Source organism: Nannobrachium achirus (genome assembly GCF_963921795.1).
Source record: "Nannobrachium achirus genome assembly, chromosome: 10".
Taxonomy (NCBI): Eukaryota; Metazoa; Chordata; class Actinopteri; order Myctophiformes; family Myctophidae; genus Nannobrachium; species Nannobrachium achirus.
In genome coordinates, this window is record NC_137819.1 from 14,187,689 (window position 1) to 14,259,777 (window position 72,089).

Consider the following 72,089-nt stretch of genomic DNA (forward strand, 5'->3'; position numbering starts at 1 on the left):
GCTCAGTCAGACTGGGTTCTGTCATAAACAAAGTTAAAAGACGCTAAAATAAAAATAATGTTTCGAAAATATTTTATTAAAATAATTAAGCTAATAGTAATCCTGGTCTCAATAATGCCTCCCCCTGGCCAGCCGGGGCGCATGATGGAGGGGAAAGGAACTGGTTGGAATAACGTGTTCCTTCCACGCGCTACGTCCATCCCGGGGAAATCCCCCCTGTCAGGTGAAAAGAAACAACTTGGACTACTCATGCATTGAAGGAAGCATGAGGTCAGTCCGTTGTCTCCCCAGGCGCGACAGAGGGAGAGCAGAGCCCAGGATTACATAGGCAATAGGCACTGGGTGAAAATGGGTTGCAAAAATCGTGGGATAAAAATTATAGAAAGAAAAAAGAAAAAGAAAAAAAGAATTAAGCTAAAATAATGATAAAATAATCATTTTGGTCATTTGTTTATATCCCTTATCAATCCATATAAAAGAATAGAAGAGGGATATAAACAAAGTCAGGTATCATCACTGATACAAGGTCAACTAAAAGGATACGCTCAAGTAAGCTCTAGACGATTGAGATCCTTTTTTAACTCATAAAACATTGAATGACATGCAGAGAAAATAAGGGGGGGGGGGCGGGGGGGGCAGTCCTAAAAACATGATGCAAAAATAAATGGTAGCCGATATACAAATAGAAAGGTTACTTTTAGAATTGTATATACAAGTAGAAATGTCACTTTGAGAAACCCTGCACCAGTAATATACTATACTGTATATTGTGAAGGATTTAAAGCAAATTAGCATGGCAACTAATGGCAACTGAGTCCAGCAGGATATTAATGTCTGTGAAATACCAGGTGACACTACAACATATATTACTGGTGTAACATGAAGACCTGCTGCTTGTGTTGCAATGGAATCTGTATGACACTTGATGCACCAGATTTTATTTCAAACAAGGTGTTATTTGTATTGTGGTGTTATTTTTATGCTATGTTGATGAATTGAATAGAGGCCCTCAATGTAAACAAGAACATATTACACATCATATAGGCCTATCAACTAGACACAATCTTTGTGTGGATGGATGGATGGATGGATGGATGGATGGATGGATGGATTTTACTTTTGGTAGCCTACTCTACGTAGCCTAAATTTTCATACCCACAAATTCTGGGCCCTGGGTACTTTAACTATTGAAAAATAGCAGATATACAAGCTCACAGTGCTGTCAGTCTAACGACAACCAGTGTGGTGGTTGTGACGTCAGTCACACTTGCAAATTATAGGCCAAAGCTCAAAGCTTATTTATATCCTTTCTACATATCAATTACCATTTTCATTTAAAATAAAAGGTTATGAAGTCATGGTCAATGAACACTCAAGCAGCTCAAGTTCCCAGACCACATGACAACAACAGTGAGTAGGCCTACCTGAGATGAAAAACAGTCCAAGTCCATATTTTTAAATGTTGTATACTGTAAACCATAAACTAGTAGTTTTTAATCTGTTAAATTCTTAATGCACTCCCCCCTCAATAAGAATTTGTATATATTTTTTTTTGCTTAACTCATACAGTATATATTAGGAATTATAAGACATAATACATATGGAAAGTGGAAAAACAGAATATGTCCAACAGTTTGTGGAACAACAGTATAGGTCCGTTCAAGCAATATTCAGCAAAGGGAGCAGATAACATTAAAACAGACAATTGAGGAGGGAGTCCATTACAATTTAACCGATTAAAAACTAATAGTTTGTGCAAACTTTGTGGTTTACAGTCTGGTAAATCAAAAAAATATCTATATTAAAGAATTTAAAAATATGGACTTGTGTTTTTCGTCTCAGGTACTCTTACTTCCTTGAGGCCAGACATGGTGCTTTCATCAGTGTCTTCAAGGCAGATGCTACTGATAGAACTGACATTTCCCTGGGAGGATCGCATAGAGGAGGCAAACGGAAGGGCAGGCACACTGCGAGTCCATTGAAGTGAGGTGTAGAGGCTTTGCTGGAGGCTTTGCAAGGTATACACTCACGCACGCTACTTGGCATCACAGGGTCTGAAAAAAGCTAAGATCAGGAGGAGCGATCTGTGGTCCAATGCTGCTGGGACACAAGCCAGGGTCTGATCAACCCTGTTTGGGTCTTCTGAAAGAGGATGTATCTCTCTAGGTCGTCCTCAGACGAGCCTTCCATCGTCGCTTCCAGTCATCCCGGTTCTCCATACATCTGGCGAACACCCGTGTGTTGGTTCCCACAGCAGGAAGCTCCTACGTATGATGTTGAAAGAAAGACCCGAAAGTCCGGAGAAATCTGGAACAACATCACTGAAGATGTGTTTTCATCCAGGCGACAGCACTACTGACTGCGCCACCGTTCCCCCTAGGATGTATCTTTCATACATTTACTGTATTACTGTGTGTGTGTGTGTGTGTGTGTGTGTGTGTGTGTGTGTGTGTGTGTGTGTGTGTGTGTGTGTGTGTGTGTGTGTGTCACTACATTGTCCAATTAAGTAGCTTACAGTGTGCTGTTGCTTGGGGTGACTTTACACTTTACACAGAGAAGCTTCACCCTCAACATCTGTCAGTGGTCGCTCTGTCTACTCTCCATGAATTCTCTGGTGGCTTTTGAGAGTACTGCTCTGTCTGAACCTGGTCCCACACTGGTCACACTGGTATGGTTTTTCTCCTGTGTGAATTCTCTGGTGGCTTTTAAGATGACCACTCTGGCTGAACCCTTTACCACACTGCTCACAGTGGTAGGGTTTAAACCCAGTATGAATTCTCTGGTGACTTTTGAGCTGACTGCTCTGGCTGAACCTTGTCCCACACTGCTCACAGTGATAGGGTTTCTCTTCTGTGTGAATTCTCTGGTGACTTTTAAGATGACTGCTCCGGCTGAACCTGGTCCCACACTGGTCACACTGATATGGCTTCTCTCCTGTGTGAATTCTCTGGTGTTTTTTGAGATTACTTCTCTGGTTAAACCCTTCACCACAATGCTCACAGTGGTAGGACTTCAACCCGGTATGAATTCTCTGGTGTTCTTTGAGAGTACTGTTCCTGCTGAACCTTGTCCCACACTGGTCACAGTGATAGGGTTTTTCTCCTGTATGAATTCTCTGGTGACGTTTGAGACTACTGCTGTTGCTGAACCTGGTCCCACACTGGTCACAGTGATATGGTTTCTCTCCTGTGTGAATTCTCTTGTGAAGTTTGAGATCATTGTATTGGGTGAACCGTTTACCACACTGGTCACAGTGGTAGCGCTTGTCTCCTGTGTGAATTCTCTTGTGAAGTTTGAGATGAGCGTTCGTGCTGAACCCTTTCTCACACTGGTCACAGTGGTATGGCTTCAACCCAGTATGAACTCTCTGGTGTTCTTTGAGATGAGCGCTCCGGTTAAACCCTTTACCACACTGCTCACAATGGTAGGGCTTAACCCCAGTATGAATTCTCTCGTGTAGTTTGAGTTGATTGCTGTACCTGAACCTTGTCCCACACTGGTCACAGTGATAGGGCTTCAACCCAGTATGAATTCTCTCGTGTTGTTTGAGATGATCGTTTTTGGTGAACCTTGAACCACACTGGTCACAGTGATAGGGTTTCTCTCCTGTGTGAATTTTCTGGTGTTGTTTGAGATTACTGCTCCAGCTGAACCCTTCACCACACTGGTCACAGTGATAGGGCTTCAACCCAGTATGAGTTCTCTGGTGACTTTCGAGACCACTGCTCCGGCTGAACCTTGTCCCACATTGGTCACAAGGGTAGGGCTTCTCTCCCGTGTGAATGCTCTGGTGTTGTTTGAGATGACTGCTCCGGTTAAACCCTTTACCACACTGGTCACAGTGATAGGGTTTCTCTCCTGTGTGAATTCTCTGGTGTGTTTTAAGATGACTGCTACAGCTGAACCTGGTCCCACATTGGTCACAGTGATGGGGTTTCTCTCCTGTATGGATTCTCTGGTGATGTTTCAGGGGGCTGTTTTTGCTGTGGACATGTTTCGTCAGTGGCTGTTGGGCAGGAAAAACATCTGAGAATGAGGGGATAAAAAAGGACACAAAAGCATAATAAAAGGTTGTTAAATAATATGCAAACTGTGCTGTAATACCAACTGATAATGTTCTAAATTTAAAATAACCTCGCTACTTATGAGATTTTCTAGTCATAGGGGCCCAATAAAGACATTTGTTTTGAGTGCGGCACGCTGAGGAGATACCGGCAAGCGACTATCATGTTTGACGCATGAATAACGATCAGCAGGTTATTTTGAGATTTTCGCTGTTGCAAATTGTGCACCAAGCGCACAGAATAATTATTCATCTGTGTGTTTCCCCGAAGTGCGGATGGTGTGGCCGCAGTTTTCGCCTGGTAGGTAAATTCACCAATCAACAGGCAAAAATCACAGTGATATCACACTTGCAAATATCTCACACTCAATAAGGTCTGTTTTATTAGAACCGACATTGTTTGTTTATAGAGAAAAAAAGGTGCGCGCGCGAGAGAGAGAGAGAGAGAGAAGCATCGCTGTGTTTGTGTGTGTGTGTGTGCGTGTGCGTGTGCGTGTGTGTGTGTGTGCGGCGATAGAGAGAGAGAGAAGGCTATAATATAACACATTTTTTGTCATGTCCGCATATCTATTTTTCTCATCTCATGCCAGCGTGTCAGTGTGACATAGGCTCACCTCATTGAGTGGACAATGAACGTAGGCTATATCCTACAGCCTTTTTTTCCCCGCACCAAAAATAGCCAACTACAAGCTTCTGCCAATTTAATATAGGCCTAATCATTTCAATAGTTTCGTTTGAGTAATAATGTACACGTCTCAAAAGATTAGCTCACATTGTAAGCTTGGAGGTCGGCTATTTTCGGTGCTTAATACCACTCTGAACTAAGCATAATCAAGTCAATACTGGAGATGTGGTGTAACGGCATGGATTTCTATGGGCAATTCATTAAACATAAGATGCTGCATTGATGTTCAGGAGAGTTTGGACAAGGCAATTCTCTTGAATGCTGCGGGTATGGCATGGAAATAGGAACATTTGCATTTCTCTCACCATAGTAAAAACTGCATTCATGATCTGGAGAGGGCACTTTTTACAGACAGATAAAAGGGCAGGGGCTCAAGCCCCCTTTGATGTCTATTTGTGCACGTGCCTGGGCTCACCTATATGGACCCACCGGGTCTGACACACGAAAGCATGTGCACGCACGCACGCACGCACGCACGCACGCACGCACGCACGCACACACACACACACACACACACACACACACACACACACACACACACACACACACACACACACACACACACACACACACACACACATTTCAACATTGGTAAACAAACCTGTTGTGGACACCAGGGGCAAGGGTTGAGGGGAAAACAAATGATAAGCTTAATGACTAACATTGTGATTGTTACTTAAGTAAAAGTATCAATATCACAATGTGTAGAAGTCTGATATTCAACATTTACTTGAGTAAAAGTATATTCAAATATGATTATTTAAATAACTCCAACCCAAACAGCTCTAAATATCTAGAAAGACGCAGATATTGTGAAAATAGCCGATACCCTTAAAGGAAGGGTAACAGAACGGGCTCTACTTTGTGTCAATAGAACAGTGACATAGTTGTGAAAATAATTGCCAATGCAACTATACCCTGAAAGGGTTAATATTGGGAGCTGTAGGAAGAAGGTGGTCCCAACTCCCGAAGCACCGCCCAACGAGCTTGGGAAACTAGCTAGCCAAAACAGCGCGTATATGGAATCTTCGTAGTGACCCAATGGAAGTCAATGGGGAAGAAGGGTGTTGGAATTATGTTATTATATAGGCCTACTCTATATACTCTAATGGTCCGTGTATATTTTGATAGTGTCTCCTTTTTCATTTTTCGTTCTTAAAAAACAAATCCAATAACAAACTATCAAAATATACACGGACCTCTAATGATAAAGTAAATACATAACTTTGTCAGCGACCATGACCAACGATATGTATGCTATTCCACGTGTTATTTTTTGTAATTGACCGGACTGATTTCGCTGTATTCATGGTGAAACAGAGCTCTGCAGTCGCGAGAGGCGGGTCTTTACTTCGCTCCTGGCTTGTAAGGACAGCCAAGTATCCCTGACTGCAGTAGGCAGATCGGGGCGGGGTTCTGTATGTGGGCGGGCCGTTGTGTTTGTGGGCGGGGTTAAGTGATCATCAACCCCGCCCGTTGCAGGCAGTTTTAAGTTTCCCCCCGCGTCTGTTTCAAGGCGCCCACAGCCAGAATGATAGATTAAATATGTTTAAAGTGGCTTAATGAAATAAGTTAATGGCGGCTTAATGTTGATCATTCATAGAATTATAAATTGAGTCCCTCCCGTTTTCCCCCGCGTCTGTTTCAAGGCGTCCTTTGCCAGAACGATCGATTAAATACGTTTTAAGTGGCTTAATGGTGATCATTAACTCTTTTACCGCGTTGAACGTTCCCGTTCGCCCCATTTTTCCCGGCGGCGCGCCGCCAATAGTAGGTTCTTTGGCTCGTTCTTTTGTACCTTGTTTTGATGTCTGTAAACTGATGAGGGGTCGCGCGGGTGTGTACCGTAGAGACAGCTCCCGTAAAAGTGCTCTCAAAAACCCACTGGACGTTAGCATCAATGGAGTAACAACACTCTTCCTTGTTAGGTCTGTAGCGATTGAGCTGTCTTGACGGACGGAAGCCTACCACGGCCATTTTCACATTAAGTCTTGCATGAGGCTGCCCTCTACTCAGGGTTCGAGTTATGTGGGGGCCAATGGGGGCTTAGCCCCCATAGATAAAGTCTGGGACCCCATAGTCAAAAACCCCTATGGGGTCTCTTTTTTTCCCAAGTGTTTTTTTTTTTTTTTTTTCTTTTTTTCCCTCCCCTGCGCTCTCTGGCTCTCATCAGTGGCGGTTTTAGGCAGAGGCTACTGCCATCTTAGCCTGAATGAGACATCTCTGATAAACCTTGCATAGCCAGACTTACTCGTGTCCCTGATTGGCTCTCACGGCTCTTTGCCGTTGTCCCATTGGCCAAAAAGAAAAAGCAGACAACATTTCTTGACTCCAGAAGAACTCTTTGGGAGTTTCCGCCCCGCCCCCCTTTCAGAGGCTAGTGTGTGTTTACTTTCGCTTTGACAATGCACGTTTATCTTTCTGGATATGAGAAAAAGAAAAAGAAAAAGCGTCAAACGGGACTGCGGCAACAGCGAACAGGTAAATAAACATTCTTGCACTGTCAGTTGTAACTTGTGTTGTGCGATGGAGCCACGTTGCTGCTTTAGTGGCGATAAGGGCTGAGTTGCGTTAGCCAGCTGCCTTGCGTGTCACGGATAGACTTGTAATGCTGCTTTTTTGTAATTGTTGTGTATTGGAGGGGGTTTTGGGGCTCTCTGTGCCCACGGAAACAGATATAAAAGTCCAGTCCTTTGTCCATCAATAGTTGGTTTTATTGTAGAGACGGGGAGTTCAGGTTAGACAGATGTAGCGTATTGTGAGCCCTCCAACAGACCCCAGCTCCAACAGAGGGCTGACTCCAACAGAACCAAGTGCGGAGATTTGGGCGAGCTTTTATACAGTGTCTATACCCAGTGTCTATGCACATGCCTGCATCTTCTAAGTTTGTGCATGAGGTGTGTGTGTTAACTTGAACGTGGATGAGAGAGCTGTACCAGGGTGTGTGTGTGTGTGTGTGTGTGTGTGTGTGTGTGTAGGGAGTAGGGGCCGAGTGTGTGCATGTGCACGCACTCTGGATGAAATCCAGATGTCCTGACTCCCTTCACTTGTTTATCCATGGAGGCCCAGGTCGACCTTTCACCCTGCACTCCTAGTGGAATGTCTGGCCTCGCCCTGACTATGTTTTTGTTTGTGTCCAAATGTATTATCATACATATAATAATGTATAATAATTTGCTTCATTTCCCCCCTTGAGCGAACGATAGGAGCTCACCCTTGGCAGTTGGTCAAACATGATACTCAATACCAACAACATAATCGACATACAAACAGGCATTAAAGACTATACAGCAATCGTAAGGTGATTTACATTACATTCACAAAAACTATGCCAGACCCACGTCTATACATCATTCATTTTCCATCAGTGTGCAGGATCCCTCTGTTTGTCTTTAAACTCTGAGTTAAAAGGTCCTCATTAAAACCAAGAGACCAGAGAGTGAAAAAAACCTCCTTCACAACACTGAAACATATTGGCTGCCAATTGCCTTGGAATCTAAATCACAATCATCACAAATATACTGTATGACCTAAAATGTACAGAGATTTAAACAATGCATTTGTTGATACAGCTTTGGCGTAAATAATCACCACACAATCAAATACAACACTTAAGATCATTCAGACATAAATATCAGGAAGCAGGACGTGACGACTTACATCTGATGCGTTAATTCGACTGACTGCAGAAGGCAAATCACTGTACCTGCCGTAAGCCTAATAATAGTGTCCAAAATACATCTGCTTTTGTGTGTCTCAAATTTTCAGAATTTAGGATATGTGAGATCAAATATCTGTTTGTACTTTGAAACTCTGTTTTCCAAAGTGAAGAGCTAGTTCACAAACCTCTGCCTGACTCAGTCATTCCGTGACAGTCACGTTCCAGGGCTGTCTGACTACTCTTAATATGTTGAAATGACAGAGTTTATGCCATAAAAAACAAATAATCTTCACATACATGGCAAACCCTTGTTGACAATCATACATTTTCCTACTGTCAACTTTCTCTAATAGTCCTCATGTTAATTTGTTCAGCTAGAAATCAACAAAACACATAAGATAATGAAAAGACAAAACAATACTGATATTAGAGTGAAACATGTTAACGCTTCCATCTGGTCTTGAATTGTTGAGCTCCTTCGATAATGCTGCTGTGGAGTAATTTTGCTAAATGTCAGTTTCCACCCCCATAGTACTTCATGCAGTTCTCCTCGCTGGCACCCTCGCTGCTGCTCTCCTCTGTCCATTATTCTCTGAAGTTTGCCTGTACCCCCCTTTTTCCTTTTTTCCCTTCCTCCTTTTTTCCCTTTTTCTTTGTTTCTTCTTCCATGTCATCACAGAGATGGTGCTGTGAGGCTGAGTTCTTAGTGTCATCACAGAGATGGTGCTGTGAGGTTTCAATCTTGTGGATCTGTTGAAATCAGTTCATGTTGATATTTCAGCTTGCCTCTGTGGTGGTCTCCCCGTCGACTCTGGATCTGGACCAGATCTGCTTTTCAAAAAATCTTCTTCCATCGTGAGCTCAGTCTTCTCCCCCCTCACAAAAATACACACCGGGTTCTTTTTGTGCGGCCCAGTGCCCCCGGAGACTGTTGTCCCCTAGTCACCAGACGATGCACATCACGCTAGCTCGCCATCTGTTGTGTATTGGAGGGGGTTTTGGGGCTCTCTGTGCCCACGGAAACAGATATAAAAGTCCAGTCCTTTGTCCATCAATAGTTGGTTTTATTGTAGAGACGGGGAGTTCAGGTTAGACAGATGTAGCGTATTGTGAGCCCTCCAACAGACCCCAGCTCCAACAGAGGGCTGACTCCAACAGAACCAAGTGCGGAGATTTGGGCGAGCTTTTATACAGTGTCTATACCCAGTGTCTATGCACATGCCTGCATCTTCTAAGTTTGTGCATGAGGTGTGTGTGTTAACTTGAACGTGGATGAGAGAGCTGTACCAGGGTGTGTGTGTGTGTGTGTGTGTGTGTGTGTGTGTGTGTGTGTAGGGAGTAGGGGCCGAGTGTGTGCATGTGCACGCACTCTGGATGAAATCCAGATGTCCTGACTCCCTTCACTTGTTTATCCATGGAGGCCCAGGTCGACCTTTCACCCTGCACTCCTAGTGGAATGTCTGGCCTCGCCCTGACTATGTTTTTGTTTGTGTCCAAATGTATTATCATACATATAATAATGTATAACAATTTGCTTCATAATCTCTCCTACCTCGCTGTCTGACTATCTTGCTGGCTGGTGCATGTGGAAAGGGGCAAAGGGAAAGTGTAGTGTGCCGTTCCCGATTGTTTAGCAAAAAAACCCCCGCGGAAACCCGAATAAAATGCGATAAAAACGCGATCAAAACCTAAAAAAAACGCCAATTTTCGCGTGCGCGCTGTGCGCGCGCGAGACGTGCGCGTGCATGACCCCCCCCATGTAGGGCCCCCATAGCTCTGGGAGTATAACTCGAACACTGCCTCTACTGCTCGTATAGCCAAGGTACACCTATTTAAGGAGAAAAGAAAATAATAATGATGAAAAAAAAAAATGAATACATCTTTGTCTATAACATCGCAAAGGTAAGGTGCTTTTGCTGGCACAAAACCCAATAAATAAATAACAACATCTGGCAGTAATACAGTTAATATAATTATAATGTATGGATCATCTGTTTTTTTTAAGTGACTTTCAGTTATGTAATTTAATTCACATTAATTCATTTCAGAAAAGCTCAGGTCTGAGTTGGAGCAAAGCTTAATTGTTAAATTTAATTAGCATATAATGTGATATAATATTATACATTACATTTCTCTGAGGACCCTGAAATGTGTGAATTTATGCAAAGAGTATAGTGTTAAAATAATGAGTGTAATTAATAAATGTTAACACTTGCTATGCATCCCATGTCTGTGATCAAAGTACTATAATAAATTACAACCTGTTTATAACACTGTATAATTATGTATAGCCAAATTATAAGCACTCATAAATATACTTAATGATTTATTAAAATATTAAAAATGCGTCATTAAGAATTTGACTAATAAAGTGATTTTTTACAATTGTCAATGATGTCTTACATTGACTTATAACAGTAAAATTCATTATAAGATCTGCGTGCTATGGGCGGGATTCATGAAGCAGGAATGGGCTAGCCTGATAAATCAGTCCGCAAATTACCACCCCTGTTGGTAACGAAGTGAAACGTAGTGTGTGAAGAGTCTGACGCTTGCAGCCAGACAAGGAATGGGCAAGGATCAGGGCAGGGATCCCGCGAGACGGGTCCGACTGCAGTACGCAGAAACCCAGTAGGGGCGGGCCTTGGAGGAGGCGGGCCATGGAGGAGCTGTATTCAAAAGCGGGAGGCGGATTAGAAAGGTTCATAGTATCCAATAGAATCATGGCAATAATGTCACGTGCACGCTGCTCTGTCCCAGGTGGGCTTTGAATTCCTCTTCAAACCTTTATTGAACACAGAAACTAACATTCCCCAAAAATAAAACGTTTTTTAATAATGAAAAGTAACTTTTAATAATAAATAACTGTATTGCATTCATTCTTATTGCCGAAAATGACTCTTCAAACCATTATTCAACACTAGAAAATAATATTACAAAAAAAGAAAACGTTTCCTAATGAAAAATAACTTTTAATAATAAATATTAACGGCGAGGGATCCCCCCTGAGGACCGGCGGTCCGCGACAGACACCCCGGTGGAGGGTTGACGTGAGTCGGCCACCCTGCGGGAGTGCGGGGGTCTCGCGCCGCCGACCACGGAGCGACCGCGGAGGTCTGTGTTGGCCGCCCTGCGGGGGTCCCTCGCCGCCGACAACGGGGCGACCGCAGCGGGCGGCGAGGGACCCCCACAGGGCGGCCGACTCACGGCCACCATGTGGGGGTCCCACGGCACCTCTCACGGACCTCCGCTGCCGTCACTCCGTGGTCGGCGGCGAGAGATTATTAATAATCATAATAATTTATAATCAATGAGAAAAAGGAGTAAGTTAAAGTTGTACCATGTAACTTTTTTTATAAAACAAATCTTAAAATTGTCCTAACTGTTAAATCGCTAAAGTTTTAGAACACCCACTCCGTTATTTTCAGCTTCTGAAGCCTTCTCTTTATATGTTTTCTATGATCCTGGCCGTGGACCGGATTTCGCGCCAAAATGACGTAATCTGCATCATCTGTATACGTTGTGTATACGTTGCCCAATCACATCGCCGATCATGCACACATGGTACACTACCGGCCAATCACAGCGCATCTTGAAGTGGGGTCGCCATATTTGTAGTCGCCCGTGTGTCTCTTTACTCAAAAGGTAATCTCGCCTACCAGGCAGGGTGAAGTAGTCCGTTTCTCCGGAATGCCTGAACGCACAGGAACCAGGGACCCCTCTAAAGATAGCTCTCGGCGTTGTGGAGGCAGACGCGGGGGTGTGAAGGTACGAAAAACGGGCGAAAGACGCGAACGCGACCGCGGTTTGCTATAGGGCTACTGACCACTAGTTGAGCATCTTACACAGTATAGCTTTAAATGCATGTCATTCTAATATTTGTTTTAAATAATTGTAGCCTGTGGGACCTCCCAGCCAGCGTCACCTCACAGCCAACGTCATAGCCAAGTGCACAGCTGCAGCCGATCACATTGATTAGTTTAAAACGGGGGGTTATCAGCTGTACGGTACGGTGATTGTTTGCTGCACTTGCCGTCACGTACACGCACGGCTGGGGAAGGAGATCGGGTATGCAAACATTTGAGTTAACTCTAGATTTTATCGTTGGGCATTTTAAACGACTTGATATTGTGTGTGTAAATAGCATCCAAATAATGGGACATTTTCTGTACTGTAGGCTTGGCAATGGCTGTGAGCTGGGAGCTGCTGGTGGTATGTTAAATGGACCATAGTAGCAGGTAGGCGCAACGCATGGCAACGTAGTAATCATATACATTTAAGAAACATTATGATATGGTATGGAAACTGACATTTTATATTTAACTTACAGATTGCCAAGGCGTTGTGTCTGCCGCTGCCCTCATTGTTAACTGTCACTTTTGTTTAGTATTGTTTTGCCATTTTGTTTATTGTATTTTGTTTATTTGCTGCTTCCCAACTGAGTGTGGACAAACTTATGGTAAATCACATAGCCTGTTCCACTTGCTGTATACTACTGATTTTGTCCAATGCTTTGGGTACTCTGGACCGCCCAGGTTCCCACAGTCAAGATATTGTTCCCTACTAAAGGCTATTTTAATAGTACTCAGTTATCGTTCTAATGCTCTCTTATAACCTTTTTGTATAAATAAAGATCAGTACCATTGTACTATTATTTTATACACAGTTTGTTTGTCATTCATTTGACACCCTGATGGGGGAAACCTTTAAGTGTTTATGGGTCATATACATTGATTTGAGTTCCCTTTAACTCAGCCAACTAAAGGGTGGCGTTGTCTATTCACACTGTTACATAATGATTATTTAAAACAAATATTAGAATGACAAGCATTAATAATCATAATCATTTTATAATATAATCATTGAGAAAAAGGAGTTTTAGACTAACTTACTCCTTTTTCTAAGTAAGTTATAACTTACACCTTTTTCTCAATGATTATATTATAAAATGATTATGATTATTAATGTAATATAATAATTGAGATAAAGGAGTAAGTTAAATGCTTGTCATTTATTAGTTTGACTCAGTGCAGGGGGCAGTAAGTTTGTTCAAACCTGTCTCAGTTTCATTCAGTTTCATTCAGAGCGTCATATACCTTTAAGAAAAGGACACCTCCAAGGCCCGCCCCCTCCAAGGCCTGCCTCCTCCAAGGCCCGCCTCCTCCAAGGCCCGCCCCTACTGGGTTTCTGCGTACTGCAGTCGGACTCTATTAGATCCCGCCCATACGGACAGCGGCTGCCTGCTGTAAAGTGTGCAGATGTTCATGCCCAGAGTGAGGGCTTCATGTGCGGGATGAACAAGCCATTGTGACTCTGTGAATTGTTACGGAGCTTTTCTTTCCCGTTCCTGGCACAAAATGTAACAAATCATAACAAAATAAGATAAATACACAGCTCAGCCGGCCAGGGTGACTATTTTGTGAGGGAAAGTTAAGATAGAGTAAAATAAAACATTAAACCAAGCACTTTGACCGAGGCTTTCTTGGCCATTATGAGAGGATGAGAGACGCAAGTAGCAAGAGCTCTCGGCTGCCCTGCAGTGAGGGCGCAGTGTAAAGTATAAGTACATTTACTCAATTACTGTACTTAAGTACAATTTTGATGTAGGCTACTTTGAGGCGGAGAAAGCCGCGACCAGCTCTCCTTCTAGTTGGCTCGCCTGCAGTCAGTCAGGAACTAGGCTACATTTACTCAAATGCTGCACATAGTACTAAGTAGGCCTAGGGGTCTACAATTTTGAGGCATTTTTACTTAACTGGAGTGTTTCACATTTCCAGTACTTTTATTTCTACTCCACTACATCTCAGAAGAAAACACTGTAGGCTACTTTTACTCCCCTGCAGTTATTTAAAATAAATAAAGTTATTTAAAAAAAAAAATTAGATAGAAACGTAGATTTTAATTATTACATTTACAAAACATACATTAATCACTATAGGGACTGTCGGTTATGACATCACCGCAAGATTCGGGGCTTAACTCCGCCCACTTTGGCGGCCATTGCCATTGCTAGGTCTTGGATGCATCAAGATCAGTCTGTACTACTAGTTCTACTTGTTGAGCAAGCAACGATACTTTTACTTCAATTGCTCTAGGCTTTGATTGCATTTCAATAAAACCATATTTGATCAACATAACGATCACACACATTTTACTGTTTATAGGGAATGTTATATTATTATAAACCGATCTTTATTTCCAAAGCAATGGATGAATGTGATGGCTGTTCTGATCTGCTTGTGCTCTTTCTGCGCTCATGCATGGACAGCCGAAGTCGCGATTTTAGCGTGATATCTTTTTATGGGAGACAATAATGAGCACCAGCAAATGAAAGCAGACATTCCAGTGAATATGGACACGTTTAAATTTTAATTTTTTGATGAAAATTGACCGAGTAATGGCCGAGTCAAATTGTGGTCTTGGCAGTGGCCCAATAACTGGCTGTAGGCACGCTATGTGGTGTAAAGTAATTAAGTATATTTACTTAAGTACTGTACTTAAGTAGGCCTACACTTTTGAGTTATATGTACTTTGCCAATATTTTTACTTCTTCTCCACTACATCTCTGATCCAAATATTGTAGGCCTGCTTTTACTCCACTGCATTTATTTCAAAACTTTAGTTAGTAATGCTAGGCCTACTATACTTTTGATTATTATTACAAAACATCATTAACCACTTCAGCATATACATATATTTTGACCATTTGAAAATAGCCGATCTACAAGCTTACAATGTTAGATCCATGCTATTTTCAAAAGATGTTTTGATAACTTGAAAGGGACATTCTGCACAATGAGTAGGCCTACTTTTACTGTTGGTACTTTAAGTACATTTTGATACCATTACCAATACTTTTTACTCATGTAAATTTTGAATAGGCCTACTGGACTTCGACTTGTAATAGAGTACACTTGCATTGACCAATCCATCTTATCTACAACCAGCGAACTGTCAATGCTGTTCTCCGGTCATCGCTTCCTTTTATCCAAGAGTCTCACAAGAAAGATAGCAATGAACATGGCGGGCGGAAGTGGACGATTTTTGCAAGGCCACGCCCAGTCCTCACCCCCTATAGCCTACATTTCGGCCATTTGAAATGAGACGATCTACAAGCTCACAATGTGTCGTGGACATTTACTTGTAATGGAGTATTTCTACATTGCAGTATCGATACTTTTACTTGTTGATACTTTTACTTGAGTACAAAATATGAGTACTGTTTCCACCGCTGCCCGTGACCGTCTACAATGTGCGGCTTGGATGGATGATCAGGAAATGGGCGTGTCCAGCTTGCATTTAGACCAAAGAATGTGGGAGAGATTCACCGACAACTTTATTTCCGAAGTTATTTCCCAAAATGGCCGCAGTTGAACTTATTAATGTATAAACCTCAAATGTATAACTATGTATTTTCTAACGAATTAATATGACTCAAATATATGTTAAAAATACTTAGGGGGACCTTTAGAGACATGTGTCAAAAGTTTAACAAGGCCAATTGCATGGTGCCTGCACACTGAAGGGTCATAAAAATAAGCATTCCTGTGAGAGCTGCAAGTATGACATGTTGCTTAAGCATTTAAAAATAGGCTGAAAATATATCTTAAAACTTCAGTATTTACTTGAGTCTATAGTCGACCAGTGGAACAATGTACAGTGACATATTAAAAACATTCACAAACCTATTCTGTGTAACTTAATCACACCCTAGTCAAAAAATCCTATAGGATCTTCGAAATTTCCAATATAATCCTATAGGATTTTGAAAATCCTATAGGATCTTATTGGTTTTTCACAAATTTCCAATACAGTCCTATAGGATTCTATCGGTACTTTAGAAAATCCAATAGGATTTTGCAAATTTCCAATAGGATCCTATTGGGTTATATCTAACTTTGGAAAGTCCAATAGGATCCTATTGGAACTTTGCAAAATCCTATTGGATTTTGCAAAGTTCCAATAGGATCCTATTGGGTTATATCTAACTCTGTAAAGTCCAATAGGATCCTATTGGAACTTTGCAAAATCCAATTGGATTTTGTAAAGTTCCAATAGGATCCTATTGGGTTATATCTAACTTTGGAAATCCAATAGGATTTTTCAAAGTTCCAATAGGATTTTATTGGAACTGTAGGATTTCTGATAGAAAAATCCTTTAGAAAATCCCATTAAGAATCCTATAAGAATCCTTTACAGTTTTGGAACAGATCCTATTGGATATTTTCTTATAGGATAATAATCCTATAAGAAAAAAATCCAATAAAATAGAAAAATCCTTTAGAAAATCCCATTAAGAATCCTATAAGAATCCTTTACAGTTTTGGAACAGATCCTATTGGATATTTTCTTATAGGATAACAATCCTATAAGAAAAAATCCAATAGGATTTGTGTAGGGGAAATCCTATTGGATCCTATAAAATGTCAAATAGGACCAAAAACCAATCCTCACTAACAGGAGCTGTGGCGCAGGATTCAAGCACGGGAGGTCGTAAGTTCGAATCTCACTCAAGATGTCAATGATAATGTCAAATCTAATACTGTATGTCTTAACACTGATAGCCTGATAAATCAGTCAGCACAACACCACCCCCTGTTGGTAGGTGGCAGCCAGGCAAGGCACCTATCCTATAAGAAAATATCCAATAGGATCTGTTCCAAAACTGTAAAGGATTCTTAATGGGATTTTCTAAAGGATTATTATCCTATAAGAAAATATCCAATAGGATCTGTTCCAAAACTGTAAAGGATTCTTATAGGATTCTTAATGGAATTTTCTAAAGGATTTTATAATACTATAAGAAGATATCCTATATGATTTTCTAAAGGATTTTTCTATCGGAATCCTAAAGGATTTTTTGACTAGGGCAGGCTGCTTCAGCATGACTTCTTCTGACGCAGTTAAAAAGCTGTTGGAGGACATCTCTCTTTTAGGAAACACTTCCTCTCCTTCTGGTCCTAGCCCTGTATTCAGGGCTACTTCTGGTCCCATGTTTGAGGCCTGGTGTATCGTCTTGAGTTCAGCACATCAATAAGAAGTCAATGTCGGAGTGGCGACATGTCGGAGTGGAGAGCAGTCACCCAGCAGATTACTGGATGATGACTTGATAGATAGTAGCCTGTTCCTAACTTCATACTAAACTGTCCGAGATCTACACAGGACAGAACAGTGCTCAGTTATAGGCTGAGGGCTGACCAAGACCCACCCACTCTCCACCCACTGCTCCAGCACGATTCATCATGCGCGCGTGCGCACACACACACACACACACACACACACACACACACACACACACACACACACACACACACACGCAACCTTCCCCTTACTTGCTGGACATGAGTCATGACTACACTACAGTATTAATGGACAACTAAATGGACATTTCAATGTTTTTATTGCATACTGATTTAGTGATTGACTATAACAAGATAAATATATAGTTTTTAGATAAGTTTAGTCCTGTTTGTCTTGTTTTATTGCTCTTATATTAGCTTTTAGTCTATATCACTGGGGCGCCGGAGATTAGCTGGTCGGACGGACTGGTCGACGCACGGAAGGACAGATGCACGGACGGACAGATGGACGGACAGGGGCCAAAACACAGTCTCCCCATTGCTTCAGCCTGGGGAAGTTTTTCTTGGAGAATAGACATTTCCACAAGCAACCTAAGATTTTCCTCACAACAATAGAATCTTCACAACAATAGAAGGTTTAAAAGGTCAAAACATGTCACATCGTGATGCATAGTGAGCTTGTAGATCTGCTATTTTCACAATATTTTAAATAGGGCATATGCTAATTGGTTAATTCATAATATTTTTTAACAGACAGACAAATGGATGGAAGACAGATGGATGGATTATTACATTATTTGAAAACTTTACCACAGTAGAACTTTGTAGATTTATATTTTTATTACAAAACATACATTAGGCCTAAGTATCCACTTGGCCTTTTGAAACTAGACGCTCTACAATGGGATGATACGATGCATTGACAGTTGTAGATTTGCAATTTTCAAAAGTTATTTTTTTAGGCTACATTTTATACCAATACTTTTGTACTTTCACTCTAGCTCTGGTCCATCGCTTTCACCTCCCGCATTGCTCCCGGTGAAGCTCTGACAGACCCGTCGGGAAACGCATGGACTCGAGATTGTCGGCCCCGCCGAGCGCTCAATACTAGTGAAAATAAACAAAACCGTTTCACTACTCACCAAACCAAAGGTCGTTTTGCGCTGTTGAAAGTCTATTCTCCGCGGTGGTGAACCCCTCAGCACCCCACCTACTCTGTAAAATACATTATTTTTGGCATGAAATAAAGTGCATCCAACTCGACCGCCGCTTATTTCCGGGTTGTGAACCATTGTATCTGCGGTGGCCGCTAGGTGGCCTGAGGTGTGTGCGTTTTATTTCATGACAAAAATAATGTATTTTACAGAGTAGGTGGGGTGCTGAGAGGTTCACCACCGCGGAGAATAGACTTTCAACAGCGCAAAACGACCTTTGGTTTGGTGAGTAGTGAAACGGTTTTGTTTATTTTCACTAGTATTGAGCGCTCGGCGGGGCCGACAATCTCGAGTCCATGCGTTTCCCGACGGGTCTGTCAGAGCTTCACCGGGAGCAATGCGGGAGGTGAAAGCGATGGACCAGAGCTACTTTCACTCAACAGTAGCTGTTGAGTAAAAGTACAAAAGTATTGGTATAAAATGTAGCATAGGCTACATTTTTAAATCCAGATTTTTACTTAAATATTGCAGTATTGATACTTTTACAGTTTGAGTAGCCTACTTTTTCCACCACTGCTGTGCTGTAAACGGCTGTAAATCAACCATAGACTGTAAGAAATCATCATTCCGTTCCAACAGGTGGCGGTGTTGAGCAACTCACTCCGTTCCGGCCAGACTGGAAACACGTCGACGCGGAAGTCAAAACAAAACAACGGCAGCAGCTGCAAGCAGCAGCAGCAGCAGAAACCACGGTGTTTGGAGTTATAAAACCATTTTTGGAGTGTTTTAATCGTTCCAAGTTTTCCCTAATTTGAAGCTTGTCTTTTATTTATTCATTCATAGCTGCGCCGGCGTTTTGTTGCAAATAATTGTAATAATAATCAATATAGCTCCAAGCAGCGATAAGGTGGCCAAGTAGGAAAAAAAAAAAAAAAAAAAAGTGGGCAAGTGGGGAAAAGGACATTTAAATAATAACAATGTCTGAGATCGCCATGCTTCGGCTGCTGATCAACGAGCGGCTAACGGCGGCAGCGGAGGAGATCTTCTGTGCGTTCGGCAGAGCCATGTGTGAGCTGGAGGAGAGGCTGAGCGCTAAGAGCCTGGAGCTGGAGAGACAGAGGAGGCTGCTGGAGCTCAGCGTCAAGCCCCAGGTCAAGATGGAGACCCAGCACACAGGTACGACCAGGGTTCCCACGGTCATGACATTCCTGGAAATATTTTGAAATTAGAAAAATATTTTTTTTCCAGTACTGGGAAAAGTTTTGGAATTTATCAAGGGTCCTGGAAGGTCCTGGAAAAATAGCTAATATGCATTGTCTTTGGTTATTGATTTTGTTAATATACCTCTGAAATGACAAATTTAAACATTGGCCAAATTGTCAAATATTAGAGGCAGAAATTGTGAAAATAGACGATCTACATGTTGCGAGGCGTTGTGAGCATGTAGATCAGCTATTTTCACAATAGAACGGTGTTATACAAAATTCCTCTACTCTTAGTGCTCGTCAGGGTGGGTGGGTCCCAAGTTAAAACATGATTATTTCGGGGGTCACAGCCTGAAAAGGTTGAGAACCACTGGCATTCACTACCTGTCATAGGGTATTGCGCATATGATTAAGCGACCTGTTATTGAGCTGAATTATTGTTATATAGTCCTGGAAATTGGGTTACCTGTAAATATTCTGGAAAAGTTTTGGAAATTAATTGGTAAAGATGTGTGGGAACTGGGAACCCTGTATGACTGATTGATCCAAGACTCTGTTAGAACTTCTAACCTTCTTCTAACTTAGAAGGTTGCATAGGAAAAGGTACAGTTTCGTGACAGTACAGTCCACACTGGTACACGGTCAACTAAGAATTTATTAGAACTTTGCATAGGAAAAGGTTTTGTGAGAGTACAGTTCACTGGTACAAGGTCAACTAAAAGGATACCTCAAAAAAGCTTGTTTCAATTTCCTTTTTAACTCATAACATAGAATGACATTGATTGATTGATTGATTGATTGATTGATTGATTGATTGATTGCTTGATTGATTGAAGAATTTATTAGAGGTTTGCATTGGAAAAGGACAAGGTACAGTTTCATGACCGTCCAGTTCACTGGTATAAGGTCAACTAAAAGGATAACCTCAAAAAAGCCTATCGCTTGTTTCAATTGAGATTTAACTCATATAACATTGAATGACAGACAGGTAAAACACAGTACTTTGTAGAAGATATCATCAGAAAAGAAAAAAAAAAAAAAACGATGTAAAACACAATGCAAACTAAATTGTATTTAGGTCCGAAAACAGTGGTGGAAAAATTACTCACATCTGTTACTTAAATGAAAGTATCAATACTGCAATGTAGAAATACAGAATTCAAAATGTATCTGGGCAAAAGTACAAAAGTGTTGTACATAACTGCTTATCACGCCTCTCAGACAGAGAGGATAAGCCTGCGTACTCATAGAGTGTACAGTGATGGGTACCGTATGGTTACAGTCCAGTGTCCACTGAACATCGATGTGTTAATATATTTCTGAGACATACCTAAGTCTTTTAATCCTGGATATATTCTTGAGGTGCTGGTAGGCTTACTTTTAATCGTCAGATTAATTAATTAATTAATTAATTAAAGATGCAGTAAGACATACTTTCCCTTTTAAAATGTGGTTTCAATAGATCCATTGTGATAGTAATCACTGCTATAGAGTGTTCAATAACAGGGGTCTCCCTGTCTCTCCAGCTCTTTAGTAAAAACAAGAAAATCCTAACTCTCACCCCCAGGGTTCAAATGGTTAATCGTTTACGGTCGTGTTCTGTGCGGTTCACAGATCTCCTTCGGCTTGAGGAGAGCAGCCTCGCGGTGGCGAGTCTGGAGCCGTCGGAACTCCAACTGGTCAAAGAGGAACCCGTGGAGATGTGGAGCGCCGAGGAGCGAGGAGGAGAAGGAGCGATGGACGACAACGACCACGTCATCAAGATGACGTTGGTCCAGAGCGCCGGCGCCACGGACGAACACCTCGAAGGACTGACCGTCGGCCCACAGCCGCCGCTAACCGTCCACCAACACGACGAGACCCCCAACGGTCTGGACTGCGAGCCCGGCACGTCGACGCCGGCGACGCGAACGGACGCGGTGTCGCTCCCGAGCCACGGGCCGGTGACGACGGCGTCCCCGCACGTGGCGAGATCATGCAGAGCGTCGTCGCGCTCTTCCTCCGGACTCCCCGCCAACAACAACAACAACCCCCCGTACGTCTGCAGCGTGTGCGGCAAAGCCTTCGGACAGCGCATGTACTGGGCGGCGCACGTGCGTCTCCACCGGAGCGGCGGCCTCCGCCGCGGCGCTAGCGGCGGCGGGGGGGACAGCAACAAGTCGTTCCGCTGTGACATCTGCGGCAAGTGGCTGACGCGGCTGGACGGCCTGGAGAAGCACCTGCGCGTGCACACGGGGGAAAAGCCTTACGGTTGCCACCTGTGCGGCAAGCGGTTCAGCGACAACTCAAACTACAAGAGGCACATCCGCAGGCACGGCCCCGGGGGGGCGCTGGGAGGGGACGACACGTCCTCCTCGGACATGCTGGGGGTCCTCCAGGACAGTGGCTCCCAGACATTTTAGCTCGTGACCCCAAACAAAAGATACATTTTATTGTCCCCCCACCCCCAGTGACCCAAACTAGTGAAGATAGTGCAGTTCAATATGTCCAAACCAAACATGAAGGTTTGTTAACATTTTCAAGGGATTAGGAAAACTATAGATTGTTTTGGAAATTTCAGAGTATAACAAATGAGAAAATCCATGATTCCATTTGCAAAATCCCTAGGGAAATTTTGACAGCTGCTGAAAGTTTGGGTCTCATTCACTTACTAGTATACATTATACAAGGAAATAAATACCCCCAAATAGGGGTATTTATTTCATGATTCTGAATCCTTTGCAAGCATTTGTTTTGCACACAAAAAAACAGACCCACAAAACTATGGTTTTGGTGAGTGAGACGCAAACTTTCAGCAGCTGTCAAAAAAGTTCCCCTAGCGATTTTGCAAATGGAATCATGGATCTTCTGATGTGTTATACTCTGAAGTTTCCAAAACAATATCGTTTTCATAATCCCCCCAAAAAGGAATGAAATTACACAAGCGACTGGACTAAGATCTACAAGCTCACAATACATTCACAGATACACTGGGGAGGGGAGGGGGGGGGGGGGGGGTTCAGGGGGTCCCTGAAGAGACACAGGCAGGGTTCCCACGGTCATAACATTCCTGGAAATATTTTGAAATTAGAAAAATATTTTTCCAGTACTGGAAAAGTTATGGAATTTATCAAGGGTCCTGGAAGGTCCTGGAACAAATAGCTATGCATTGTCTTTGGTTATTGATTTTGTTAATACCTCTGAAAAGACAAATTAAACATGGGCCAAATTGGTCAAATATATAGAGGCAGAAATTGTGAAAATAGCAGATCTACATGCTCACAACACCTCGCAACGCGAGGCGTTGTGAGCATGTAGATCGGCTATTTTCACAATAGAACCGTGTTATACAAAATTCCTCAACTCTTAGTGCTCGTCGTCAGGGTGCCGGGGTCCCCAGTTAAAACATGATTATTTCGGGGGTCACGGCCTGAAAAGGTTGAGAACCACTGTCTGGCATACACTACCTGTCTGGGCATTGCGCATACGAGTAAGCGACCTGTTATTGAGCTGAATTATTGTTATATAGTCCTGGAAATTGGGTTAAATATTCTGGAAAAGTTTTGGAAATGAATTGGAAAAAAAATGTGTGTCCTGTCATGTAGGGATGGGACGATATGAACATTTCATGTCACGATTATTGTGGCCAAAGAAATAGCGATTTAGTAATATTATCACAATAATCAAAACATCCCCTAACATCCATTATCCTGAGGCGGAACATTTGCCAAAAAAAACAGCAGATCTACAAGCTCACAACACGTCGCAACGCTACGCGTTATGAGCTTGTAGATCGGCTATTTTTTTGGCAAAGAGATTTGGTGGAGAGAGAGGGAAAAAAGACTGTACCAAGTACATTATTTCCAGGTCCATTTTACCAATTATAGAGGGTTTAAGTGGTACTGGATATATGTAGCTCGGCAAGTAAAAGGTGAATTGATCCCAGTGCACGACGAATAATCATTTCACGATACATTGAAATCTCCACGATACGATTATTGTTATTTTATTTCTTTTATCACGATAATAAAGATTATCGTCCCATCCCTACTGTCATGTTCTGTAGAGCCAGACCCATGCTATGTTTCTTTTCCCGTCCTATGCTGATCCCCAGTTTGAGAGAGTGGCGTCCGAGCAGTTTCATTTAATTGTAATTTCAGCAGCTAGTAATTAACCCAGGGAAAGCATCTATGTCATTTTAGGTTTTAGCTATTCGAAAATGTATATACAAGACTAGTGGCGTCAGTTCAGAAAAAGCTATGGTATAGCAACATGACTGGTGTCTTGCACGCACGCAAGACACCAGTCATGTTGCCATACCTTAGCAACAGGCATGATACATTTTATTTTAAGTACATTACATTTTTTCCTCCGTTTCTACGGTTTCTTGGGCAGCCCTGGAACAGTTGCTCAAGTGCAGCTAAACTTGGCATGTTATTAAACGTGCCACAATTAACAATAATGCATTGCACCCGTGCAGCTGACCTGCGGGACCTGGGAATATACCATTCTGTCAAGATGGGGAGAATACAAATGTGGAGAATATAATCATAATACCTTGTTAAAGTGACCATTTTGTAAAATGTTGCATTTGTAGTTATTTTACTGTAATTTAACAACATAATATCCAGCACAGATAGACAAAGAGACATTCATGGATTTATATTTAAAAGTAAGTTTTATTTTCCCTCCTGGACCCAGGGTATGGCAGCTGCATACCCCTGCCATACCCAATTGACACCCCTGTACAAAACAAAATGTACCATACTTCACATGTTGATTAGATTTCCCTGCCCTAATCAGGGCCCAGTAAGAAATGTGGGGCGTCATTTTATTTTATTCGCCCTTTAGTTCCATACAGAGTTTGCAGACTGATATCTAAGCGGTGATATTAGTCTGGCCATGCCAGGCTAGAGCAGATGAGTGTGTGGCTTTTATCATTTTTCTTCAATCCAGTGAAAATGAGAAATGGGACATTCTGCATTATGAGTATTTAATTTGGTACTGTAATATATTTTGACAACAACGCTGTATTATCTTTACTCAAATACAACTTCTGAATGCAGGCATTTTACAGAATATTTATAGATTGCAGTATATTGCTACTTTTACTTATAACAATACAAAATCTGAGTACTTACGATTAATAGCGAACATGAAAATGTTCACCTATGACTTGGTTGAAAGTTGTTACGTTTCTTAACACAAAGCAGCTTTCAAGAACCGACGTTGGTTTTCAGGTGGAACCATTTCTACCAACTTTATTTATTTAACTCTCAAATACCTGGAACGCGCCCGAGTCGCGTTAGATTTGAACCACTTTAACCATTATTTTATGCTTTAACTATTGAAAAATAGCAGATATACAAGCTCACAGCGCGGCACCGAGTGCCGCGCTGCGAGCTTGAAAAAATCATGAAAATGTGTGCAAGTCTTTGAATATCTTTGACCCGACTTCTAAATCCTTCCTCTAAATCAGCTGTTCTCAAACCTTTTCATGTCAAGGACCCCCAAAATTACATTTATTCGGCCGCAGACCCCCATCTCAAAATATGTTGTTCCAGGGACCCCCCAGAAGCAGAGATTTGAGTTAAAGTCTGCTTTGAAAAATATATATTGAAAAATGTGCACACATTTACACGATTTTTCAAAAATAGCAGATCTACAAGCTCGCAGCGCGGCACCGAGTGCCACGCTGTGAGTTTGTAGATCTGCTATTTTTCAATAGTTAAAGCATTCAATAATTGTAGGCCTAAATGGGTTAACTAAGAGGGTATGCGCGCAACATCATCGTCATACCCGGAAGTTATGCGGGAACAGCTACTGAGTGGCAAAAAACAACATTTCTGGCCTTGACAGCCTACAGAAAAGGCCTATATGATTGCATTATGTTACGTTAAAGACGTTAAACTCATTTGCCACTCACTTTACCACTCGATTTGCCACTTGATTTGCCATTCACTTTATGTATGTGCATACCCTCTATTAAAGAGCTGCTTTCAATCTACATGTCAATGTCATGAGTCTATTTGCCCATCAGGGGACAGCAGAGTCCACGTTCTGTCCTATTCAGCTACACTGTCTGTCAGACTGAAATATTTATCTGCTTGTTCTTTTAATAGTTTTTCTTCTTTTTTTCCTCTCTCCTTTTTTATCTAAGCTGGGGAAAAAATATGTTTTAATAAAAGCTGTAAATATTTGTTTTTCAAAGAACATTTTGATATATTTGTCAATAAATAATTACCTTGGTTCAAAGCTAATTTTGTGTTGATTATTTTCTAAACTTTACGGTCACTTGTTGATATTTTCATGAACATTATTGAAGTATAATTTCATAGAATTTGCAGATTTGCAGAAAATCCTATAAAAATGTTGCCATTTTGCCGTTCTTGAGGCAAGGCAAAGTGACATAGTGTGGGGATTAAGGGGAGCAAATGCTAATTTCGTGCAATTTTGACTTAAAGCGCAAAATCTTGCACAGATGTAGCCCAGGGCTTGCTCTAATGATTTAGCTAGGGCGCCCGAGTCTGCGTCCTTCGGGGTCGCCACAGCGGCCAAATCAAGTTGGGCTCCAATTGACTTTCTATACAGGTGGAAAATACCCAGAAAAAGTTTTTTTTTCTGGGTATTTAAGGGGGATCTGAGGGGTCTAACTAGGGGTTTGTCATGATGCTGAGTCCATTGCAGGCATTTGTTTTGCACAAAAAACATTCTGTGGGCTAGAAATGGCTTCAGAAAACAATACACGTATGGGTGAGTATTCATGTTAGTCGGAGGCCTTAGGGTTTTTCTTTCTCGTGCTGATCAGTCTAAAAGTGCAAAATTTTGCACAGATGTAGCTCAGGGCATGCTCTAATGATTTAGCTAGGGCGCCCGAGTCGGCGACCTTCGGGGTCACCACAGCACCCACAGAACTCTGAAAAGTGATGACTCATCACTTTTCATCACTAAAGTCGATGGGAGCCCAACTTGATTTGGCCGCTGTGGCGACCCCGAATGTCGCAGACTCTGGCGCCCTAGCTAAATCATTAGAGCATGCCCTGAGCTACATCTGTGCAAAATTTTGAACTTTTAGGCTGATTAGCACGAGAAAAAAAAAACCCTAAGGCCTCCGACTAACATGAATACTCACCCATAGGTGTATTGTTTTCTGATGCCATTTCTAGCCCACTGAATGTTTTTGTGCAAAACAAATGCCTGCAATGGATTCAGCATCATGACAAACCCCTAGTTAGACCCCTCAGATCCTCCTTAACTCAGTCGGTGCCATATTTAAAGTGGGATGACCTCTTATATTGCCGGTTCGCCAACAAAGGGTTAAAAAAATAGTGTGCACGCTGGTGCACACATTCGTGCACAGATCATGCACTATGCATGTGCATGCTTTTCACAGCTTTCAAACAAAAAAATCCGCTTGGAAATCCGTTCAGGCATTCAGGAGAAAGGAGCCCTTATGTTTTCTTCAAATGTAAACAAACATGGCTGCCATGTTTGAAAGATGGGGTTGGTATGGGGGTTAAACATGCAATTTCACGATCGCGATCATGCCTAGTACACTGTTGGAGGTCCAAAAACATTTTTTTCAAAAACATTTTTTTCAATTTTTTTTTTTTTTTATTATTTAAAAAAAAAAGACGTTCAGAAGACGTCTGGCAGGGAGGTCCATAGTGAAAAAGACGTTTTAAAGACGTTTTTATTATAGAAACGTTTTTTTTTTGGCAGGGTATGAGTTAAATACCCAGAAAAAAATATATATTCTGGGTATTTTCCTCCTGTATAGAAAGTCAATGGGAGCTCAAATTGATTTGGCCGCTGTGGCGACCCCGAAGATCGCAGACTCGGGCGCCCTAGCTAAATTATTAGAGCAAGCCCTGGGCTACATCTGTGCAAAATATTGCGCTTTAAGTCAAAATTGCACGAAATTAGCATTTGCTCTCCTTAAATCCCCACACTAATACAAGCAGTCAAATCTAAACATCTACCCATATTTCAGGATGTCTTCTATCAATTGAAGACAAAGGTGAAAGGTAAATTGGCCCACATGATATTGAAAACAAAAACAATTGAGTTTATTTGGTGTTTCTTTGCTAGAAAACGTGTATTATTGAGGGGATGGTCAAAATAAAAGTCAAGGCCAAGATATGCCAATTTTGTTAACATTTTGGATTCAAAATAACCTTTTCATTGACCTTGAATTGCTTCAGCCACCTCATAAATCGACTCAGCACCCCAGAAGAAAACATATACTTTAAGATGATTGTGGTTGTGGTGATGTTACTGGCGTCGCCAGTGGTTATGCCAGTGACACCTCATGGTGCGCTGTGCTGGTAGTAGGCCGTGGCCGCACATGGTGTATTCACGTTATTCTGGTCCCGCCCCTGGCTTCCTGTTCATATCCTGAAAGAGGCAGAGGCTGAAAAATCTGGCCTGAAAAACATCATTTGGTTTCCTGTTGTCCTTGCATTAAAGTGTCATATTGGTGCTCTGGGCTCTGTATATACCTGGGTTGCCATGTCTGCTTATAATAAGCAATTAGTGTCTTTTAACAAAATAGTATAGTTGCTTATTGGGCTTACTTTCTAATATTTCTTTAAACCAGTGGTTCCCAAATCTTTTCATATCAAGGACCCTAGATTAACATATTTGTCCACAGTCGCAGACCCCCATCTGAAAATATGTGGTGCCAGGGACCGCCACACAGATTTATGTTGTTAAAACTTAAAATGTTTCAAAAATATTCAAAATATTTTTTCCCTCAATAGTTTTTAAATAGCAAACAATATGTCGCAATGTGACACATTGTGAGCTTGCTGATCTGCTATTTTCAAATGTAAATGTAAAGTAGTATAATAGCCTAGTTGCTTCTGTTGGGTTTATTTCTTTGGCAAAATCTGGCAACAGACAATTCCCTGTCACTTCCTTACTTGGGAGGAAGTGAAAAGATGTTTTGCCCTCTGTAAAAGAAAATGGCAGCCTCCATAGAGAGGGCCAGGAATAACGTGAATAGGACAGCAGTGGCTCAGGTGGGTCTATGGGTAACACATGGTGTATAGGGCAGCATGGCTCAGGTGGGTACTATGGGTAACACATGGTGTATAGGGCAGCATGGCTCAGGTGGGTACTATGGGTAACACATGGTGTATAGGGCAGCATAGCTCAGGTGGGTACTATGGGTAACACATGATGTATAGGGCAGCATGGCTCAGGTGGGTACTATGGGTAACACATGATGTATAGGGAAGCATGGCTCAGGTGGGTACTATGGGTAACACATGATGTATAGGGCAGCATGGCTCAGGTGGGTACTATGGGTAACACATGATGTATAGGGCAGCATAGCTCAGGTGGGTACTATGGGTAACACATGATGTATAGGGCAGCATGGCTCAGGTGGGTACTATGGGTAACACATGATGTATAGGGCAGCATGGCTCAGGTGGGTACTATGGGTAACACATGGTGTATAGGGCAGCATGGCTCAGGTGGGTACTATGGGTAACACATGATGTATAGGGCAGCATGGCTCAGGTGGGTACTATGGGTAACACATGATGTATAGGGAAGCAGTGGCTCAGGTGGGTTCTATGGGTAACACATTGTGTATAGGGAAGCAGTGGCTCAGGTGGGTTCTATGGGTAACACATGATGTATAGGGAATCAGTGGCTCAGGTCCTATAAAAATGTTGCCATTTTGCCGTTCTTGAGGCAAGGCAAAGTGACATAGTGTGGGGATTAAGGGGAGCAAATGCTAATTTCGTGCAATTTTGACTTAAAGCGCAAAATTTTGCACAGATGTAGCCCAGGGCTTGCTCTAATGATTTAGCTAGGGCGCCCGAGTCTGCGTCCTTCGGGGTCGCCACAGCGGCCAAATCAAGTTGGGCTCCCATTGACTTTCTATACAGGTGGAAAATACCCAGAAAAAGTTTTTTTTTCTGGGTATTTAAGGGGGATCTGAGGGGTCTAACTAGGGGTTTGTCATGATGCTGAGTCCATTGCAGGCATTTGTTTTGCACAAAAAACATTCTGTGGGCTAGAAATGGCTTCAGAAAACAATACACGTATGGGTGAGTATTCATGTTAGTCGGAGGCCTTAGGGTTTTTCTTTCTCGTGCTGATCAGTCTAAAAGTGCAAAATTTTGCACAGATGTAGCTCAGGGCATGCTCTAATGATTTAGCTAGGGCGCCCGAGTCGGCGACCTTCGGGGTCACCACAGCACCCACAGAACTCTGAAAAGTGATGACTCATCACTTTTCATCACTAAAGTCGATGGGAGCCCAACTTGATTTGGCCGCTGTGGCGACCCCGAATGTCGCAGACTCTGGCGCCCTAGCTAAATCATTAGAGCATGCCCTGAGCTACATCTGTGCAAAATTTTGCACTTTTAGGCTGATTAGCACGAGAAAAAAAAAAACCCTAAGGCCTCCGACTAACATGAATACTCACCCATAGGTGTATTGTTTTCTGATGCCATTTCTAGCCCACTGAATGTTTTTGTGCAAAACAAATGCCTGCAATGGATTCAGCATCATGACAAACCCCTAGTTAGACCCCTCAGATCCTCCTTAACTCAGTCGGTGCCATATTTAAAGTGGGATGACCTCTTATATTGCCGGTTCGCCAACAAAGGGTTAAAAAAATAGTGTGCACGCTGGTGCACACATTCGTGCACAGATCATGCACTATGCATGTGCATGCTTTTCACAGCTTTCAAACAAAAAAATCCGCTTGGAAATCCGTTCAGGCATTCAGGAGAAAGGAGCCCTTATGTTTTCTTCAAATGTAAACAAACATGGCTGCCATGTTTGAAAGATGGGGTTGGTATGGGGGTTAAACATGCAATTTCGCGATCGCGATCATGCCTAGTACACTGTTGGAGGTCCAACATTTTTTTTTTCAAAAACATTTTTTTCAATTTTTTTTTTTTTTTATTATTTAAAAAAAAAAGACGTTCAGAAGACGTCTGGCAGGGAGGTCCATAGTGAAAAAGACGTTTTAAAGACGTTTTTATTATAGAAACGTTTTTTTTTGGCAGGGTATGAGTTAAATACCCAGAAAAATATATATATTCTGGGTATTTTCCTCCTGTATAGAAAGTCAATGGGAGCTCAAATTGATTTGGCCGCTGTGGCGACCCCGAAGATCGCAGACTCGGGCGCCCTAGCTAAATCATTAGAGCAAGCCCTGGGCTACATCTGTGCAAAATATTGCGCTTTAAGTCAAAATTGCACGAAATTAGCATTTGCTCTCCTTAAATCCCCACACTAATACAAGCAGTCAAATCTAAACATCTACCCATATTTCAGGATGTCTTCTATCAATTGAAGACAAAGGTGAAAGGTAAATTGGCCCACATGATATTGAAAACAAAAACAATTGAGTTTATTTGGTGTTTCTTTGCTAGAAAACGTGTATTATTGAGGGGATGGTCAAAATAAAAGTCAAGGCCAAGATATGCCAATTTTGTTAACATTTTGGATTCAAAATAACCTTTTCATTGACCTTGAATTGCTTCAGCCACCTCATAAATCGACTCAGCACCCCAGAAGAAAACATATACTTTAAGATGATTGTGGTTGTGGTGATGTTACTGGCGTCGCCAGTGGTTATGCCAGTGACACCTCATGGTGCGCTGTGCTGGTAGTAGGCCGTGGCCGCACATGGTGTATTCACGTTATTCTGGTCCCGCCCCTGGCTTCCTGTTCATATCCTGAAAGAGGCGGAGGCTGAAAAATCTGGCCTGAAAAACATCATTTGGTTTCCTGTTGTCCTTGCATTAAAGTGTCATATTGGTGCTCTGGGCTCTGTATATACCTGGGTTGCCATGTCTGCTTATAATAAGCAATTAGTGTCTTTTAACAAAATAGTATAGTTGCTTATTGGGCTTGCTTTCTAATATTTCTTTAAACCAGTGGTTCCCAAATCTTTTCATATCAAGGACCCCAGATTAACATATTTGTCCACAGTCGCAGACCCCCATCTGAAAATATGTGGTGCCAGGGACCGCCACACAGATTTATGTTGTTAAAACTTAAAATGTTTCAAAAATATTCAAAATATTTTTTCCCTCAATAGTTTTTAAATAGCAAACAATATGTCGCAATGTGACACATTGTGAGCTTGCTGATCTGCTATTTTCAAATGTAAATGTAAAGTAGTATAATAGCCTAGTTGCTTCTGTTGGGTTTATTTCTTTGGCAAAATCTGGCAACAGACAATTCCCTGTCACTTCCTTACTTGGGAGGAAGTGAAAAGATGTTTTGCCCTCTGTAAAAGAAAATGGCAGCCTCCATAGAGAGGGCCAGGAATAACGTGAATAGGACAGCAGTGGCTCAGGTGGGTCTATGGGTAACACATGGTGTATAGGGCAGCATGGCTCAGGTGGGTACTATGGGGTAACACATGGTGTATAGGGCAGCATGGCTCAGGTGTGTACTATGGGTAACGGTGTATAGGGCAGCATAGCTCAGGTGGGTACTATGGGTAACACATGATGTATAGGGCAGCATGGCTCAGGTGGGTACTATGGGTAACACATGATGTATAGGGAAGCATGGCTCAGGTGGGTACTATGGGTAACACATGATGTATAGGGCAGCATGGCTCAGGTGGGTACTATGGGTAACACATGATGTATAGGGCAGCATAGCTCAGGTGGGTACTATGGGTAACACATGATGTATAGGGCAGCATGGCTCAGGTGGGTACTATGGGTAACACATGATGTATAGGGCAGCATGGCTCAGGTGGGTACTATGGGTAACACATGGTGTATAGGGCAGCATGGCTCAGGTGGGTACTATGGGTAACACATGATGTATAGGGCAGCATGGCTCAGGTGGGTACTATGGGTAACACATGATGTATAGGGAAGCAGTGGCTCAGGTGGGTTCTATGGGTAACACATGGTGTATAGGGAAGCAGTGGCTCAGGTGGGTTCTATGGGTAACACATGATGTATAGGGAATCAGTGGCTCAGGTGGGTTCTATGGGTAACACATGATGTATAGGGAATCAGTGGCTCAGGTGGGTTCTATGGGTAACACATGATGTATAGGGAATCAGTGGCTCAGGTGGGTTCTATGGGTAACACATGATGTATAGGGAATCAGTGGCTCAGGTGGGTTCTATGGGTAACACATGGTGTATAGGGAATCAGTGGCTCAGGTGTGTCTATGGGTAACACATGGTGTATAGGGAATCAGTGGCTCAGGTGTGTCTATGGGTAACACATGATGTATAGGGCAGCTAGGTTCCCTAGCTGTTCGATCCCTGCGCCAGTGTCCCGAGAACTGACGTCAGGGCGTGTGTGTGTGTGTGTGTGCGCGCGCGTGCACGTGTGATGTGTGTGCGAAGGTTGAGCTGAAGGCTGAAGGTTGAAGTCTGTCTGATGTAGATACATGAAATACACTTTGATAATGAGGCTAAATGCTATTTTAAACTGTGTGTACTCGCTCTCTGCGTGCGTGTGTGTGTGTGTGTGTGTGTGTGTGTGTGCGTGTGTGTGTGCGTGCGTGCGTGCGTGCGTGTGTGCGTATGTGTGTGCTTGTGCGTGCGTGTGTGTGTGTGTGTGTGTGTGTCCATGCGTGTTGCATGCGTGTGTGCTGAACAAAGAGCAGTAGATTGGTTTCATTATCTCGGTGGAACTGGGTCAGGTCGGACGGAGGAGTGAAAATGTCAGCGCGGAGAGACGGAGGAACAGACGTGCGCGTCCCTTTATCGGCGCTCCGCTACATCAAAGAGAATGACACGACATTTAATACCCACAAATGTTAATGAATGCCCTCTATGGCACTGTGGGCGTGCGTGTGTGCGTGTGTTTGTGTATGAGAGAGAGGGAGAGAGAGTAGCAAACTGCAACTGCACTCTGTCGAAGTGCCAACTTGCGTCTTGTGCATATGGGCCGGGACCGTACCTATGGGGCTTTTAAGCTGTGACATCATTTTGTAGGCAGAGGAGAACTCTGCCCCCAGAGCATTTTCTGTCCCTCGCTATTTCAACAGATCCGAGACAAAAATAACGACTAAAGTATAATTCTAACACTTTCCTTTCAACAACAAAGAGAAGAAAAATGTGTAAATAGTAAAACTAGTAAAAAGATTCACGGAAACTGGGGGCAGAAATTCTCCTCTGCCTACAAAATGATGTCATACTTAACAGCCCCATGTTCCCCAGGTTCTATGTTCCCCACTTACCCCCACAAAAAAGGTTCTATGTTCCCTGCTCAACTTACAATATGTTCTATGTTCCCCACTTACCCCCACAAAAAAGGTTCTATGATCCCCGCTCAACTTACAATAGGTTCTATGTTCCCCACTTATCCAAAAATGCAGGGAACATTCCTTTATAATTATGAAATAACAACTCAAAACACCCAATAATGGGGAGAGATTACGAATACTAGTGGGACAGGAGGCACTAGGGACATCTGGACATCATACCTTTGTTATGTCTGGGCATCTGGACGAGTGGGCACCTGGACATCTGGGTTATAGGGACATGTGGGCATTTGGACGAGTGGGCGCACACAGACAAGTGGGCACTTAGGGGTGGAGACATCTGGGCACCTGGGCAAGATGTCCCACCATTTCCTGCATTTGAGTGGGAAACATGCAGTAGATCCTGTTTTTGGTTGAGAGGGGAATATAGTGTTCAAATATCTCGGGCCTGGACTACTTCAAGGCACACAGGATCTGAAGGTCCTTCAGATCCTGTGCTATTAATCCTGTGCTATTATTGAATCCGTAGGAGACGGTGGGGGAAGGAGCGCTTCTTTTCGGTTCACCAGCGTCGGCAGGTTAGCTACTCACCAGCGTCAGGGTTACTGAGGTTAGGGTTAGGGTTAGGTTTAGGCATAGAGGTTAACATTCACCTGCGCTGTCCAAGTGACCACAGCCAAGCACTCCCGACCTCCGCTCCAGCCAATCACAAGCCGCGCCTTCTAATTTATTCAACCCCGTCTCCTATGGATTCCATTTTCGCTCCCTGGAATGCCTTGCATGATCCAATGAGGAGGAGAGTGTTAGTGGCTGCAGTGGAGTCAGTGCTGCTGCATTGCATGAGGCCCAGATAGGAAGTCTACACATTCTAGGCCCTAGAATCTAGGGTATGTTGGAGCATTAGTCTTGCCGGTGAATCCATTTGACACCAAAACAACCTTGTGCTGTTAGTTTTATACATGTTTCCCTGCTCTCTACAAGCAGACGCACATTTAAATACGACCTTCTGAAAAGAGACATGCGCACGTGTGTGTGTGTGTGTGTGTGCGTGTGTGTGTGTGTGTGTGTGTGTGTGTGTGTGTGTGTGTGTGTGTGTGTGTGTGTGTGTGTGTGTGTGTGTGTGTGTGTGTGTGTGTGTGTGTGTGTGTGTGTGTGTGTGTGTGTGTGACAGGAAGGAAAAGACAATAACTAATGTCCTAAACAGACCACACAGGTTTCGGAAAAAATAATGGCTGATTTTCTTTTTTTGTGGCACCGGTAAACCACGGCCACTGCCAGGGGTCTTCAACGTTTTCAGGCCAAGGACCCCTTAGCCGAGAGAGAGATGAAGCAGGGACCCCCACAACCTGTTCATAGATTCCATATAGTTTCATTGTTTGACAGCACAATCATCAAGGTATTTTGGATTGATGTCAATCTGTGTTATCAGATATGTTATCACTTGAACCGTCTATACTTAATAAACTTGACCTTTCACTATGTACTTAGTGTGCTCTTTTTCCCCTCTACACCAAACCTCTTTGCCGAAAATAGCCGATCTACAAGCTCACAACTGCGAGGCGTTGTAGATCTGCTATTTTTGGCTATAGTTCTCAGAATATAGACGTCAGGGTTTAAGTGGTTAAAATAAAAAAGGAGAAAAAAAATATCTCACACAAAGTTTTGCAGGACCCCCTGTAGTAACTCCGAGGACCCCCTAGGGGTCACGGACCCCCTGTTGTAGACCCCTGCTCTATGCTATGCTAGCACCAGGACCTTGAAACCAACCCTGAATACAACAGGATGCCAACGCACGTAGGCCACAGGTCCTGGAGTAATGTGACACTTTCAGGTCACAGACAAGGTCCGAGACAAGAAGGATGAGGCTGGCTGGGCCCTGTGAACTGGTGGCAAGTAAACTGACACTGTGAGAGCCAACACAAGGAACAGCTAAAGCTGCACAAACAAATATATTGTCGTTGTCGTTCCCATTTTTGTTATTTTGAAAACTATTTAAAATAGTGAAAACAGGAGATCTACAAGCACACAACGCCTCAAAAATGCACAAAAATTAAAATGTATTCATAAAAAAGGGTGACATGGTGCTGCTTTGTACAGTTTGAACAACCATGATCATTTTAAATCCATCCATCCATCTTCAACCGCTTATCCGGAATCGGGTCGCGGGGGTAACAGTTCCAACTGAGACTTCCAGATTTTCTTATCCTGAGCAACTTCCTCCACTCCCTCAGGGAGTACACCGAGGCGTTCCCAGGCCAGTTTGGAGATATAATCCATCCATCTGGTCTTAGGTCTGCCACGGGGTCTCCTCCCAGTGGGACGCGCATCGAGGACCTTCCTAGGAAGGCGCTCGGGAGGAATCCGTACTAGAAGCCCGAACCACCTAAGCTGACTTCTTTCCAAGGAGCAGCAGTTCTACTCCAAGTCTCTCTCTGGTGACTGAACTTCTCACCCTATCACTGAGGGAGTAACCAGCCACCCGTCTGAGGAAACCCATTTCCGCCGCTTGTACCTCAACTCTTTTTTTCTTCACAACAGTGCGATTTAGCTGCAAAACCGCTCCTGCTGGGTGATCTATCTGCGTTGTAAATACGATGAGGGCGATGTGATGGTGATGATGATGATGATGATGTTTACTTCGGTCATATGTCATAAACAAAACATGATATGTGTGCATGCATGAACAGCTATAGAGCCTCAGTCATCATACATGTAGCCTGCATAATTATCCAACCTCTTCATACAATAGAATATTTATAAAATCAAAAGTTTCAGCTGAGTTGAGCATGTGTGTGTGCGTGTGTGTGTGTGTGTGCGTGTGTTTGTTTGTGTGTGTGTGTGTGGGTGGGTGGGCATGCGTACAGTATTGTGTGTGCGCGGCGCGCGTACATGTGTGTTTGTATTACTGCACTCGTGAGGACAGGTATAGCCAGAAGTATAGTATTTGAAAAACAGACAGGAAAAAAGCTTTTATGATTGAAAAAAGATAGATTCATTTTACATTTCGAAAAAGTTTCCGGTTGGAGTTAGGATTAGACATTAAGAGATTATAGGTTTAGGGATTGGTTAGCCGCCATAAACAGGATTTATCATTGCGTACCAGTGTCACACACTGGCTAATAGCTGATGTACAAGCTCCCAGCTTGTAGATCACATTTCTTGGCTTAAGACTTAAAATGGTGATGTCCTCGCAAGCATGGTAATACAATCCTTTGTGTGTGTGTGTGTGTGAGTGTGTGTGTGTGTGTGCGTGCGCGCGCATTGTGTGTGTGTGTGTGTGTGTGTGTGTGTGTGTGTGTGTGTGTGTGTGTGTGCGAGCGTGCGTGCGTGCGTGCACTCCCCGTGCGTGTGTGCGTGTGACATAGATAACCTGTTTAATATGAATGAGTTGACAGCTACATAAATCACAATGTGAATTATTCAGCAAATGTAGCTTTTATCTGATGCTTCCTGCGTGGCATAATCTGACACGCAGAACAAGGAGACATGAATGAAAAAAACATAAATTGCAAATATGAATAAGAAATGTTGAAGGTTAGAGTATTATTATTCTTGTTGTTTTTGTTATTATTATTATTATCCAGTGGTGTGAATAACAATTAACAATGTACATTTACTCAAGCGTTTCCAATTTCCAGTACTTTTACTTCTACTCCACTACTCAGAGGCAAACATATTACTTTTACGCCACTACAACTATTTGAAAACAAAACATGAGTTAATAGTTACTTTGTAGATGTTGATTATTATGACAAAACATTAACCACTTCAGTCCTAAATACATTTGATAATAGCCAATCTACAAGCTCACAATGTGTCACATCGCATTGTGAGCTTGCACATAGATCTGCCATTTTCAAAATATTGTAAGGTTTTGAAATGGGAAAATCTCCATATTTTACTTAGGTATTGATATCTTTATTTAAAATTTAAAAAAAAAATCGAATTGTGTCTTCACCATTAGAGTGCCAAAAGACGTGCGTGTGTGCGTGCGCCTGTGTGCGTGTGCGCCTGTGTGGGTGTGCGTGTCTGTGACGTCAGAGACAACTTGTTGGTATATAAATACCAGGGAGCATGACGGCAGAAACATCAGAGAGCAGAGAAACACAACTATAAAGCAGAGAAACAAAGAACATCGAGACAAATCTCTGAGGTAGACTGAGACATTTAGACCGTTACATTACAGATAGATAGGGATAAGCAGAGAGAGAGAGAGACTCGACTTATGTCTCTTTCATCCTAATCGGTAGATAAATAGCAGCAGTATCGGAGGCCGTTAGTTTTGCAGCCTTCATATCGCCCTCAGCACCATGGACAGCGTCAGCAGAGCAGCTGTCTACCTGTCCGTGTGTCTGTCCGTGTGGACGGCAGTGTCCCAGGGACAGAAGCTGTCCTCCAGTCCTCCAGAAGACAGCTACCCGCTGGACTCTGTCCCCCGCAGCCTGGTGAGTATAGGCTACGCCGCCTTCCTTTGGACAGCACGTCTTTAGTTTGAGTCTCGGTACATACAGTATACGTTTCAGTTTTGAACAAGATTCTATTTAGTTCATTGTCTTTTGAATGGAATTTCGTGTGGTTTTAGTCATAAAATTCCATTTACTTTTAGTCAAAGTCTGTTGACTAGAGTTTTATTTAGTTTTAGCCGTTTCTATACAATTCCAGTTAGTTTCAGTTTTTAATAAACTTCCATGTAGTTTTATATAGTAGTCTTTTGAATACAATTCTACAATTATCTAAACTTTAGCTACTAGTTACTAGTACAATTTGAATTCTAGACTTATACTTGTAATGGAGTATTTCTATATTGCAGTAATAGCAGTATTGATACTTCTACTTAAGTAAAAGATCTGAGTACTTTTCCCGCCACTGCTGAAAATAGCAGATCTGTTTCTGTAATGGGGTTCAAGTGTTTAGAGAGAAGACATTTCAACCAACCAATAATTCAATTCATATTCAGATCATTCTGAATAGGACTGTCTTTTGTGGTTAAAGGCTTAAGGTTGTACTTTTCATCTTGTGGTACAGCTTATTTATGTTTTTGGTTGAAATGTAAATAGACTATTTGACTGGAAGTTGTTGTTTTAGGTTTGTATTTTCTGTTTATTTGTCTTTTGTTAGTTTGTTCAGCACCTATTTGTTATAGTGCTTGTGCAAGTGTTTTCAACATTTAAGTATTCAACGTAAATGTTGTTGTTCAACGTTACAATAATCACATCCAGAATCAGTATGTTCGTGAACATGGAATGTGATTCGATGCTCCCAGAAAAACTGTATAGGTTGTAAATAACTAAATCTAATAAGTACAGTATACAAGTACAAATATAAATGTAAGAAAAGGAGTTTAACCACTTAAACCCCAAGGGCTCCTGTTTTCGCACTTACATAATGCAACTGAAAATATAGCTGATCTACGAGATCAGAACGCTTCGCGTTGTGATGCGTTGTGACAGGGACAGGAGAGAGAGAGAGAAAGAGAGAAAGCGAAAGAGAGAGAGAGAGAGAGAGACTGAACACACTGTTCGACAAGTTGTCAGTTCAATAATCCCAAGGTGATAACCTTTCTGCGTGTGTGTGTGTGTGTGTGTGTGTGTGTGTGTGTGTGCATGCATGCATGCGTGCGTGTGCGCGCACGCGTGTTTGCGTTTGTGTGTGATCATCTAACCAAAAACAATACACACAACATCAATGTGCTAAAACATTGTGCTAAAATAATGATTTCTTATTTCATCATATACTGTACAAAGCATCGTTGAGAAAATAATATTTCATTTTCACTTTCTTCCAAGTCACATAGGCCTAATAAACAAAACAAATCTTCCTCAGCAGAATAGATTAATACCAGTGTCTGATAGTAGATAATGATAATGTATTTGGATGTTAGACTGACTTTTGAATAGATCCTACATATGATTTAACATCTGAGCTATAATTGTTCTTAACACATTAGATTCTTAGTTTATCATAAGACCAAAACGTTGACTGTTGAAGACTGCCCACATAAAGGCTGCTTAACAGTAAGCAGCCCTTTTCCTGAAATTTGAATAGTAGTGCAGTTGTAATGGAAGACACCTGCCATCTACGAAGAAAGGTGTCTGAAACCTTCCTACCTCTGAAGAACAGGGTTTCTCAAGGTGGCACCCTAGGGTGTCATAATGCAAGGCCAGGGGTGCAGCACAGAATACTTTGATAAAACTTGAAATGCATCACTTCACTTTAACTACTTAGACCCCTCTATAGTCCATAGTTTCACTGTACTCTGTGCATTATCTTTTGATCTAAATCAAATCTCTTCACCAAAAATAGCCGATCTATGTTCCGGTCTAATGTTCCACACAGAATAGGGATGCTGGGGTTCAAGTGGTTAAAGTTAAAATGAAGTTATTTACCATCTGTCCTAATCTCTCAAATTCACCTTGTGACATACGGTAGCCACTCTTGCTTTCAGTTGATTTATATAAAAATCTCTATGTTGTTATTCTACATCTGACCGATAGAGATTGACAAATGTGTGACGAACCAGACAGAAAGGTGTTCGGTTCATACAGTATACTATTCATTGTGAGTAGGGCTGTCACGATATGACATTTTACATGACGATTAATTGTCACTCAAATAATTGGCGATTAACGATTTAATTGTGTTTTTGTCGTTGATAATTACATTTCTGTTTGGCTTTTAGGCTTTGAAGTTGTACATGGTAGATATGACACATAACCTAAATATACAAATAAATTACTGACATATTTGACAACTTACTACTTAAAAAATTACTTTGATAGTGGAAATAGCCGATCTACAAGCTCACAACGCGTCGCGATGCGACGCGTTGTGAGCTTGTAGATCTGCTATTTCCACTATTTCGGACATTTTTCAACATTCACGATTATGACGATTATGACAAAATAATTGCGATAATGTCAAATAATCACGATTAGACGATTATGTAATAATTGTGACAGCCCTAATTGTGAGTTAATTATGTTTTACTATTCATGGTTTGTTGTTGCAGGTTGAAGCTCTGGAAAGCCTGCTGAATCCTGCTGACAACACCATCAGCCTGTCTGTGGAGAAGAAAGCCTCTGTTATCCCAAGAGTTAGTAGAACACGCGCACACACCACGCGCACGCACACATGCGCGCAGCATGCACACACATTTGTGTTGCTAAACTTGTAAGAACGCTAACATTTCAGGATGAACGTTTTATGAAAAAGGGGTAAGGCATGGACGAAAGTAATCCTAATCCAATCTGAATCTTTGTCTATAATTGTAAACGTATCTCCAAAGATCTTTTTTCAACCGCTTCTCTTGTGAGGAAGCTCTTCCAAACTCTTCTTTACTTGTGGGGACATTATCTTGGTCCTAACAAGTATGACCAGTGTGATCAGTTGTGATCAATAACTTTCTCTCTCTCTCTCTCTCTTTCTCTCTCTCTCTCAGTGTGACGTAGGGGAACGCTGTGCGATGAAACATGGACCTCGTATCGGCAGATTGTGTGATTGTCTGCGCGGAACAGCCTGCAATACCTTCTTCCTACGCTGCTACTGAACACACACATGCACGCACACACACAATCGCACACACACACACACGGGCACGCATGTACATACAGACACACAAGGATCACACGCACGCAAACACTGGTTGCACGCATGCACGCGTACACACACACACACACACACACACACACACACACACACACAAACTGTAGTTTCTCTGTGTTTGTTCTTTTTTTTGGGGTGTTATTGTTTGAACCACGTTTTTAATAAATAATCTTCACAGAGTTTAACGACTCCAGTGACGTCTTGTTTGTCCAAGTGGAATCCCTCTCCATGGTTCTGTAAGGTAGCCCGGGCCAGGCATATACTGGAAACAGGAGCGTGTCGATATTGCGACATAGCATCTGTACGACGTAGGGCCTTAACGAAAAAGTCGACTGAGTCGACTTCATTACACAAGTCGACTCCCACCAGAGAAAGTCGAAAGTCGAAGTTGGAAAAAGAAAAAGAAAATCCTTTGTATTTTTTTTCTAGCATTCAAACAGTAGGATTGCTTATTGTCAAGGACGGAATGATCCAATATTACAGTGCATTACATTTGGTATAACATGGTTCTATTGTGAAAATAGCCGATCTACATGCTCTTGCGAGGCGTTGTGAGCATGTAGATCGGCTATTTTCAATTTCTGCCTCTATATATTTGACAATTTGGACAATGTTTAATTTGTCATTTTAGAGGTATTAAAAAGTCCTTAAGTTGGCTAACCCTAACCCTCTATATACTTAAACTTTATGTTGGTTTGTTTACAGTTGAGTGAGAAAACAATGTTGCACATCAAGTTAATCATCAGGGGACCCCCCAAATTAATTGTGGGGTCGTGTGTCATCAAACGATAAAGTCGACTTCGACTCAACTTTTTACTGAGTCGAGTCGACTTGCAAAAATCACAAGTCGTTAACGCCCTAGTACTCCGGTTCCTTCTCTCGACACGGGTGAATGTTAACCTGGTGAAATGCTAACCCAAACCCTGACCCTGTGTGTGTGTGTGTGTGTGTGTGTGTGTGTGTGTGTGTGTGTGTGTGTGTGTGTGTGCGTGTGTGCGTGCGTGTGCGTGCGTGCGTGCGTGCGTGCGTGCGTGCGTGCGTGCGTGTACGTGCGTGCGTGCGCGTACGTGTTGTAGGGTCACGGCCATCATTTAACCAATCAATCAATCAATCAGTCAGTCAATCACTATAGTGACGACTGGAGTGGAGAATCTAATTTTAACATGATTTTGATGAGCTGACATGACAAACTGACATCAGAGAGAGAGAGAGAGAGAGAGAGAGAGAGAGAGAGTGAGAGAGTGCGTGCGTGCATGTGTAATTGTGTGGACACAATGTCCCTACTGTACAATAGTAGAATATGAGACAGAGATATTGTGAGGATTTCCATGGCACTCATAACAAAGATGGTTGATCTGTGGTTAAAAACAATGTTTAGAGATACACTTACAATAGCATAGCATAGGGGTGCCTGCTGGCCTACCGGTCCAGGCGCATACCACATAGGCTCAGTGTAGCCTGACAGCGTGTCGCTGGTTCGATTACCTGTCTAAAAGATAATTGAAAATTGCTAAACAAAAGGTATTTATTAAATGTATATCAAATATTCAAATACCAATGGTTTCATGGTCATGATTCACTAGCATCCTGATGGCCTGATTCTAGGATTTAAATAATTTATATCAATATTTTAGTAAAAGTCTATGGGAAACAAATAATGGACGATGTAATGTTTGTTGTTGTGGCACCAGTAAACCACGGCTACTGCTATGCCCTGTTAGAAAGAGATTCAGGTTGGGGTTATGATTAGAGATAAACATTTACAGGTCAGGTTTAGGGGTTGGAATCAGAGTTAAACATGATCCATATACTTAGTTGCGTGCCAGTGTCCTGCATCGGACAATAGATGATCTACAGGCCCACAACTGTACGGTAGATCTGCTATTTTTCGGCTTTAGGCTCACAAATTAAAAAAAATCGAAATGTACAAAGAAATGGAATTGATAAAATTGCTGTGCTAAAATGTGGATGTCCTCCTCACAAGTAGGCCTATAATAGTCATACAAACATGTGCGTGCGTGCATGTCTGTGTGGTGAGAAAAGACAGTGTCAATTTGTTAGTATCATCTTTCTCCATAGCGATCATCACAACTGACACCTTGTAAAAGACTGTCTGTCTTGTCTCATGTCCTACACTGTCTGTCTCTCCTGCACTGTCTCCATCTCAGCTGTCCTGCTGTTTCTACTATACCCAAAAACCGTTATCTGACAATGGTTGCAAATAGGCACAAATTGGCTTTTTAGACCACCAACTTTTAAACCACTTGGCTCTAGATTTGACTTCAGGACCATATTGGAAATAAGTGTTCAATTTCACTTTATCCAAGATTGAAGATATATTTTGTCAAAATAAAATATAAAATAAAATCAATCAATCAATCAATCAATCAATCAATCAATCAATCAATCAATCAATCAATGCTTCTCATCAAACATCCAGCTGCATGTCAGCTGGATGCCCCTTGCCTTGAACATGTGCCATGTGACCTAGCTGTCTCCTCAACATAGCATACTTCTTGATTGGCCTGCAAAATGACATAATCTTACCTCATCTTCTATAAATAGCACCCTTGCGTCATCAGCAGGATTTCCTCAGATAGAGCCATGATAGAGCCCATCTAACTGTATCCGGTCGTTTGCACACAATCCAAGAATCTGCACACGGATTCTGTTTCCATATCTGCCCTAGGCAACATGCAAAGCAGCGGTTCCCAAACTTTTTAGCTTAAGACCCACATAAGAAGAGAAATGTAGCGTTTGCCCGGGACCCAAACTACTACTAGTGAAAATAGTAGATCTGCTATTTTCACTTATTTACGTAAACATTCTTTTCCTAACATATGGAATTATATGATTTTTATCTCTTCATGAAATTACTGGAAAAATAAAATTGAAATAAAAAATATATCCACGAGTTTCCAACGCCCCATAGTGCATTGCGCAGACGTCTGTATCGAGCTTCCGGCGCCGATTTACAAGCTCACAACGGGTTGCATCTGCGACGCGACGTGAGCTTGTATGTCTGCTGTTAAACCCGGAAGTTTGGTCCCGATAGTCTCCAGTAAACTCCCGCGGAAACTTGTGGATAGGCAATATATATATATATATATATATATATATATATATATATATATATATATATATTTATATATACAAATCATTAGATTTTTTTTTTTTTTAATTATTATTCATGAAAAAAAAAAAAAACGTTTTTTTTTTTTTGGGGGGAATGTTTTTGGAAAAAATGTTTTGAAATAATACTAAATCAAAACAAAATGTTGTGGTGAAAAATTAAAGGGACCCATAAAAAAATGTTTCCGCGACCCACAAACGGGTCGCGTCCCAGTGTTTGGGAAGCAGCAGTCCAGAAGAGAACCCCGGTGTGATGATGACGTCAGCAGCCTGAGCCAGCAGTCCAAGGCAAGCCCTACGTTTCCACTTCCAGCATCACAGCACGGCGAACAAGACAACAACAACAACAACAACAACAACAATTAAAGCAATTTAAACATATATAAGTGAACCTCAGTGTCCTCGGTCTGCTCGCCACCCTCTGTCTGACGGTGAGTTTCTACTGTTGTTAGCCTCGCAGGCTAGCGTTAGCCAGGCTAACACTGTTGTTATTCCTTTAGCTTGTCGGCTACTGTTAGCCGTTAGCCTCGGCTGCTAAAACACACAGTCACCATTCCGTTATGTGTGGATGATGCTAACATGAGCACAGCTGCTGTGTATGGACCTTATGTTACTATTCTAACTAGCTAACTAACTGACAGTGTTGGGGAAAGTACTCAAATGTTTTAGTAAAAGGGTTAGCAATACCACGAAATAAAAAAAAGTCTGTCACAAGTTATAAGGCCTGTGGTTCAAAATCTTGCTTGAGTAAAAGTACAAAAGTGTTGGCATCAAACTGTGTACTTAAACTACCAAAAGTACTAAAATGTTGGAAAATAGCCTACGTATAAAATAGTGCTGAAGTGGTAAATGTATGTTTTATAATAATCTATAGCCACAAAGTAACTAGTAACTAAAGTTTTCCAATGAGTAAAAGTACAATATTGGGATCTAAAATGTAGCCTATCTATGTACAAAATAGAAGTAACATTATTGGAAATACTCAACAGTAAAGCACAAATACCTCATAATTGTATTAATAAGTACAGTACAATGTACTTAGTGACTCCACACCACTGTATCTATGTGTGGATGCTGCATGAACACAGCTGTTTATGGATGTTATTTACTAACTAGCAAACCGTTACCAATCCATGTCCATTGATCAGTAATATGTGATTGCCATTGTTGTTGGCTTAGTTAGGGAGCTAACATGTTTGTTTGTGTGTGTAACTGTAAACAGTGATCACTGGTGGAAAAAAACTACTTAGATTCTTTGCTCAAGTAAAAGTATCAGTACTGCAATGCAGAAGTACTCTGCTACAAGTCTAGAATACAACATTTACTTGAATAAAAGTACAAAAGTATTGGTATCAAAATGTACTTAGAGTACCAAAAGTAGAAAGTACTCATTATGCAGAATGTCCCATTTCAGAAGTTGTCAAATGTATAAAATCTTGCCCTGAATGACCTTAATAAAAGCTTTGAGAACCGCTGTACCAGTGGACTCCTGATGTGCCATCGTTGTGTCACAGTAAATCAGTGTCATACATATTCTGAAGAAAACCTGGAGACTGACATTCAGTAATTGGGTCTTATAGTCAAAATAAGACAATTATAATGGTGTGTAGAACAAAATCTAAAATTTGCCACGGACAAAGGACAAGTCTTTGCCACGAACACATTGATGATGACCCCTGGTTTAGAGCAGTGGTCCTCAACCTTTTCAGGCTGCGACCCCCAAAATAACCATATTTTAACTGGGGACCCCCCCATCCGAGCACCAAGAGTTGAGGCATTACATTTTGTATAACACGGTTCTAATGTGAAAATAACAGATCTACTAGGCATTGGTAGCATTTAGATCAGCTAAAAAGCTAAAAGTCCTTAAATTGTCGCTTTAGAAATATGCTGATAACCTCTATACACTTAAACTTTATGTTGGCTTGTTTACTGTTGAGTGAGCAAACAATGTAATCATCTGGGGGTCCTGACCCACAGGTTGAGAACCACTGGCTTAGAGATACAGAAGAAATAACAGGATACTGTAGGTGTTGTAACTCCATCTGTGATTGTGTTCATCTCTCCTCCAGGTTCAACCACTACACCAGAATGCTGACCCCTGAGTGTGACCCCTGACCTGAGACCACCGTCAGTCCCCCAGTCCATTCCAAATCATGTTGTAACATTTAAAACCTAGAAAACAACAACAATGGCCTCTGTGAAAATATTCTAGCCTGGACTGAAGAACCCTGAACGCAAACACTTAGAGAGCTAGTGACAAAAAACTCAAACCCGCCACGCTGGTAAAGTGTTCCAGTCTATAACTTCTAGTGGTTGGTGTGGTCCAGTACCGGTGCAGTTTTGAGTGTGTTCAGGGTGGCTGGTCCATTCACTAGGTGGCGCTACAGGATGATGGAGGGGGACTGTAGGATTCCTGTGGCGTGTTTCAGACCCCGCGTCCTGGCTCTACACGCGCTGTTCTGGGGGCTGGTCTCTCTCAGGTGGGTCCCCAACGTCCTCCACACCCTTTGACACCAGCTTTAACCCATTCAGAACGGGATACACATTATTGTGTATCATTATTTTATGCTTTAAAGGAGTAGTTCACCCCCAAAATGACTTTTTTTCTATTGATTAGTCACGCCATGGAGTTCAATAATATTTTTTGTTTTTTGTCACATTCCTAAGACAAAAATGTGATAACAATACATTTACCCCCATTCGTTCCGGATGGTGACCCGTTTCGAAACGGGTCACCATCCGGAATCAATGGGGGTACATTTACTCGAATCAAATTTTTGTCTTAGGAATGTGACAAAAAACAAAAAATATTATTGAACTCTAGTCTCCATGGCGTGACTAATCAATAGAAAAAAAGTCATTTTGGGGGTGAACTACTCCTTTAACTATTGAAAAATAGCAGATATACAAGCTCGCAGCGCGGCGGATCTGCTATTTTTGAAAAATTGTGAAAATTAGAATTTTGACCCGATTCTATAAGTGTCTTTTGAATCCTCCTAAGGTTTTTTTTGAAAAACCTGTGTTTCTATGTCAGCAATCTGGCTTAACCATCGTCAAAGAAAAGGTCCTTTTCACTTAACTGGAACTCAGTTAGTCTGTTCTTGAGAGACTGCTGTCAGTGGTTCTCAAACGTTTTCATGTGAAGGACCCCCAAACTGATATTTATTTGGCCATGGATCCCCATCTCAAAATATCTAGTTCCAGGGACCACCCCCAGAAACACAATTTTAGTTACAAACGTTCGCTTAAAAAATACTTATATTCAAAGATTTGCACACATTTTCACAACTTTTTCAAAAATAGCAGATCTACAAGCTCGCAGCGCGGCACTCAGTGCCACGCTGTGAGCTTGTATATCTGCTATTTTTCAATAGTTAAAGCATTCAATAATTCTAGGCCTAAATGGGTTAAAAAAATCATGTATATGAAGATTTGCACAAAACAAAAAGCAGATCTACAAGCTCATAAGAGTAGCAGGGGTGGCAGTTGCTCAGGGGTAGAGCTGCCTTCTTAGAACACGGAGGGTTCCCAGTTCGATCCTGGGCTCCCCCAGAGTTAATGTCAAAGAGTCCTTGAGCAAGACTCTGAACCCCTAGTTGCTCCCGGTGAGCAGGTTGGTGCCTTGCATGGTTTCCTCTTGAGAGCTTGTAGATTGGCTATGTTTGAGCTGTTCTAAGCTAAGCTCCAACATCTGGCTTTGTCTGGGCCCCCAAAAAATGTCCAGGCCCCCAAAAATGTCCGGTCTCTGAAGTGCAGCCTACATCTTGGCACAAATCGCTCAAAGTTTGTTGTATGCCCAGGGTCACATTGGCCAAGCTTTGCATGATGCTTAATGAAATTAACTGCTCACATCACACTAGGTGTGATTTTTAAGATTAGCGTCACGATCCATTCAGAAGCATCTTCCATAAACCGTCTGGGATATTTCATGAAAGCAAAGTTTAAAGCCTCAATCTGTGATTTCTTCACCTGGTACGCACTATGTAGAACAGCAGGAACACATGTTACTAAAACATCATTTTACATATTGTATTAATTGTTTAGGAAACAGCACTACTAGACCACACAACAACTTTTCAGTTCTGAGATTTAGTTTTGCTTTAATCCACGTCTTGATCTGTTCTTCCAGGGTTTTTGGAGCAGCCCTGCTCAGCGAGGCACCAGGTACAACTCTTAATAATATCATATTACACGAACTAACTGGTACGACTAGTAGTGTAACACTAAAGGGGAACACACACCGGCCGCGGACAGCGCGTGTCAAAACAGCCGCCCCCATTATTTGCAATGAACCTACCCACACTGGCGGTGTCAGACGCGCAGGCACGGGTCTGACGCATCGCCCACCGCTCCAATATGCCGCTGATCTATTTCTATGTCAATACTGCAACGTTACGCTGTGCATCCAGTGTGTGCTCCCCTTAATACTTACTCAAAGGTTCAACTAGTAATGTAACACTACTACTAACTCACTGGTGCAACTAGGCTGTCACGATTGCAACATGTAAAGGAGTCGTCCATCAAAAACATACTTATTTTTAGCCTTGTATTTTTCTTGGAGATTTCGTTGTTTTTGTCCCATTCTTAAGACAAAAATTTGACAACCGGCGAGTCTCCTACTGACCGATGAGCCGGTCATCAAATGATTGGCTTAGACAAAAACTAAATAGTCCATGAATTCAAGTTTCATGGGACGTATACAACTGATAGAAACTAAGTCCTTTTTTGGGTGAACTACTCCTTTAAGTTGACAATTAATCGTCATAGAAGTAATTGCGATTTAAAATGTAATTGTGTTCATGGCATTGAACATTGGAAATTACAGATATGACTTGTGTTTTACAGTACAGAAGTACACATTTGTTTCTATTCACATAAAATACATTGTCATTTCTACCATTGGTTGTTCATAACAAAGTAGCATGAAGACTAACTAGGAACATATAATGTCCTAGTTAGTGTAAGAATCATAATTATATTATTGTAACAGTTATGGGGTAATAATGTGTTCTAATGTTTCCCATGTCTGTTTTGTCCAGCCTCCAGTAAGCCTTCTGCTGCCCCCTGCTGGATGATGGAGGAGTTTGTGGTGACGGTAGAATGCTCTCAGTGTAACGCCTTCATGACTGTGAGTGTGAGTGTCTTTACTTTGTGACAGTAGATCAATGAACTCAGTATATCGGCTGTCGGACAGAAACAGAAATTAACCCATTTAGGCCTAAAATTATTGACTGCTTTAACCAGTGAAAAATAGCAGATATACAAGCTCACAGCGCGGCACCGAGTGCCGCACTGCGAGCTTGTAGATCTGCTATTTTTGAAAAAGTCATGAAAATGTGTGCAAATCTTTGGATATATGTATATTCAAAGCGAACGTTTGTAACTCGAATTTCGCTTCTGGGTGGTCCCTGGAACTAAATATTTTGAGATGGGGGTCCTTTGCCAAATGCATATCATTTTGGGGGTCCTTCACGTGAAAAGGTTTGAGAACTACTGTCATAGTAGTCTCTCAAGAAGAGACTAACTGAGCTCCAGTTAAGTGAAAAGGACCTTTTCTTTGACGATGGCTGGCCAGATTGCTGACATAGAAACATAGGTTTTTAAAAAAAACCTTGGAAGGATTCAAAAGACACTTATAGAATCGGGTCAAAATTCTAATTTTCACGATTTTTCAAAAATAGCAGATCTACAAGCTCACAGCGCGGCACTCGGTGCCACGCTGTGAGCTTGTATATCTGCTATTTTTCAGTAGTTAAAGCATAAAACATTGCGTCATAATGAGTTCAGGCCTAAATGGGTTAAAACATGATAATGCTGCCTCATCAAAGTTGGTGGGGGGGATGTTAGACTGTGACGCCATGAAGTTCGCTGCCAGTTTCAGTGTTGCTCCAAAAAGTGTTTATAAAGTTTAAGCACCAAATTACTCTGGATAAAGTAATTTTAAGGCACATTCAAGATTCAAGATTGCATTTCAATAAACATCACTTAGGCTACTAAGGAAGTCAGAATGAATAATGAACATATTAGATTATATATCATACACTATATTCAAAATGACTGATCCGAACTCTAATGCACTCCTGAAATTGGTTCCAAGATTGTCTTTAGCTGTGGATTCTGTGTGAAACATGATACTGTACAAGTCATTGGTGTGAAACCTAAAAAGCTAATTGAAGACTCCCTCTCTCTCTCTGTGTGTGTGTGTGTGTGTGTGTGTGTGTGTGTGTGTGTGTGTGTGTGTGTGTGTGTGTGTGTGTGTGTGTGTGTGTGTGTGTGTGTGTGTGTGTGTGTGTGTGTGTGTGTAGAAGTCGTGGTCAGCTTGTGAACAGACAGGCTACGTGGAGAAAGTCAACTGCACCAAGTCCAACAAAGATGACTTCAAAAGGTTAGTCAGTCTGTCTGTCCTACAGAGACAAACAACACTGTCTGTCTTTCTGTCTGTCCTACCCAGGCGGTCCAAGTGTCCACAACTGAAAATGAAGCCAATGCGTAGAAAAGGTTACAGTTCTCGTTAACAGCCTTGAAGGTGTCGCTGTTTCCCCTCCTGCTGCTTGCAGAATAATCGTCTCTCCATTAAAGTCAATTGGTGTTTGACCTGATCTTCTTTCAGTTGTCATGATATGCGTTTTTGTAAATGATGCTTCAAGTGATTTTAAACTAGTAAGACGCTGTGGGGTCCCACAGCGTCTGGCATCTCAAGATCTTTTGCTTTTTATTTCAAAGACCGCCAGTTCGATAACGCATTACGGATTTGATCTTTCTGGAACCCTCAGTCTAACTCGTGCGTGTAAGTATCTGTCTCTCAGTCCTTGTCCCCTTTTATGGGCATAAAAGGGATCCTATTAGTGTGGTTGCCCTAACAGGGCATCATCTGTAAATCAGATGTAGAGGTCAGCTCCATATATGGAGATCTAGGTGATGCTCCAGTCATCTCCATGTATGGATATCCAGGGCTTGATCTTTGATGAGTTGATGTGACGTGATGTCACAAATCAATGTCAACAAATTGAGGCGTTAGAGAAGGAAGGACATTGAGATGTTACAGAAGGACAAGATGTGAAAGTTTTCATAGTTAACTGGGACTTTCGGTCGCAATAAGGGTGGTGTTAAGAAGGCTTTTCACATCATCTTGCTTGTTACCTTCCAAGTTGGTGCAACACATAGATCTCCATATATGGAGCTGACTGGATCAACACATGGATCTCCATACATGGAGCTGACCAACACTGACATCATCAACTCTACATCACCCGGATCTCCATATATGGCTATGGTTGACTCATTCTGACATCACCAGGATGACTCGACCAGCTCAGAGGAAGGGTATAACGAGACTGGCAATGCAATGTATTTATTTCATCTCTCTCTCTCTCTCTCTCTCTCTGTCTCTCCAGCTGTCGTTCTACGGTGATGGAGGAGCACCTGTTCTGGAAGTTCGAGGCGGTCATGCTGTCTCTGACGGTCATCTTCGCCCTGGTGGTGGTCGCTCGCCAGCGCTCCCTGGACCGACTGGCCTCAGAGAAGGTCCGGCGGCAGATCGAAGCCATCTAAGGACCGCCCCCCCCGGATCTCCCCCTTTTCTTTTATTCCCAGGTCCTTAGATCTAAAGACTAGATCCAGAGGGAATCCCATCTAAGGACCTTAACACTCCAGCGTCAAGACCAATGGACCCAGAGCGGCTTGGGAATCACCCCTAAAGACTGGACAGAGACTAGACCCTGTGATTCTCAAGATCTTTTACCTTTTATTTCAACGACCGCCAGTTCAATAACACATTTGATCTTTCTGGAACCCCCAGTCTAAACTGCAACATCCTCAGTGTTAAGTTAACTCTGAGAGCATACACATCTTGGGTGCATTTGGTTCCATTTGTACTCTCTCAGAGTTACGGACCTGTAAAGGTCCATTTGTACATTCTAGGGTCCATTTGGTTCCATTCGTACACTCTCAGAGTTACGGACCTGTAAAGGTCCATTTGTACATTCTAGGGTCCATTTGGTTCCATTTGTACACTCTCAGAGTTACGGACCTGTAAAGGTCCATTTGTACATTCTAGGGTCCATTTGGTTCCATTCGTACACTCTCAGAGTTACGGACCTGTAAAGGTCCATTTGTACATTCTAGGGTGCATTTGGTTCCATTTGTACACTCTCAGAGTTACGGACCTGTAAAGGTCCATTTGTACATTCTAGGGTCCGTTTGGTTCCATTCGTACACTCTCATAGTTACAGACCTGTAAGGGTCCATTTGGTTCCACCAGTGTTACAGACTGTGACCCATGGAAACCGAGACCTAAGTAAAGGTCTGGACTAGACTGTGGCTCTCGCTGGGATTGTACTGCTCCAAAACTGGTATTATCTGGAACTGGATCTTACTGCAGTGGAACTGCATGGCTAAGCTGTCAGCATCGCAACGCCGACGTTGCAATTGGACTTTTTTTAAATCCATGTTTTATCTTTTTCCGTCAACAGATGAAGGTTGTTTCCCATCGCGGACGGTTTTGAAAAGTGTTTTTTCTTTTTTTTTTCTTTTTTCTTTTTTAGATTTGAAAAAAATGAACCCAAAATGTATTTCTCACCGCGTGTTGTCACAGAAAGAGAGACTGTGTTGGAAAATGACAGATAAATGTGATTCCTGTTGGTCAAATTGTCAACATTATTTATTCAACTGACATGTTACGAGGTTATTGAATTAATGTGTGTGTGTGTGTGTGTGTGTGCGTGCGTGTGTGTGTGTGTGTGTGTGTGCGTGCGTGCGTGTGTGTGCACGCGTGTGTGTGTGTGTGCGTGCGTGCGTGCGTTTGTTTGCGTGCATTAGATTCAACAACTAAATCCTGGCATCCCAATTCTCTGCATGCCTTAACAGGCGAAAATCATTTGGGGCGGAAATCTACAAGCTCACAATGTGATTGCTATTTGATGTACAACAAAACATGTTGGGTGATTAAAATGGTTTAATTTAGATTCCCTAGTCCATCATATTTGTTCCTTCGAGGGTGGGATCCAAATGGAAAACATAGTTTTACATTAAAGTGTTAATTGTTAAGGAAACAGCACCAGTGTGTCACATTAGGGCTTGGCTATACAACATCTTTCAGTCGTGAGGTTTTATCTTTGCTTTGACCCATGTAATTTGAATTTTGTAATTTAGATTTTAACCACTTAACAGTTATTTTATAATATACTTTGGCTATTCAAAAATAGCAGATATACAAGCTCACTCCGTGATATGCGCTTGTAGATTTGCTATTTCTTCCTACCTGGGAGATTTGTGCAAATCTTTGATTATATCCACAAGTTTCCAGCCTCCCATCGTGCATTGGCTCGCAGCCGAGGGTGGTTTTGAGAGGCTGTAATGATGACTAGGGTTGGGATCCGGAACCAGATCCAACATTGGAACAGGAATTGGTTTCCATCAAATATGGAAGCGTTTCCTGTCACACTGTCAGAGCTGGGGAGAGTGTTTTCTGCTGGTGTTTCAGTCCGAGTGTATCAAAGGGTGCGTTCGGAAATGCGCACCGGGTGTGCGTGCGCTCAGTGTAGTGAGTGCCTAAACCCAACACTAATCCTAACCCTAACCTCGGTGCGCATTTCCGAACGCACCATTTGATTCACTCGGACTGAAACACCAGCAGAAAACACTCTCCCGCCAGAGCTGGTTATTCATGTCCACATAACCAGCAATTACACTACCGGTGGTTCTCATTTGAGATTCAGTATCAAGAATCATTGAGCCGAAATCTTTTAACTATTCTTTAATAGATTAGCATTAGATGTAAACATGTCAGGGTTACAATTTCAAAACGACTGCATTTAAATGAACATTTAATAAAAACTACTTGTTAAATTACATTAAAGTGCATGGAGTTGACAGCAGGGACAAACTGAATAGAACAAAACGAAGGAGAAAAAAAAAACTTGATAGCAAAACTCACATGTCCGAACAGAGTGATATTGTTGCTGTTGCTAATTCATTTTTAAGCATTATAAAAACAACTGTGTTATACAAGTTTGGGTCAGGATTTACCAACACCCATCCAACATTAAGAACCGTAATTAACTAGCACTGTGATATTTGTTGATCAAACACATTCTTTACTAAAGATGTATGTTCAGTAACGGGTAGTCTTGCATGGCCAGACTGTTGCCTCCCACAATGTGCAAACGCCATGCAGTCTGGAGCAACAGAAGTCTGATCATGAGTGCGAGATAAAGCGGATGCGACGCACCTGCTCTCTTGGGGCAGTACTGCAGTAGCGATAACACGTTCTACTGGAAGCGTTACTGTATGTCTTATTTCAATATATTTGGGGGCGTTGTTTCGTCTTTCTCTGGTGTTGTTGGTGTTACTTCCATGATGTTTTCAAATGTTTTCTTCAAGTACACACGCACAACGAGAATACCCGTATGCCGCTCGAATGACTCTGTCTGTTGTCTGTGTTAGTGTGCTTCTGTTATGTTTCCAATGGGACTACAGTTCAGTGCAGCAGTGACTACTTCCGTTACTCGTCTTTCGGGAGCTGTAGTTCCAGACTCTATAGCATTCGGAGATTATAGAATAGTTGTCTGGCTACGCGAGACTTAAGGCCTGTCCATACTTTGACCGAAACCAAACTTTCCGGTCAAAAGGTCCAGTTCGACTACAACATGACGTCACTCATTAAGGCTGAATTAGAGTTAGGAAATTTGCACCTCGGAAAGTCCAACTCACAGAACATTTCGGAGATACTATGGACAGGCCTTTAGTAACAGGAATCTCATCAGCTCTTTAGTGAGCATAGAAATGAATTTTCAGGTGGGTTAGAAATGTCATCCAATGAGGGGAGAGAACTCCAGAAAATAATGTTTCAGTTTGTTCCAAAATGTATGTATGTGTGTGTGTGTGTGTGTGTGTGTGCGTGCGTGCGTGCGTGCGTGCGTGCGTGCGTCCAAATTCAGTTGTTTATCCTGTATACCAGCTGTTCCCAAACCTTTCAGCTCAAGACCCAAAAGAGAAATGTGACGTTTGCCGAGGACTCAAACCAGTGAAAACAGCAGATCTACAAGCTGACAACGCACCACTTCGCGCGGAGTTGTGAGCTTGATCTTTTTATTTTTCATCTTCCGAAAAAATAAAAGTTATTTACTGTCAGCCCACACAAATCTGTCCGCTACCCAGGGGCGTCACAAGGGGGGGGAAAGTGGAACTGAGTTACTAGGGCCCAAGGACTTTTGAAAAGTCGTGAAAATGTATGGAAATCTTTGAATAATACTGTATGTATTTTTTAAGCGAACATTTGTAACTTAAATTTTGCTTCTAGGTGGTCCCTGTAACTAAATATTTTGAGATGGGAAACAGGTTTTTCAAAAAAACCTTAGAAGGAATTGAAATATTCAAAGACTTGCACACAAAGTTTCACATTTTTTCCAAAATAGCAGATCTACAAGCTCACAGCGCGGCACCACTGAGCTTGCTATCTGCTATTTCTCAATAGTTAAAGAAGCACAAAATGATGCGTAATAATGTGTTCCCAGTCTAAATGGGTTAAACCCCCTCCCCCTATGAAGAACATTCATGGGGGGCCTGCAGTGAATGCTTGTACCCAGGGCCCAGAATTTGGTGCGACACCCCTGCCGCTATACCCAAACATGGGTCCCGACCCACTTGGTTGGGAAGTTGCTGTATCCTGTGTGATATAGTCCATGGGCCATACGAGTTGTCCCATTAACTTTACATTACAGGAAAAAAAAGCTAAGAATTAATCTGCTTTAAGTAGCATATGAGGGGTCAAACTTTAAGTAGCATATGAGGGGTCAAACCACAAAAAAACATTCCTTGGGCTAAAAACCGTCCCACAAGACTAAGGTTTAGTGATGAAAAGTGATGAGTCATCACTTTTCACACTTTTGTGGGGGCTGTTTTAGCCCCAGGAATGTTTTTCGTGCAAAACAGATGCTTGCAATGGATTCAGCATCATGAAACCCCCTAGTTTGACCCCTCTTATGCTACTTAAAGCAGATTAATTTTTAGCTTTTTTTCCTGTAATGTAAAGTTAATGGGACACCAACTCTAGCGGCTGATAACACCGATTTAGCTGTGTCTAAGAAAGGGTTATCATACCAAAATATAATCTACAGATATAGAGCTTTTAAAAAATGCATGATAACCTTTGCCACCTTTTTGATACCGACAACTCGTATGGCCCATGGACTAATATGCTGGGTTAAATGTTGCATCCTGGGGTCACAGCAGGCTCTTCAGGAAGAAATGGGAACACCTGGACCCTTTGGGGCAGCGGCACAAATGTCCCGGTTTGATCCCCAGCGACACGGAGCAGTACTTGATCACATTACACTGAAACACACAAGCATAAAGGTTTTATTAGTCGTATAAAGCAAAAAGACAAAACAAAAAAAGATCTAAAAGCTATTTGGCGGGGCACATGTGACTTATAGGGGCTAGTAGTGTTACTGTAAATAAATAGTGTACGAAATCGCTGGCTTATATTGTGTCTAACAATACATATTTAGCCAAAATCGTTAAAAACATTTTAATACTCAGCTTTTATTTTCTCTAATTACTACAATTTTTAATTTAAAAAATATGAACCCTTGTTGTAAAAAAAAAATCGAACCTCTGTTCGAAGTGGAGCTGTGAATTTGAGCAGTTCCAGATCTATGTTTTGATTCTATGTGTTTTAGATCTATGAATTCTAAGTGCTCTATAAATTCTATGTGTTCTAGATCTATAAATTAGGGGAGGAATGCATGCAGGGCAGGCTTGGGGAGAGTGAGAGATGCGCTTGGCTTGCCAGCCGTGTGTGTGTGTGTGTGTGTGTGTGTGTGTGTGTGTGTGTGTGTGTGTGTGTGTGTGTGTGTGTGTGGTAAAGCCGCGCATGCGCAGATCCTGTTCATTCTTGTGACAGACTCTGGTGAGACTCTGGTGAGGACACACATTGCTGCCTATGGGGAGCTTGTGTTCCACACAGCTCCAAAAAAACAACGTTGTCCTTTAACCATAAAATAACCATTTTCTCTTGTGGGGACCAGGAACAATGGTCCTCTCTCTCACAACATCCATTTCTGAAATGCCACTATCGAGGCATAGCCGTGGTTTTCTTCTGGTGCCACTAAAATAATTCAGCCGTTCATTTTTCCCATAGAAAAAAGCCCTAGAATCAAGCCGTCCAGGATCCTGGTGAATCATGACCATACTTTGATTCTAAGAATATGTAATTATATGATATACTACATTAATAAATGCCTTTTGTTTAAGGTGTTGTTTTTTTTCTCCACAGAATCAAATGTTCTAGTTTACCAGGATCCTGGCTGTTATGCCTTGATTCTAGGCTTAACATAATTGATATAAATAGTTATGTAAATCTCTATGGGAAAAATGAATGGCCGATTTATTTTTTTGAAAACCACGGCCACTGTTATGCCCTATATACTTGTGGGGACATCTGGTCCTCGCAGGTATAGTAAAACACACAAACACACACTGGTTTATGTCAGTGGTTCTCAACCTTCTCAGGATGCAACCCCCAAAATAATAATATTTTAACTGGGGACCCCCCCCCCTGACGAGCACTAAGAGTTGTGACATAACATTTTGTATAACAAGGTTTTATTGTGAAGATAGCTGATCTACAGGCTCACAACGCTTCGCGTTGAGCATGTAGATCGTCTATTTTCACAATTTCTGCCTCTAATATTTGACGATTTGGCCAATGTTTAATTTGTCATTTAAAGAGGTATTAAAAAGTCCTTAAATTGTCACTTTAGAAATGTCCATATACCATCTATTCTATAGTCTACACCAGGGTTCCCCAATAGGCGGCCCGCGGGCCATTTGCGGCCCGCGGGGGGCTACTGTCTGGCCCCCACCAACCCCAGTAATAATGGTGGTATAAGAGCAGCAACAACACTAGTATATCGTCGTTGTCAGGTGGAAACCTTGTATCTCCAAATTTGTATGTTCTTTCGCAAAGTAAAGCCCTGCTTCATCAAACAAGGCCGTCACACAAAAAACAACGCCGTGCGAGGCGTTGTGTGCTTGTAGATCGTCTGTTTTCACTAGTTTGAATCATTTATAAAATGATAAATGCTAAACAAACGGTTTTGGACATACAAGATTTTCACCCGACAACGACAATATCTGAACTGTCGCTGGAGTAGTGGGAACGCCACCCTCGCCCCCTGCAATGTTGTGGCCCTCGACTTTGTACCCTAGACATAATTCGGCCTTTGGGGAAAACTAATTGGGGAACCCTGGTCTACACACTTACACTTTATGTTGGTTTGTTTACTTTTGAGTGAGAAAACAATGTTGCACATTAAGTTAATCATCTGGGGACCCCCCCCAAATAATATGGGGACCCCCCTGGGGGTCCCGACCCACACGTTGAGAACCACTGGTCTATGTTACCAGCACAGTGATCCTGCGTCTGCGGAGTCTTCGACACACACCAGGCAGTCTGTTCAGCTGGTGGTGCACCTGGTGGCTGACAGGGCTGTGTGTGTACTCCTCAACCACTACCTGCAGCACACATCACACAAACAATCTATTTTATATCAATACATTTGGGGGTGAAATTAATGGGATACAACACAATATGACAGATAACAGATGTGCAAACTCGCAACACAAAGTGACTTGCTGTGAGCTTCTATGTTTGCTATTTTGTAATAGGCAACCCAGTTAAAATGTTTGTTAAAATGCTTCAGACTTCATCAATTCATTTTCAAAAACATCTAATTGATTTCCAAGCATGTGATTATTACACCATGACACTGAAACATGCATCATATCAGTATCTTGGTCAGTATCGTGTCTATCATTGCCAATATCATGGTCAGTATCGTGTACATATCATGGTCAGTATATCATGTCCGTATCATGTTTGTATCATGGTCAGTATAGCATTAGTATCATGGTCAGTTTCATGTCAGTATCATGGTCAGTTTCATGTCAGTATCATGGTCAGTTTCATGTCAATATCATGGTCAGTTTCATGTCAATATCATGGTCAGTTTCATGTCAATATCATGGTCAATATCATGTCAATATCATGGTCAGTAGCATGTCTGTATTTCCGTCTACAATGACATGCCCAGAATAGGGATGCTCAACGGTAGTCATTTACATTAATTACCATATCGTTGAAGATCACCAAACTTAAGTTATATTGCAGTAATTGTACAGTATATGTACCGGTATGTAGCCTAGTGATGTGCCAGGTCTGACCTTTCCATTGTGTCTCACTGGCAGACTGGCCTGAACAGCAGAGTCTTCTGACAATAGACACCACAGCAGCACAAACACCAACACAAGTCTCGCGATAAGATGTGCCATGTCTCCGTTTGTTCTGCTGATGATTTGTCTCAGCGTGTCGCGAGACTAATGGTTAAATTTCCACTGTCAACAAAAGAGTTGACTGAAGATTTATTTCTTCATGTCAGTAGGACTTTGCGCTTTATCTTGTCCCGTATCTCATAGAGAATCTGTCAAAGAATCAAACAAAACAGAAGTCTTAACGCTATAGGATCGGAATCGATAGGTCACCAATCTCTGTGTAACACGGCCGCTGTCCGCGGTGCTGAAACGTGTGCAGGGCTCTTTCTTCAGTTTTTTTTTTGTAATCAGCTATTGTTTATTTCATCTTCCCTGAAACAGTTTTATATAATTTGATTCCTTATAAATGACTAAATGAAACTAACCCTTCCGTCTGCGTTTTAGATCTGGGTGAATGATCAACATAGCAACACAACAGCATCCCTCCTAATCCTCTCTGTCTGAACCAGGGAGCTACATGAGGAGATCTAAAAGGATTTACCGTCACGTGACCGAGGCCTTACGTAAGCCTGTCTGTAGTGGAGGAAAGTAACTAAGTACATTTACTCAAGGCACGCACTGTACTTCAGTACTATTATGAGGTACATTTATTTTACTAGAGTGATTATGTTTTGTAATACTTTACTATTGCTATTATTATTATTACTATTATTCTACTAGAAGCAAAAACGTAAGTATTTGCGACCATCAGGTTGCAGTTACCATCAAAACCTCCACCGGCTGTCATTATGTCCGTCAGTCTCCTTGGCTGCCAAACCACAACCTCCACCCCTCATTTCTCACATGGCCCTCTTCTAGCGTCACCATGAGGCCGATTCTTGCAAGACACATTTTTGGACACTGCTCTTACAGCGGTACACAGTATCTCTACAGCCATGTCATCAACATGGATCTGTCCCATTTCCCATATTCCCTCCTCATTGGCTACCATTGCCTTCTAAAGTTTGTGTATGCGACCTGACGGTCGCTTATCTCCCGATTTAGGGAGTCTTACTGGTTTGAAAACTTGTATTATTATTTAAACATAAATCCCCTCCTCCGAACACGGGCTAATTGTGTTTGTGTACACGCTCAGTGGCCTTGTGGTTAGAGTGTCCGTCCTGAGACTGGGAGGTTGGGGTTCGATCCCCGGCCGGGTCATACCAAAGACTCTGAAAAATGGGACTCAACCAATGCCTCCCTGCTTGGCACTCAGCGTCAAGGGTTGGATTGGGGGTAAGTCCCTGCGACATAGTATCATCATGTCGGGGGGGGACTTGTGGGGGGGGGGGACTTGGGACTTGTACATCAAGCTGCCCTCACACTACAGAAACAGGAGATAGGCTCCTGCCTTATGGCAGGGGTTTTCAAGCTCAGGTCACCCCTGTTAATAACTTTTTCATCCACGGCACTCCTGAGTTAGTGTTAATTTTTAGAATCTTACATCATATTGGAGAAATATCTGTTTCCATCAGAACTGTCTGAAAATAACGTTATACTTGACGTTTAACCACTTGAACCCCAGCATGCCTATACTGGGGGGGAAGGTTCACCAAAAATAGCCGATCTACAAGCTCACAACGTGACGCGTTGTGAGCTTGTAGAGCTGCTGTTTTTGGTGAAGAGAGTTGTCGTAGATGGAAAAAGAACTCATCAAGTAGAGTGCCAATCAGGTCTGTTTTACTGACATAGTGAAGTGATATTGATGTAGTGATATTGATGAATTCCAAATATTATCAAATTATCTCGCAACACCCCTGGACTGGCATCACGGCACCCCAGGGTGCCCCGTCACCCACTTTGAGAAACCCTGCACTATGGCCCTCATGGCACGGCAAGGCTTACTTGCATGCTCGACAAAGCCAGATGGTGTATTCCAGGGGTCTTCAACAAGGGGTCCGGGACCCGTAGGGGGTCCTCAGAGTTACCTTTTTTATATTAACCGTTTACCCTAGCGTCCAGAACTTTAGCCAAAAATAGCAGATCTACAAGCTCACAATGCCTTGCAGCGCAGCTTGTAGATCGGCTATTTTCGGCAAAGGTGGTGTTTGGTGTAAAGGGGGATAAGTGCAGACTAAGTACAGAGTGAAAGGTCAAGTTTATTAAGTATTGACTGTTCAAGACCGTGGTTGACTGTGGTTAAATATCTGAAAACACAAATTAAGATGAAATCCAACATACACTGATGATTGTGCTATCAAACGATGAGATTATGAAAAGGTTGTGGGAGGTCCCTGCTTCATCTCTCTCTCAACGAAGGGGTCCTTGGCCTGAAAACGTTGAAGACCCCTGGTGTATTCGAGACTTGATGTAACACTCAGGCTGGAATTACACGTTAAAAGCATGTGCCCTGAGCTTACCCTTTCCCACACACTCCTCTGAAGGACTTTAGATTCAGCTCAAGCCCAAGCAATAATATGAATGTTAAGACAGAATGCATTTCCCATAGGACTTCACAGGGAATTTGTTTTTTCAAAAAATCTCAAAAAGGAAAGAATATGGTAACGAGAAAAATACAAGCAGAGATAACTGAGTAAAGTATGAAGTATGAACGAAATTTATAGCAAAAAGGGAAAAAAGCTAGTTTTAGGTGGCAAAAAATGTGTATGGGACAACTAATTGTGTGCTCGCTAAATTGAGCCCACAATTAACTTATAAACAGCACCGCTCACTTCACACTAGGTGGGATTTTTACAACAGCTGGATGGCCACCCACCAGAAAACCAGGTATACTTAATGAGTAGGTGGGTGTGGCCACATAAAACATAAGTTTAACACTTTATGTACACTTTTTGGAAACAAATCTTCCTCCAAGTATAATCATAATACCTGATGATCGATCATGTTTTAGGGTGGAAAAAACAATCACAGCACCCGGTCTTTATGTTTCCCTTTGACCCCAACTGGGGGTCCCCGGAACAGAAACCTTCATGACCAGAAATGCCCTATTTGGGCATGTCTGACTCTGACCTGGATTCCATATTTGGGCATGGCTGACTTGGAATTCCATATTTGGGCATGTCTGACCCGAAATTCCATATTTGGGCATGTCTGATCTCGAATTCCATATTTGGGCATGTCTGACCCGGAATTCCTTATTTGGGCATGTCTGACCCGGAATTCCTTATTTGGGCATGTCTGACTTGGAATATTTGGGCATGTCTGACCAACATTCCATATTTGGGCATGTCTGATCTCGAATTCCATATTTGGGCATGTCTGACCTGGAATTGACAATTCCATATTTGGGCATGTCTGACTCATCATGACCTCACTGTGATGACAAGACTCTTCCTTCAAGAGCCTCCGATTCCCACCAGAGTGAGTAAAGTATCCTCCATCCTCAGGTCTTCTAAGACCAACAACCCACAAACACCATAAGTCCATATTTGTGTAACGGTTTGAGCCACGTCAGAGTTTCATCACGCCCCAGAGTATAACTGATCTTCCCAGTTGATGCCCTGGCCCTATATTTGAGCACTGCAAGAAGTTCAGTCCTTCCCTGAACAAGGAGATCTGTTCCATGGGGTTCTGGCACGCCGCGAAACGGACGGCCGTCATTGGCGGCGGCACAATCGCCGCGCTATGTGGCCTGTCGAGGTTCTCGGCCGACAGGACCAGACGGGAGCGGGCGGAGCACGTGGCGGCCGCGGCGGAGCTCCCTGTGCCCTTCGCCGACAGGCTCCCGACGCGCCGGGAGCAGCTGGCCGCGCTGAGAGACACCCAGGTCTTCGACGTCCTGGTCGTGGGAGGCGGCGCCACGGGGGCGGGCTGCGCCCTGGACGCGGCCACGCGCGGCCTCAAGACGGCCATGGTGGAGAGGAGCGACTTCGCGTCGGGCACGAGCAGCCGCAGCACCAAGCTGATCCACGGCGGCGTGCGCTACCTGCAGAAGGCGCTCATGAAGCTGGACTACGAGCAGTACCTGATGGTGCGGGAGTCCCTGGTGGAGCGCGCCAACCTCCTGGAGAACGCCCCGCACCTCTCCACGCTGCTGCCCATCATGCTGCCCGTGTACACCTGGTGGCAGCTGCCATACTACTGGGCGGGCATCAAGATGTACGACCTGGTGGCCGGCTCGCGCTGCCTGAAGAGCAGCTACCTGCTCAGCAAGTCCAAGGCCTTAGAGGAGTTCCCCATGCTGCGGAAGAGCGGGCTGGCAGGCGCCATCGTCTACTACGACGGCCAGCACAACGACGCCCGCATGAACCTGGCCATCGCGCTCTCGGCCGCCCGGCACGGCGCCGCCGTGGCCAACTACACCGAGGTGCTGCGGCTGCTGAAGACCCCGGCCTGCCCGGAGACGGGCCGGGTGAGCGTGTGCGGCGCCCGCTGCCGCGACGTCCTCACGGGGGAGGAGTTCGACGTGAGGGCCCGCTGCGTGATCAACGCCACCGGGCCGTTCACCGACTCCCTGCGGAAGATGGACGAGCGGGCGCAGGCGGACATCTGCCAGCCCAGCGCCGGCGTCCACATCGTCATCCCCGGGTACTACAGCCCCAACGCCATGGGCCTGCTGGACCCGGCCACCAGCGACGGCCGCGTCATCTTCTTCCTGCCGTGGCAGGGCATGACCATCGCCGGCACCACCGACTCGCCCACCGCCGTCACCGACCGCCCGGCGCCGGCTGAGGACGACATCAACTTCATCCTGAGCGAGATCCGCAACTACCTGGGCCCCGACGTGGAGGTGCGGCGGGGGGACGTGATGGCGGCGTGGAGCGGCATCCGCCCGCTGGTCACCGACCCCAACTCCAAGGACACGCAGTCCATCTGCAGGAACCACGTGGTGGATGTCAGCGACACCGGCTTGGTCACAATCGCGGGCGGGAAGTGGACCACGTACCGCGCCATGGCCGAGGAGACCCTCGACGCCGCCGTCAAAGCTCACGGGCTGGCGGCCGGTCCCACCAGGACTCGGGGTCTGACGCTGGAGGGGGCGAAAGGCTGGACACCCACCCTCTACATACGGCTGGTCCAGGACTACGGCATGGACGACCAGGTGGCCCGGCACCTGGCGTCCACGTACGGGGGGAAGGCGTTCGACGTGGCCAAGCTGGGCGAGGTGACGGGGAAGCGGTGGCCCGTGGTGGGCCGGAGGCTGGTGCCCGAGTTCCCTTACATCGAGAGCGAGGTGCAGTATGCCATCGCGCAGGAGTACGCCTGCACTGCCATCGACGTCATCGCGCGCCGGACGCGCCTGGGCTTCCTGAACGTGCAGGCGGCCGAAGAGGCGTTGCCCCGCGTGGTGGACATCATGGCGAAGCACCTGTGCTGGGGCCGGGAGCGCAGGGCGGCCGAGATGGAGGCGGCCAAGGCCTTCCTGCACCAGGAGATGGGCCGCGACTGGCGCTCGGAGCAGCTGACCAAGGCCGAGATGAGCCTGGACCCCCGGGACGTGGTGAGGTACAGGAGCCGCTTCCGGAAGTTCGACAGGGACAACAAGGAGTTCATCACCACGGTGGACGTCCAGCGGGTGCTGCAGAGCATCGACGTCCAGATAGACGAGGACACGCTGCACGACATCCTCAACGACGTGGACCTCAGCAAGAACGGACAGGTGCGCTACGACGAGTTCCTGCAGCTGATGAGTGCCGTGAAGAAGGGCAAGGTGTCCGACAGCCGCCTGGCCTTCCTCCTGAAGAAGGCCGAGCAGAGCCTGGACCAGCGGGCGCCCGTCTCTGTGGACCGCAGCGGAGGCGGCGTCTAAACCTTGTTTTGTTTGTTTATGTCAGGTTGATCCCAATGGTCCCTTTTCCAAAGGGGTTGAACCGCTTTGGTTCTTTTTTTCCCGTCCCGTTTTGAACCAGTTCAGAGTATTTCCACTGAAAATAATTTGGTTCAGATAACTAGAAGTCGGTTCGGAACTGGAACCAATAAATGCTTGTTTTTTCTGGCCCTATACTGGGAACCAAATTGGGCATGTCACTTTGTGTCCGGTTCTGTGAAAAAAGTTTCCAAGAATCCAAAGTTGTTTTGGTAGAAAAGGGGCCAAAGTTCACTCCAGGGGACCGCCCAGGGGCCAAGCGATTTGAGGAACACTTAAAGCATTAGGCCCCATTTTAGATTTTTTTCTTCAAGCTCATAATGCAAATTAATTCTTTCCTTGTCCCTTTTATGCCCATATATGGAGATCCCTGATATCATTAAGCCCATATCTGGGAATGCCCGCACTATATGGACATATTGAGTCAGTCTCTGTTATTTCAGCGCCTTTAGGGCATCTTGCTTTTTTTAAGTTCTAGTTTAAAGTATGAAGGAACAGCGAGGTGCCAAAGTTTTCAAATTTATAAGTTAAATATATCTCTACATTTTCTCTATTTCTAAGTAGAAGGTCCAAGCATGTGTGTTATTAAAAGTTTCCAGTGAAAGTATGTTTTTGTGAGATACCAAAATATTCCATTGATTTCCATTATAATCTTCTGAACTTTTAAGGTGAAATATTTCTAACACTCCAAAACATTTCAAAGATTCATGTACACGTGTCCACAAAACACTATATTTTATTTATTATCATTACAAACTAATACATTGACCCTTGTAGAAAATAAGTTGTCCTTTAACTTTGTTTATGAAGCCTAAAAGACAAACATAAATTATATATACACCTTTTTTTTCCTTCTTTTTTTAAGGCAACAGCACAATTAAATCATTAATTAATCACAATCATTTGTATGACACTTAACTCTTATACTGCTTTGAACGTTCCTGTTCGCCCCAATCCTCCAGAGACCTCTGTGCCAATACGGCCGTTCGTTCGTTTGATGTTTTTTATGGATTATGATAAAAGACGTCCTTGCGCAACTTTTCAATGTATAATTGGTCGTCGGGTCGTTTTGAGGACAGCCGGAAACCGCGTCATAAAAAAAAAAGTAAACAGACTGTCCTGGCTCCGCCTGCCTCTGCTAGCCTTGAGGGATTATATTGTTTTTTGCATCGGACTGTTAGTAGAGACAGAGAGAGAGAGACACGTTGGTAAAAGCGATCATTTTGTCGGAAATCAGTTGTTTTATAGTATTAGTAGTATTGTAATTGTAGTAGGTAGTAATTAGTATTTAGCAGTACTAGAATATTGAGATGTATTAGGACAAGTAGTAGGCCCTGCTCAGCCTCAGCTTGTTTGTATCACTCCGCCGAAGAGCAAGCGACCATCCCCCTCCACCCCACGGCTCGGGGCTCCGGGGGCTGGGGTCGCACAACCAGCAGCAGCAGATCCACGGCAGTGGTGTCAGTTCAGAAAAAGCTAAGGTATGGCAACATGACTGGTGTCTTTCACGTGCGCCCTTGCACGCGTGAAAGACACCAGTCATGTTGCCATACCTTAGCAACAGGCACGATGAAAAGTACATTTTATTATTTCCCCTTGTAGCCAAGGTATGGCAGCTGCCATAGCTTGCCATACCCAATTGACGCCTCTGATCCACGGAAGGAAAGTTTCGACAACAAACTTTAGTTAGAATTAGGATTACAACCTACCCGCGTTGGTGACCAGCGCCCACGGTGGTCGTGATGATGATGATGATGATGATGATGAAGAAGAGAAAAAGATCCCTGCAGCCGTTGGCTTTGAAGAGAAACATTATTCCATTTCTTGGTGCCGTTGGTCGCGAAGAACCGGGTCAAAAAGTGGATCAAGAGCCTCCTGATATCCCGATATGGACTCGGAGACCCCCGCCGTCCCTGAGAGTGATACCCCCGCCCGTGTTGAATGGATCCCCGCACGGCACACTGGACACACATCTCCACCGCAGCAGAGACCACCAGACGTAGCCTACAGAGGCAGAGACTAACTGGACGATTTGGCCGACGAAGAATGGCTTCCGCGTAGAGACCCCTTGGAGAACAGAGGCCATGATTCTACTGTCGAAAGTGGTAAGACGTAAATCCAGTGATATTGTGGAAACCGATCCCGACGGAGCTCGACCCCCGTGTAGGATGGATCCCCCCGCCCGGGGGCTCACATCGCCGCAGCAGCAGAGACCCATGTACCGCCGCGAAAAGACGGACGAACTGGGCGATTTGGCCAATGAAGAATGGCTTCCGCGTAGAGACCCCTCGGAGAACAGAGGCCACGATTCTACTGTCCAAAGTAAGACTTCCAATCCAGTTCATGTATGTATTGTATAGTTGTATACTGTATATAGTTGTATACTGTGTGATAACAGAGCATCCGTGTGGAACTGGAAGCCTGGGATGGGGGGATGTTCAGTAACGGTTTTCCATTGCGACGTGTTGCCACTCCGACATTGGGATCCGGTCTAGAGCCCGCCTACTGCATCCGGCTATTTACACGTACACATACATGCAAGAAATGTTTCCGTATCCGGACCGGATCAGTAACTTGATCCAAGCAGTTAGGATCCACGTGCTTGGTTTGTTTTTGTCGCTACTCAGGACACACGTGGAGTTCCTATCACGCGCGTGCACGTACCGCGTGTAGTGTACGTGCACTGCACAGCCTACTAGGATTATTTGATGGGAATTTAGGATTTATTGGCTTAGTTTGTGTGTGCGTGCGTACGATGCGTGTGTGTGAGAGAGAGGGAGAGGTTTCTTTTTATCGTCATCATCATCATCATCATCATCATCATCAGTAGCTGATGATGTAGCTTTTCAGTTCAATTCAAAGGAGCTTTATTGGCATGAGAAAACATACGTTTACATTGCCAAAGCAAGTGTTACAAATAAAAACTGTTGAAAATGGGGAACATATAGTTGGAGGGAGTACAGCTTTGTGTAAACAGAGCTATGTTGCATTGTGACATTTTATATAGGTATACAGGGTATAAAGGGAATTTCACTGTGACAGTAAATGCATGGTAACTATTTACTATAACTGCATTTTATGTTATATATGAACTTATTGTAAGTCATTTGCTAAATGTCAAAATTGTAAATTGATTTGTTTAGATATAAACTATTTGATATTTTCCTGGCTATGATTTTAGATGATGAGTCGACGATGATGATGAGCCTACTTCTTCATTTCCACATCGTGGTCGTCCAAGGACAAGGATAGGTAAAGAAAAAACAAACTTTTTTCTGTAAATCAGACTTAGCACCATGCACATGCTCACATAGACATCAAAGGGGGCTTGAGCCCCTGCCCTTTTATCCATCTGTAAAAAGTGCCCTCTCCAGACCATGAATGCTGTTTTTACATAATTACTATATATATATATATATATATATATATATATATATATATATATATATATTTGTGTGGTAAGCAGGAAGTGCATAGAATGTTAGAGAGGCAGGGGTTGACATTTCTAAAACGGCCTTTTGATGAAAATAGTAGGCCCCCAACCTCCACGCATTCTGCTGTGACGCGTTGTGAGCTTGAAGGTGTACTATTTTTCATGTATTTTATAGTAATTATGTATTTGTATAATTTACAGATCGACCATGGGCTCGTGTACGAGTTCAGCAGACCCGGTGGAGCCCTTCCGGAGGAGCCTGGCTGGAGTGAAACAGAATGGAGAATGGCCCTGTGCAGGCTGAATGACACACACGCACGCACGCACGCACGCACACACACATATACACTCTGTAGACATGTAGTGTCACAGTGAGATAAAGAGAACCCTGAAAGCTGAAGCAGGATTCAGGCTGAAGCTCATGTCACTGTGTCAATGTTCTGCACTGCTCTTACTACTGCTCTTACTTCTCTTACACACTAAAAGTGTGTAAAAAGACACTTTTTCTTGTTTTTATTTTTTTGAATTTGTTTGTAAACAACCACTGATCATAGGTGTGATGTTACTGAAGCCAACAATAAAAGGCTAAAGAGAGATTTCTGCCTGAAAATGTATTCTTCACAAAAATGCATTTTTCTCAGCTTTATGTTCTCAAAGAGCTGTTTTTAGGCCACATTCTGCAGCTTCTAGCTAATGAACAGAACAAGATAAAAACTCGAAATCTTTTTCTGTTGCAAAGTAGACATTCTATTCTTCGTTGCCATATAATTGTTGTCTTTATAGTCGAAACCAAATTTCTCCAGTAGGCCTTCAAAGATGAGCGACAATTCTCAATTTAGCTGGCAGTGGATTGAGCTTTTTGTTCAAATCTGTGGCAGTAAAAGAGTTAATCATCAACTGGAATATCATGATCATAGCAGCCTGGACATCCAAGTCCGTGGTCATCCTTGATGTGGTATGGTAGAAGGTTGTCCCTGTGCAGTGCCAATTCACTAGTTTGCAAATCCCGCCCCATTCTGCCCTGTTACTAGGCTGGGACATTAACCCTGGGCAGGCTGGGACATTAACCCTGGGCAGATTGTTTTTATAGTGGCAGTGAATGGGATTTTTTATTTTTTCATAGCCTCATTACAGCTATATAAAGTACCAAAGGAAAAACATCTAGGTGATATTAATAAAAAGGGAAGACAAAGGTACAGTAGTTACATTGCTAAACAGGGGGTTTCCCCGAAAATATATGTTTTAATTTGTTTAATCCCAGTGGGACAGAATCACTATTGCAGATTCTTTTATAGTGGAAGTGGATGGGATTTTTTTTTCCTTCATAGCCTCATTACAGCTATATAAAGTACCAAAAAAAACACATCTACGTGATATTAATAAAAAGGGAAGAAAAAGGTACAGTAATTACATAGCAAAACAGTAATTTTCCCCCGAAAATATATGTTTTAATTAGTTTAATCCTCTGGATCAGAGAGAGAATAGAAATCGCGCATTGCATCTTGGGTAGGAAGAGAAGAACTATAATCTGTTCTCCTCCAACATCTCCTCACATAATAGGCTGGCTTTTCGTAATTCTGCCCATTTAAAATATATGTACCCAAACGTAACAAGTTAGACCATTGATAAGGTCCATGTGAACTAGTCTGTTGAAGCTTATTCATTACAATGATCGCAAACGCTATGGTCGCGAGCGGCCTGGCCGTGCTCCGCAGTGCGGACAGCCGGTGAAAGACGGCTCCCACTTTCTCCGACTGCAGAACTCCACCCCCGCTTGCAAAAAGTGAATGTATTTTTCTGGTTGGCCAGTCAGGGAGTCTCATGGACCAATCAGAAGGCTGACAAACGGTGAATTCACCCTTTGTCAGCCTTTGGTTGGTCCCTGACTGACCAACCAGCAGGCTCTTTCTGCCTTGTCCCGCCCTGGTTCCGCCTTTTTATGTTGAATTAGCTAAAACATCAATTTTGGAGGAATAAAAACATTTAAAAACATGCCCTGTCACTATACTGCACCTGAGAGGCTCCTTTTTACTGAAAAGAATATTAAAATGAGAATTGAATACATAGAATAACATTACGAAGCAACATAATTACAATGGTAGTGGATTGAGAGAAAGGACTTTTGTCCCACCAAGACACAGCAACCAATGGGTGCGAAGAGGGGCGGTACAACAGGCAGGACTTGACAAAGCGTTAATTGGTCACTCGTCAATATGTTCATACCCACACACTCGTCCGTGGCAAATTCTAGATGTTTGTTTTTACACACCATTATAATGTTCTTATTTTGATCATAAGAGCCATTTTACTAATGTCAGGGTTTCACTTTGTTTTGCGGTTTCAACTGCCTGGAAACGCTGTTTCCGTCTAAAAGGAAGGCACATCTGACATTTTATTTTCCCGATTTTCGCAGCTGTCGCACTGAGTCCCTTGCTCTCTCTCTCTCTTTCCTCTCTCTCTCCCTGGCCTACGGCTTTCGGATTTCCAAAACGCAACGAAAACACGCAGTGCAGTGTGCAACCACCTTTAGTCTGTGGCACTATTAACTCATTGAGTTATTACAGTAGTCCCAGGCTGCCACAGCCCGAGTTTCCCGAGTTGGCAGCCACTTTTCAAAGAATCTTTTTTATAAAAAAAAGTCCAAAAATGCATAAAATGTATTAGGCATGATCGCAATCGCGAAATTGCATGTTTAGCCCCATAACAAACACATCTTTCAAAATGGCAAAATGTTTGTTTTGTCTGACTTTGAAGGCTTCTATCTCATGAATGCCTGAACGGATTTTTAGGAACGTG

The 72,089-nt window shown here is 42.9% G+C and overlaps 5 protein-coding genes across 5 annotated transcripts; 4 read left to right on the forward strand and 1 right to left on the reverse strand.

The window, feature by feature from the left end:
• Positions 1 to 2,588: 2,588 nt before the first annotated feature.
• Positions 2,589 to 4,682, reverse strand: LOC308292841 (uncharacterized protein; the record flags this gene model as incomplete). The annotated part of the gene is made up of 2 exons (XM_080735265.1): positions 2,589 to 3,569; positions 4,678 to 4,682. The coding sequence occupies 2 exons, from the start codon at positions 4,680 to 4,682 to the stop codon at positions 2,594 to 2,596; spliced, it is 981 nt and encodes a 326-aa protein (XP_080591391.1). The 3' UTR covers positions 2,589 to 2,593.
• Positions 4,683 to 19,620: 14,938 nt separating this feature from the next.
• LOC308292842 (uncharacterized protein) lies at positions 19,621 to 22,250 on the forward strand (the record flags this gene model as incomplete). Its single annotated transcript, XM_080735266.1, has 2 exons — positions 19,621 to 19,819; positions 21,463 to 22,250. The coding sequence occupies 2 exons, from the start codon at positions 19,621 to 19,623 to the stop codon at positions 22,248 to 22,250; spliced, it is 987 nt and encodes a 328-aa protein (XP_080591392.1).
• Positions 22,251 to 38,354: 16,104 nt separating this feature from the next.
• cart4 (cocaine- and amphetamine-regulated transcript 4) lies at positions 38,355 to 41,590 on the forward strand (the record flags this gene model as incomplete). Its single annotated transcript, XM_080735267.1, has 3 exons — positions 38,355 to 38,489; positions 41,054 to 41,137; positions 41,483 to 41,590. 3 exons carry the CDS (start codon positions 38,355 to 38,357, stop codon positions 41,588 to 41,590), a joined length of 327 nt encoding a protein of 108 aa, XP_080591393.1.
• Positions 41,591 to 45,064: 3,474 nt separating this feature from the next.
• Positions 45,065 to 53,633, forward strand: jtb (jumping translocation breakpoint). The gene is made up of 6 exons (XM_080734970.1): positions 45,065 to 45,209; positions 46,851 to 47,261; positions 48,911 to 48,945; positions 49,821 to 49,909; positions 51,087 to 51,166; positions 52,176 to 53,633. The coding sequence occupies exons 2-6, from the start codon at positions 47,170 to 47,172 to the stop codon at positions 52,330 to 52,332; spliced, it is 453 nt and encodes a 150-aa protein (XP_080591096.1). The 5' UTR covers positions 45,065 to 45,209; positions 46,851 to 47,169; the 3' UTR covers positions 52,333 to 53,633.
• A 9,983-nt stretch (positions 53,634 to 63,616) lies between these two features.
• LOC308292844 (glycerol-3-phosphate dehydrogenase, mitochondrial-like) lies at positions 63,617 to 65,803 on the forward strand (the record flags this gene model as incomplete). Its single annotated transcript, XM_080735268.1, has 1 exon — positions 63,617 to 65,803. One exon carries the CDS (start codon positions 63,617 to 63,619, stop codon positions 65,801 to 65,803), a length of 2,187 nt encoding a protein of 728 aa, XP_080591394.1.
• Positions 65,804 to 72,089: the final 6,286 nt, after the last annotated feature.

Excerpts from the sequence above, each read along its gene's own strand:
- jtb (XM_080734970.1), top strand. The coding sequence starts at position 47,170 with ATGATGGAGGGGGACTGTAGGATTCCTGTGGCGTGTTTCAGACCCCGC. Across the intron at positions 47,262-48,910 it reads TGGGGGCTGGTCTCTCTCAG|GGTTTTTGGAGCAGCCCTGC; the intron begins GTGGGTCCCCAA and ends CTGTTCTTCCAG. Across the intron at positions 48,946-49,820 it reads CCTGCTCAGCGAGGCACCAG|CCTCCAGTAAGCCTTCTGCT; the intron begins GTACAACTCTTA and ends TGTTTTGTCCAG.